Genomic DNA, 57,636 nt, shown 5'->3' with positions numbered 1-57,636 from the left:
AGCAGCCCCAGCATCCTGAAGCCAGGCTTCACCACCCTTCCCAACCTTCTTCCCCAGTAAGGTCCGGTGGTAAAGCACGGGCTCCTTCTTTAGGCTGCATGTATTCACAGGAATTACAGAAAACTGGAACACCCCCGGCTGGCATGCAAAGGGATCATAGGAGGTTGGTTTGCAGAGGAAACCTGCTAAAGGCTGACAAGCAAAGGATTTCTCTCCTGGGAGCCAAGAGAAATAGACTCATCAGTGGCCCATAATCAGAGATGACTGGTGGGTGGCCTGTCCAGTACCCCCTGTGAGCCCTAACTAGTTGTAAGGAGACAGTAGCCCATCACCATGGAAGAGTTGGCCGTCTCTCCTTTCTCCAAGCTGCCATTGTGTGTCTTATTTTATTTATAAGAGACAGGGTCTCGGCAGGGCGTGGTGGCTCATGCCTATGATCCCAGTATTTTGCAAGGCCAAGGTGGGTGAATCACCTGAGGTCAGGAGTTTGAGACCAGTCTGACCAACATGGAGAAACCCCATCTCCACTAAAAATACAAAATTAGCCTGGTGTGGTGGCGCTTGCCTATAATCCCAGCTACTCGGGAGGTTGAGGGAGGAGAATCGCTTGAACCTGGGAGGTGGAGGTTGTGGTGAGCAGAGATCATGCCACTGCACTCCAGCCTGGGCAACAAGAGTGAAATTCAGTCTAAAAAACAAATCACAACAAAACACCACCACATCTACTCTAATTGTTCATAAACGTATTCAGTTACTTTTCCAACCTATTTTCCACAAAACTCAGGGGTGTTTAATGTCAGTTGAATGAACTTCAAGTTCTGTGAAACAAATCAGACAAAACCCTTTAAGACTTCCAGAATTCAGTTTAATATGTTAGTATCTGAAAGTATTGCATGCTTCTGAAGCCAGGAAAGAATGCAGAATTCCTGTAAAGTTCAAAGATCTTTTTAAATTTAATTTAATTTCTTATTTTATTTATTTATTTATTTTGAGATGGAACCTCACTCACTCTGTCACCCAGGCTGGAGTGCAGTGGCATAACCTTGGCTCACTACAACCTTCCACCTCCCCAGTTCAAGCGATTCTCCTGCCTCAGCCTGAGTAACTGGGATTACAGGCGTGCACCACCACGCCCAGCTAATTTTTGTATTTCTTGTAGAGATGGGGTTCCACCATGTTGTCCAGGCTGGTATTGAACTCCTAGCCACAAGTGATCAGCCCACCTTGGTCTCCCAAAATGCTGGTATTACAGGCTTGAGCCATAGTGCCCGGCGACCTCAAAGGTCTTTAGACCTAGGCAGGAAGATATGTACATACGCTTTAAAACTTTATTTTATTTATTTATTTTGAGATGGATTCTCGCTCTGTCACCCAGTCTGGAGTGCAGTGGCGCAAACTCGGCTTACGGCAACCTCTGCCTCCTGGGTTCAAGCGATTTTCCTGCCTCAGCTTCCAGAGTAGCTGGGACTACAGGCGCACACCACTACGCCCGGCTACTTTTTGTATTTTTAGTAGAGATGGGCTTTTACCATGTTGACCAGGCTGGTCTCGAACTCCTGACCCCAGGTGATATGCCCACCTCAGCTTCCCATAGTGCTGGGATTACAGGCATGAGCCACCGTGCCCAGCCTATGTACACACTTTTTAAGAGTCAAAGAAATGCAAAATCTGTTGACGTGCTCAGCCCAGGTAGGGCTTGTAGATTTAAGTGAGGAGACTAAAGAAGTAGTTAATATGGGCTTTGACCACCCTTGGAGTTACAGAATCATTGATTTAGCAACTTTCAATGTCAATGTGTATTCTTTTTGCAACCTCAAGCATGCTGATAAACCATTAGTTTCCTCGTGGGCAGGAGAGGAATTCCCCCAGCTCTCTCTGGTTCTAGAGCTTATATGTGGCCAAAATTTCCAGTGAGAAGTAACTTCATTTCCCTGGAGTGATAACCATGTTCCTTATCGGGTAACATCTTTCAACCCAGGTAAGATTTCTAATTAAGTTTAGAAATGTTTTAGAGTGGCCCGTATTTTCTTGTAAAGAATCTGAGGTGGCTGGGCACTGTGGCTCATGCCTGCAGTCCCAGCACTTTGGGAGGCTGAGGCAGGAGGATTGCTTGAGTCCTGGAGATCAAGGGTGCAATATGAGCCGTGATTGTGCCACAGAACTCCAGCCTGGGTGACAGAGTGAGACTTTGTCTTTAAAAGGAAAAAAAAAACAAAAAAAAAACAAAGAAGAAACTGATTCTGAGCAAATTGGGCATGATATGTTCTTGTAATGTTTAACAAATTTAGCCAGTTGGAGAAACAGCCATGTGACTCTAAACTTCAAATATGTGACTGTTTTAGGATTTTAAGTTCAATTTGTACTGTTGAATTGTACCCAGAATATTCAGGAGAACTTTAAGTTCACTGGATTTAAAAGATTAGCTTGTTAGATCAGTGTTATTTAATATTTGAGAAAGTTTTGTTCATTCAGACTGAAGTATTTTCTTTTTGTATTTTGGTTTTGTTTTGTTTTTTTTTGAAACAGGGTCTTGCTCTGTTTCCCAGGCTGGAATGCAATGGTGCAATCAGCGCAGCCTCAACCTCCTGGGCTCAAGAGGCCCTCCCACATCAGCCTTCCGAGTAGCTGGGACTACAGGTGAGCACCACCATGCCTGGCTAATGTTTGTTTTTTGTAGAGACAGGGGTCTCACTATGTTGCCCTGGCTGGTCTCAAACTCCTGGGTTCAAGTGGTCCTTCTGGTCTCCCAAAGTGCTGGCATTACACGCATGAGCCACCACACCTGGCCCAGGTGAAGAATTTTGTTTTTCTTTTCTTTCCTTTTCTCCTTCCTTCCTTCTTTCTTTCTTCCTTTTTTTTTTTTTTTTTTTTTTTTTTTTGAGACGGAGTCTCGCTGTGTCATCCAGGTCCAGGTTAGAGGGCAGTGGCGCTATCTCGGCTCACTGCAAGCTCCGCATCCCGGGTTCACGCCATTCTCCTGCCTCAGCCTCCCGAGTAGCTGGGACTATAGGCGCCCGTCACCACGCCCGGCTAATTTTTTGTATTTTTAGTAGAGACGGGGTTTCACCGTGTTAGCCAGGATGGTCTCAATCTCTTGACCTCGTGATCCACCCGCCTCGGCCTCTCAAAGTGCTGGGATTACAGGTGTGAGCCACCGCACCCGGCCCTTTCTTCCTTTTTTTTTTTTTCAGAGTCTCGCCCTGTCACCCAGACTGGAGTGCAGTGGCATGATCTAGGCTCACTGCAATCTCCACCTCCTGGGTTCAAGCGATTCTCCTGCCTCAGCCGAGTAGCTGAGATTACAGGTGTGCTCCCCCATGCCCAGCTACTTTTGTATTTTTAGTAGAGATGATGTTTCACCATGTTGGCCAGGCTGGTCTCGAACTCCTGACCTCAAGTGACCCACCCACCTCAGCCTCCCAAAGTGTTGGGATTACAGGCGTGAGCCACCACGCCCGGCCTCTTTGGTCATCATTAATCTTTCATTCTCCCTTTCCTAGATAAAACATTGTTTATTCTTGTCGTGTTTTTAAAAATTTTTTAATTTATATAATAGAGACAGGGTCTCGCTCTGTTGCCCAGGCTGGTCTCCATCTCCTGGGCTCAAGAGATCCACCTGCCTTGACCTCCTGAAGTACTGGGAATATAGCCACTGCACCCAGCCTTATTCTTGTTGATTTATATGAGGGAAAGGATATTTTCAAATTTCCAAAAGGATAGAGTTATTTGGGTTATTCATTCTTGTTACACTCTGATTTTGTTGTATTATGGTCTGATAATATGGCTTATATGATACTTCTTTTGGAATACATTCAGAGTTTCTTTGAAGGCTAAGTCTTGGTTAATTTTTATACATTTTTCACAACTGAATAGAATATGTATTCTCTGTTGAGTACAGCGTTTTATATATTTCCGCTGAATTCTAGGCCTGGAGTCATCTTGAAGGCTTGCTCCCTTTGTGTGTAGTGCCTGGGCTGGGAAGACTCGGCACAGCTGGGAGCTGGTATAGCTGGGGCTCCTCCAGCTTCTGCCATCCCTCTGTGGTTTCTCTGCATGGTGGCATCAGGGGAACCAGACTTCATATATTGTGGCTCAAAGCTCTGAAGACATTCCAAAAGGGACAGTGAAAGGCAGAAGTCATATTGCTTGTAATGCCTTTTGTGGCCTAGCCTTGAAAATCACACGGCCTCACTTCCACTGTGTTCTATTAGAGGCGAATTTTTTTTTTTTTTTTTTTTAAGTCTTGCTCTGTCACCCAGGCTGGAGTGCAGTGGTGCAATCTCAGCTCACTGCAACCTCCACCTCCTGGGTTCAAGTTATTCTCGTGCCTCGGCCTACCAAGTGGCTAGGATTACAGGCATGTGCCATCAGGCCTGCCTATTTTTTTGTATTTTTAGTAGAGATGGGATTTTGCCATGTTGCCCAGGCTTGTCTCAAACTCCTAGCCTCAAGTGATCACCCACTTGCCTTGGCCTCCCAAAGAGTTGGGATTACAAGCGTGAGCCACCTCACCCAGTTGCGTTTTTTTTTTGTTTTTTTTTTTTTTTTTGAGGTGGAGTCTCGCTCTGTCGCCCAGGCTGGAGTGCAGTGGCCGGATCTCAGCTCACTGCAAGCTCCGCCTCCCAGGTTTACGCCATTCTCCTGCCTCAGCCTCCCGAGTAGCTGGGACTACAGGCACCCGCCACCTCGCCCGGCTAGTTTTTTTGTATTTTTTAGTAGAGACGGGGTTTCACCGTGTTAGCCAGGATGGTCTTGATCTCCTGACCTCGTGATCCACCCGTCTCGGCCTCCCAAAGTGCTGGGATTACAGGCTTAAGCCACCGCGCCCGGCCTTTTTTTTTTTTTTTTTTTTTTGAGACAGAGTCTCACTCTGTCGCCCAGGTTGGAGTGCAGTGGCACCATTATAGCTCACTGCGACCTCGACCTTCTGGGCTCAAGGGATCCACCCACCTTAGCCTCCTGAGTAGCTGGGACTACAGGTACACACCACCACGCCTGGCTGATTTTTTAAAAATGTTTAGTAGACATGAGGTCTCGCTATGTTGCCCAGGCTGGTCTCAAGCTCCTGGCATCAAGCAATTCTCTTGCTTCAGCCTCCCAAAGTGCTGGGATCACAGGCATGAGCCACCGTGCCTGGCAATAAACATTTTTCAGTCTTTTTCTATATTAGGCACTATGCTATAAGCTTTATCTATTATCTCATCTGATCCTTACAACAGCCTTTGGGGTACATTATCTTCTTTACAGTGAGGAAACTGAGGCATAGAGAAGCTAAGGAACCTGCCCCGTTACTCAGTGGCCATGCTCAGATTTGAGTGGTGGTAAGCGTCCCGAACTCTTAATCACTATCCTCTACTGCCTCAGTGTGCCCAGCAACAAACTTGGGTGCTGAGAGAGCAAGATGTTCAAGACAAGTTCTTCACTTCAGGGAGCTGACCTAGAGCTAGAGAGATAAAAAAAAAAAGATCAAAAGAGCTCAGGAACAAATAATACAGAAGGGTACTTAATAGGACATATTTTACCAGTTTGGGATTAAATAGGTTCATATGACTTTTGTTTTTTCAACACTGCGCCCTGCCTCAACATTTAACATTTTCAAGCTTACACAAAAGGAGAGAAAATAGTATAGTGAATCCTCATGAACCCATCACCCAGAATAACTAGCATCAATTTATAGCCAATCTGGTTTCATCTGTACCTCACTTTCTACTGGATTGTTTTGTTTTGTTTTGTTTGAGACAGGGTCTCACTCTATTGCCCAGGCTGAAGTGCAGTGGTGCAATCTCAGCTCACTGCAGCCTCGACCTCCTGGGCTCAAGTGATCTTCCTGCCCCAGCCTCCTGAATAGCTGGGACTACAGGCACATGCCACCATGCCTGGCTAGCCTACTGGGTGTTTTGAAGCAAATCCCAGACGTCATATTTTTTAACCCACAAATACTTCAGCATGTATCTTTTAAAGAGAAAGAATCCTTAGGCCAGGTACGGTGGCTCATGTCTGTAATCCTAGCACTTTGGGAGGCTGAGGCGGGCGGATCACCTGAGGTTGGAGTTGAAGACCAGCCTGGACAACATGGTGAAACCCTGTCTCTACTAAAAATACAAAAATTAGCTGGGCATGGTGGGGCGCAACTGTAATCCCAGCTACTCAGGAGGCTGAGGGACGAGAATCGCTTGAACCAGGGAGGCAGAGGTTGCAGTGAGCTGAGATTGTGCCACTGCACCCCAGCCTGGGCGACAGAGCGAGACTCCATCTCGAAAACAAAAAAGAATCCTTGTAAACATAACTGTAGTATCAATATTGCCCCCAAAATCATTAACAATAATACCTTAATGGTTACTGTCACTTTTTTTTTTAAATGAGGTCTCACTGTCACCCAGGCTGGAGTGCAGTGATGTGACCATGGCTCACTGTAACCTTGAACTCTTGGGCATAAGTGATCCTCCTGCCTCAAGCTCCTGAGTAGCTGGGACTACAGGCACACTATTATGCCCAGTTATTTTTTTTATTTTTTGTAGAGACAAGGTCTTGCTATGTTGCCCAGGCTGATCTTGAACTCGTGGCCTCAAGCAATCCTCCTGCCTTGGCCTTCCAAAGTGCTGGGATTACAGGCCTGAGCCACAACACCTGGACTGTCCCTGAGTTTTGTTGATAAAAACCAGTAGTCTTTTTCGGTCCAGCCATCCTACTTCACTGCAGCCCAGCACCTGTCCAGGCCCTAAAAGCTCTCCAAGGAAGGCTGACTCCTCCCTTGGGGGACCCCTGGGATGAGGCACCAAGAGCTGGGATCCCAAGTGTATGGCTCCTTGCTTTTCCCTGAAACACTCAGCTCTTGTTTCCACAACACGTCTGAGGGGTTGCAGCAGCAGCGCCAACCACACCCTCGATAAGAATCTGCCTTTCCTGGCCGGGCGCAGTGGCTCACGCCTGTAATACCAACACTTTGGGAGGCTGAGGTGGGCGGATGACCTGAGGATAGAAGTTCAAGACCACCCTGGCCAACGATGTGAAACCCCGTTTCCACTCAAAATACAAAATTAGCCAGCATGGTGGTGTACATCTGTAGTCCCAGCTATTGAGGAGGCTGAGGCAGGAGAATTGCCTGAACCCAGGAGGTGGAGGTTGCAGTGAGCCGAGATCGCACCATTGCACTCCACTCCAGCCTGGGTGACAAGAGCGAAACTGTCTCAAAACCTGCCTTTCCCAACAACAATCCGTACCCCGATGTTGAGCTTCGTCCAGCTTCTTCCTGCTTGATGAGTTCCCCAAGGGTTCCCATGTCCCCTGTCTGGCAGCTGAGCCCACCAAGACCCTTCTCCACCCATCAGAGAGGGTCAGACCCTGAATTCTCTAATCTCAGGAATCTCTTTGACCCCTCACAAAAACTTGCTCTGGGATAGTCTTTGTGTACCAAAGGTTACTGGGAGAAACAGGTTATATCAAGACACAAAGAAAGATCTTGCTCTACCCCTCCCCGGGGCCAACGGTTGTCTGTTGCCAGTAAGATTTACAGCCGCAAGAGGGGTGGACCAAGGTCAGCTCCAAGGTGATCTGCTACCTCCTCCTAGACAGCCTGTGTTGTTGTTTTGCCTTCCTTTTGTTTGCTACTTAGTCTCACTCTACTGCCCAGGTTAGAGTGCAGTGGCACAATCTCGGCTCACTACAACCTCCGCCTCCCGGGTTCAAGCGATTCTCCTGCCTCGGCCTCCAGAGTAGCTGGGACTACAGGTACGTGCCACCATGCCCAACTAATTTTTGTATTTTTGGTAGAGACAGGATTTCACCATGTTGCCCAGGCTGGTTTCAAACTCCTGGCCTCAAGTGATCCACCCCCTTGGCCTCCCAAAGTACTGGGATTATAGGCATGAGCCACCATGCCCAGCCATGTTCCTTTATTTTTTGAACTGGTAGTACATTTGCATGGTTCAAAATTCACAAAGTAACAAAAGATATATCGTCTCCCCACTCCTGCCCTCAGCCACCCATATCTTCTTCCCAGAGGCAACCAATTCGATCATTTTTTTGTGTGTTTCCTTCAGTTATTTTATGTATATACTAGCAAATATACACATATCTCTATATATTCCACCCCTTTTTACATAAATGGTGTTATGCAATACAAAATGTTGTGCTACTTTTTTTTTCACTTAACAATATATCTACAATTGATCCATAGAGCTTTCTGTTCTTATTATAGCTTCAAAGTACAGTGTATTCCGAAGTATAAATGTATTCTAAGCTACTTAACTGAAAGTATTTTGTTGGTGGACTCTGGTTGGTTGACATGCCACTTACAAATACAGTCATGCCTCACATAACAATGGGGATACGTTCTGAGAAATGTATGGTTAGGCGATTTTATCATTCTGCGAAATCATGGAGTGTGCTTACACAAACCTAGATAGCCAACTACAGACCTAGACTGTATGGTGTAGCCTATTGCTTCTAGGCTACTAACCTATACAGCATGTGACTGTATTGAATACTGTAGGCAACTGTAACACAATGGTAAGTATTTGTGTATTTAAACATAGAAAAGGCACAGTAAATGGTATGATTTTATGGGACCAACTTCATATATACGGTCTGGATTGTGGATTAAAACATCATTATATGGTGCATGACTGTAACTGTACTGAATAAACTTATGAACAGGACCCAGACAGCTTTTAACAAGTAAATTCTTTTGCTTAGAAATAAATTAAAATTCCAACTACAGGAGGCATCCTGCTGTGTAAGATAAAGAATAATAAAATACCCCAAAGGATCAGAAAAGATACAACTTACTTTTGGCTGGCTCAGGATGAGGGAGACGATATGTGTGGAGTGAAAAAGACTGAGTCTAGCCGGGCATGGTGGCTCACACCTGTAATCCCAGCACTTTGGGAGGCTGAGGCAGGTGGATCACCTGAGGTCAGGAGTTCAAGACCAGCCTGGCCAACATGGTAAAACCCCCTCTCTACTGAAAATACAAAACATTAGCTGGGCTTGGTGGTGGATGCCTGTAATCCCAGCTACTCGGGAGGCTGAGGCAGGAGAATTGCTTGAACCCGGGAGGCAAAGGTTGCAGTGAGCTGAGATCGCGCCATGGCACTTTGGCCTGGGCAACAAGAGTGAAACTCTGTCTCAAAACAAAAAAGAAAAGAAAAGAAAATGACTGAGTGTGCAAGAGGGGAAATCACAGATGGATTCATTTAGAAAAAAAATAAGTTACATTGAGCTATGTATAGAATGCACAGTATTGGGGGGTGAGTTATTAGCTCAACTAAAAAAAAAAAACAAACTCTAACTTAAAAACTCCAGTATTAAAATGGCATTATATATATTGCTTGCCTAGGAATGTAAGTATCAGGCTGTTCAAATAAATCACAGACCTACTGCAAAATCTGACCCAGTTCTTAGGAACACAGACTATAAAACACTGTAATGGAGGCAAATATCCACATCAAAATCTCCATTGTCTCAGAAGATTGGATTTAAAGAAGCCCTTCTCTATTCAGTGACACTATAACTGGTAAATTAGAATAATACTATTCTTGCCTTTTGTCATTAATATATGCTTGCCACTTCTTGGCAAATGTCTTTGGTTTCTTTTTGGTTGGTGGGTAGAAGGTGAGTGTAATGCAGTTAAGGTGGCAAATTTTCCCACAAACAGGCACTGCAGACATGACATCTTCCCACAATGCACTTGACACTCTGAATTATTAATTAGGGCGTTATATGTATTGCTTGGTGCAAGAGGTTATATTTAACTCCATGTACTGAACAATCTAAGCTTTCTACCTTCCTGGGTTTTAAAATTAATTTGTAACAAGATTTCTTGTTTGTTCAGAAAAACATTCTTGTAACAAGGGTGGGAAATCATTTTAAGCTGACCCAGAGAAGTGAAAAGTCAGTTGAGGTCTGGGATAGAATCCCCAAATAGGAACATCCACAATTAACCCCTGGCACCCCCACGTTCAATCTTCCAGAAAATTCTGTCTGGAAGTATTGGAAAAGACATCAATCAGATCTGAGTTCAAATCTAGATTCTGCCAAAATCTAAAATATGGCCAGGTGCAGTGGCTCACACCAGTAATCCCAGCACTTTGGGAGGCAGAGGTGGTGGATCATTTGAGGTCAGGAGTTCGAGACCAGTCTGGTCAATATGGGGAAATCCTGCCTCTACTAAAAATACAAAAATCAGCTGGACAGACACCTGTAGTCCCAGCTACTTGGGAGGCTGAGGCAGGAGAATCTCTTGAACCTGGGAGGCAGAGGTTGCAGTGAACTGAGATCGTGCCACTGCACTCCAGCCTGGGTGACAGAATGAGACTCTATCTCAAAAAAAGAAAAAAAAACTAAAATACAAAAATATTTTGCAAGTATTAAAAAGATTTTTGCAGACATTTTGTGAAACGGATAGTACTGCAGCATTTTATGTAAAGACAAAACACTGGAAGCAATTTAAATGTCTGTTGGAATGGGTTTGGAAAAATAACTTATGATACGCTGATTATGTTGTGAAGTGACTTAGGCCAGTTTGGTCAGGCACACATGGAAGCTCTCTGCAGCCACCAATAGTCCAAAGTAAGTGGAGCCTACTTATTTCCCACCTTTCTAGTGGGTTAGAACAAAAGCAAGTTTCAGGCCCAAATTGGCCAAATATATTAACAAGCAGGCACAACAATTGTACAACCTCTTTGATGGACTCAAACCCAACTCTTGGTCCTTCGTGCAAGGTTCATTTGCAGCGAAGGCTACAGTGTTCTGAAAACAGGATTCCTTTAGCCTTGTAGGTGGAATCAGGCAACCAGAACGTCTAAATTCATGGCTGGAGAAAGGCCTTATTGGACATCTGGCCTTAGGTGATACTGAGCATGGGCCACATGCCCATCTAGATTCAATCACCTTGGTTGTGCAAGGGTGAGGAGGATCTCTAACATAGCTCACAGCCAATCCATATACCTTGAATACTTCTTAATTCAACAATAAGAGCCTATTTCTAATAGCCATTGTGCAGATTGACTTGAACATTCATTATGCTCATTAGCAACATATCTGGCAACACCTGTAAAGGGCAACTGACTGTTCCAAGAGGGTAGCTTAAGGTAACTACAGTAACACACATTGCTAATACACTATCTGTATATTACAGACACCATTACACAGACAATAGAATACGATGCACCTATATACTTCCTGACATGGCATGGTAGCTGAGATATTTTATCTTTTTTTTTTTTAGAGAGAGACAGGATCTCACTATGTTGACCAGGGTGGTCTTGAACTCCTGGCCTCAAGCAGTCTTCCTGCCCTAGGCTCTCGAAGTGCTGGGATTACAGGCATGAGCCACCTTACCCAGCTGCTGAGACATTTTAAAGTAAAATAAGCAAGAATGTGTAATGTGATATTTTTCTAAAAAAATTAAAAATTATATATATGACTGAATAGGTATAGCAGAAAGTATAGACCAATATAGAACTTATTTTTACCTCTAGAGAGGGAAGAGATAACAGAATCCCTCCATGTTTTTCTTTTTTCTTTCTTTCTTTCTTTTTTTTTTTTTTTTTTTTTTGAGATGGAGTCTTGCTCTGCCGCCCAGCCTGGAGTGCAGTGGCATGATCTCGGTTCACTGCCACCTCTGCCCACCTCCCAGGTTCAAGCAATTCTCCTGCTTCAGCCTCCCTAGTAGCTGGGATTACAGGCATGCACCACCACACCTGGCTAATTTTTGTATTCTTAGTAGAGATGTGTTTTCACCATGTTGGCCAGGCTGGTCTTGAACTCCTGACCTCAAGAGAGCCACCCACCTTGGGCTCCCAAAGTGCTGGGATTACAGGCATGAGCCACTGCACCTGGCCCACGTTTTTGTTTATGCATTACTGTATTTTGAGGTTTGTTTTCACAACTATGCATTACTTTGGTAACATAAATTTTAAAAATAAAAACTCTTTATAAAGTGATGTTGCAGAATAATTATGTGATGAGATGCTAATAATATATTGTTGGGTAAAATAGTATTCCATTAGCTATGACAGCCATTGTCTCCCTACCTATATTCAAACCCCTATGGCAGATTGTATTTTCCAAAGATGGCCACACCAATAAATATCCTAACCCACAGGCTCTTCTTACAATGTGACTTTGACAAGCCTCTGCTGATGGGTAGGGGGGTCCGTGTTCCCTCCCCTTGAACCTGGGCAGCCCCTTATATCTGCCTTGACCAGTAGAATACAGAGGAAGTGATGCTCAGTGACTTTCTAAAGCTAGGTCATAAAAGGTGCTATGGCTTCCACCTGCTTTTCTCCTTTTGGGGACACACACCTGAGCCTTTGGAGTCCAGAGCTTCCATGGAATCCATCTGATTACCCTGAAGCCACCTGCTAGAATGCCCACGTGTGGAGAGGTCATGCAGAAATAGAGACAGAGTTGCCCAATATGCCCCGACACTTCCAGCCCCCAGATGTTTGAGTCTTTCCAGAACAGGTGCCAGGCATGTGAGTGAGGAAACCTTAAAGATGACACCACCTCCAGCCACCATCTGACTGCAGTGGCACTGAGAGACCCCAAGCCAGGTGCCACCCAGCCAAGCTGCTCTCAAATCCCTGATCACACAGACCTTGAGAGATAACAAATGGATATTGTTGCTTGAAGCCACTAAGGTTTTTGTTATTATTGTTGTTGTTTCTTTTTTTTTCTTTCTTTCTTTTGAGACAGAGTCTCACTCTGTCTGCCAGGCTGGAGTGCAGTAGCATGATCATGACTCACTGTAGCCTTGACCTCCAGGGCTCAGGTGATTCTCCCAGTTCAGCCTCCCTGATAGCTGGGACTACAAGTGTGCACACCATGCCTGGATTTTTTTGTGTGTTTTTGTAGAGACGAGGTTCCACCATGTTGCCCAGGTTGGTCTCGAACTCCTAAGCTCAAGCTATCCACCCGCCTCGGCCTCTCAAAGTGCTGGGATTACAGGCGTGAGCCACCATGCCTGACCCATCTTCATCATTATTATAGGTCAGGATGATGGGGTGTTCTCTAGCCAAGTACCGTCCTAAGCACTCTGCCCATGTTAACTCATGTAATCCTCACACGACCTATGGGGTCAATACCATTATCAACCCCATTTTACAGATGAGGCAACTGAGCACTGAAAGGTAAAGTAACTGATCCAAGGTCACACAGGCAGTTGGATAACAGAGCCCATGTCTTACCAGCTCTTTACCCAACACTGTTGTTAGATACCCTGGTATCCTGCCAGTAAAGGACCCACTTTTTGTTAAGGTCTCAAGGGGACCGAATGAGTCACTTGCAACCAAATCATTTCTGATGAAGCCAAGTGTGTATAGGACCATTCCAATTTGGTAAAATTTAATACAACTAAATTTAACATTAATACAAGAGGGGAAAATGCAATGGTTGCAGGAAACACTGTGATGGGTTCAGGTACAAGTGTCACTTCAGGTCACTGGGGCTTCCAGAATTGAGACTCGTCTGCTGGTGTGGTAATTGCCAGCAATAGAGCTGGGGCAGAAAGAACTGTGGACAGGAAGGAGTGGAGGAGGGCAGGGGAGCCATTAGGTGGGGAACATCCATGCCCAAGTCAAGGCAGTTCAGGAGAAGAGAGGAAGGAAATGAATCAAAACTCTAGCTGGATTAGGTAAAAACTGAGGAAATCTAAATAAAGTATGGACTTGGGTGACTGGGCACGGTGGCTCACGCCTATAATCCCAGCACTATGGGAGATCGAGGTGGGTGGATCACTTCAGGTCAGGAGTTTGAGACCAGCCTGGCCAACATGGTGAAACCCCGTCTCTACTAAAAATACAAAAATTAGCTGGGCGTGGTGGTAGGCACTTGCAATCCCAGCTACTCAGGAGGCTGAGGTGGGAGGATCGCTGGAATCCAGGAGGCAGAGTTTGCAGTGAGCCAAGGTCGGGCCACTGCACTCCAGCCTGGGAGACAGAGCGAGACTCCGTCTCAAATAAATAAATAAATAAATAGATAAATAAATAAATAGGTAAATAAATAAATAAAGTATGGACTTTATTATTAACACATTAATATTGGTTCTGACAAATATACCACACTAATGCATCATGTTAACAATAGGGGAAAGTTGGATGTAGAGTATATGAGAATTCTCTGCACTATCTTTGTGGCTTGTCTATAAATTGAGACCTATTCTAAAATAAAAAGCTCATTCAAACAAATTCTAACCGGAAAGTTGAACCAGGCACCAAGTGGAAAGCTGAACTGTGGATGAAGGAGAGAGCAAATGCAGGATGAGAAGTCTGAACGCCAGGAGAGTTAGGAACATGGGGCTGTAAGCTTCTCCAGGGCGAAGGCTCAGTCTGAGGCACTCTTCTCTCTTCATCCCCAGCGCCACACCTAGTGCACACGGAACTCAAGATCTGTGCAGAAGAAATGGGTGAGGCCAATAACAATGCGAAGCCAGGCTTCCATGCTCCTCTGGAGGCTCTCCCTAATACCCAAGAGCGGGTCAGTGCAAGGTGCTCCCGCAGGCCACTAGGTGCAGGGTTCCTGGAATGGCCCTCCTGGGGATGAGGAAGGGTATCTAGAGACTGGAGATTTTTCATTAATAAGTCATCGCATTCATAAAGAAGGGGAAGTAGCTGCCAGAGGTGATGAAAGAAGAGGGAGCACGGTTGTTTTCCTGAGGCTGGTAATGGATCCGTAATGACCAATTCACACTCCCGAGTCTAGACTCTTTCCCCTATGGTCAGCAGGACGATGCTCAATAACTGGGGGAAGCTGGAGTGTGGTCTGGGAGGGGCTTGAAGACATTGCTGGAAGGGTTAAACAGATGCAGGGATGGGGAGGAAGGGAGGAAGCAGTGAGTGGGGCAGGAGAAAGGGTGGTCAGGCGGGTTTGAGAGCCTACATGACAGCCACTTCCCAGGGGTAGGGGAATTTCCACAGCAGTAATCAGCAGCCCATTATGGAAAAGGAAGGTGAGCAGCAACATGCTGGAAGGAAAGGGAATCAGGCTGTGGTTTTTTGAATCATGGGTTAAAAGCGGAATGGGGAAGGCAAAAGAGACAGAAGGGGAACTGGTGGGAGAAAATAGAGGAACTGCTCACGACATCAAGCACCCCAACCAGCTCCTGTCAGCTCCAGAGATTCTGTCTTAAAAAGAGTTGTAGCAGAGATGAAATCTTGCCCTGTCTTTGCTTTTTTAATTATCTGTGCTACCGGAAAGGGGTCCAGATCCAGACCCCAAGAGAGAGTTCTTAGATCTCGTGCAAGAAAGACTTTGGGGCGAGTCCATAAAGTGAAAGCAAGTTTGTTAAGAAAGTAAAGAAATAAAGAATGGCTACTCCATAGGCAGAGCAACAGCTTGGGGTGCCCAACTGATAGTACTTATAGTTATTTCTTGATTATATGCTAAACAAGGGGTGGATTATTCATGAGTTTTCCAGGAAAGAGGGGGCAATTCCTGGAACTGAGGGTTCCTTCCCCTTTTAGACCATATAGGGTAACTTCCTGACATTGCCATGGCATCTGTAAACTGTCATGGTGCTGGTGGGAGTGTCTTTTAGCATGCTAATGCATTATAATTAACATGTAACGAGCAGTGAGGATGACCAGAGGTCACTTTCATCGCCATCTTGGTTTTGGCAGGCTTCTTTACCGCATGCTTCATCAGCAAGGTCTTTATGACCTGTATCCTGTGCGGATCTCCTATCTCATCCTGTAACTGAGAATGCCTAATCCTCTGGGAAGGCAGCCCAGTAGGTCTCAGGCTTATTTTACCCAGCCCCATTCAAGATGGAGTCACTCTGGTTCAAATGCCTCTGACATCCGGAAATTGAACTTACTGTTATCCCTTTACTCCCAGAAAGTTCCCTCCATTTCATACTTACTGATAATAGAAACCATTATTCGTTAATTTATTCATTCACTCATTCATTCATTCCTTCATCCATTGCTGTGTGCTTATGTGCTGTGTGCACATTGGGCCCTGCTAACTTGGAGCTGAACCATGTGGAAATAAGCTTTTTCTTCTTTACCCCTTCCGATGGGACATACATTCTCAGTTTTTTCCCTAAGATTCAGCTCTGAAGTTAGCAGGGCCCAGTGTTCACACAGTGCATTGTAAACACACAACATTAAATAAAGGGATGAATGAATAGGTGGATGAACAAATTCACAAATAATGTTTCCTATTCATGTGAGTTTAAATACACTCATCCCCTAGGGGCAAACTGAGAATACCCTACTTTTGAAACGTTTTAGATACAATTCGATATGGTAACATGCTTACATCTTTTTTTTCCCTTTCACACAGCTAACAAGTCCAACCTGCATGAGTCTTAAGTGGACAACTTGCTGCATTTTCACCTATGTCTATCCCTCATGTAACCACCACCTAGATCAAGACACAGAACATTTCCGGAACCCCAGACAGTTCCCTTATGCCCTTCAAGTCGGCCTCCCTCACCTTCAGAGATACTGAATATTCTGACTTCTATTATCACAGAGTCAGAAGACACACTGCATTCGATTCGGTTTTTTCAGGGGAGTTGGGAAGAACTATCCCAGAGTCACTGAAGTCAGTATCCAGTGGCTCAATGAGATGAAGTGCCCACTAAAACTTGGAAATAGGTTTGTCCTCTGCCTCGGTCAGGGTTTAGCCAGGAAAACAAGATATATCAAGTAAGGCCAGGCTCGGTGGCTCACACCTGTAATCCCAGAACTTTAGGAGGCCAAGAAGGGTGGATTGCTAGAGCCCGAGAGTTTGAGACCAGCTTTGGCAACAAAGTGAGACTCCATCTCTAATTTAAAAAAAATCTCAGACCGGGCGCGTGGCTCACACCTGTAATCCCAGCACTTTGGGAGGCTGAGGCAGGTGGATCACCTGAGGTCAGAAGTTCAAGGCCAGCCTGGTCAACATGGTGAAACCCCGCCTCTAGTAAAAATACAAAAATTAGCCCGGCAGCTGAGGCAGGAGAATGGCTTGAACCCGGGAGGTGGAGGTTGCAGTGAGCCAAGATCACACCATTGCACTCTAGTCTGGGCAATAAGAGTGAAACTCCGTCTCAAAAAAAAAAAAAAAAATTCAGGCCAGGCGCAGCGGTTCACACCTGTAATCCCGGCACTTTGGGAGGCCAAGGCGGGTAGACCACTTGAGGCCAAGAGTTTGAGACCAGCCTGGCTAGCATGGCAGAAACTCTGTCTCTACTATAACATACAAAAATTAGCTGGACGTGGTGGCACACACCTGTAATCCCAGCTACTGGGGAGGTGGAGGCTGCAGTGAGCCAGGATCACGCCACTGCACACCAGCCTGGGTAACAGAGCAAGACTGTCTCAAAAAAAAAAAAAATTGCTGACAGATCTTAAGAAAAGTTTGTACTCATCAGAAGGTGAGGTTTGTCAGTGGAAGTATATAAGGAGCCTGAGAAAAGAATAAGGATAAGAATAAGAATAAGAATAAGAATAAGAATAAGCAAGCAGTGTCCAGATGAGAACATGCTCATTTTAGCCAAAAATATTTTAGTTACAAGCCCCCAGACACCCAATCAAACCAGCTGATGCAAAAGAGAAGGTTGATGCCACATCCATTAGGATGGCTACTATCAAAAAAAAAAAAAAAAAAAAGAAAAAGAAAACAAAAAAACCCCAGAAAATAACAAGTGTTGCTGAGGATGTGAAGAAATGGAAATGAAACCCTTGTGCACTGCTGATGGGATTGTAAAATGGTGCAGCCTCTAAGGAAAATAATATGGCAGTTCCTCAAACAATTAAGAACAGACTTACCACATGCTATGGTTTAAATGTGTCCCCTAAAGTTGATGCGTTGGAAACTTAATCCCCAATGCAACAGTGTTGAGAGGTGGGCCCTTTAAGAGGTGAGTAGGTCATGAGAACTCTGCCTTCATGAATGGATTAATGTTTTTATTGAGGGAGTGAGTTAATTATTTCAAGAGTGGGCTTGTTTTAAAAAGCGAGTTTGGACCTCTTTTGCTCTCTTGCTCTCTGTCTCCCTCTTGCCTTCTGCCATGGGATAGCACAGCAAAAAGACCCTCGCTAGATGCCAGCACCTTGATATTGGACTTCCCAGCCTCCAGCACTGTAAGAAAGAAATACTTTTCTTCATAAATTATCCAGTCTGTGGTATTCTATTATAGCAACACAAAATGGCAGCTCCAGACACCATATGACCCAGCAATTCCACTCCTGGGTAAATACTCAAAATAATTGAAAGCAGGATCTCAAAGAGATTTCTTTTTTTTCTTTCTTTCTTTCGAGACAGGATCTCACTCTGTCACCCAGGCTGGAGTGCAATGGTGCAACCTCGGCTCACTGCAACCTCCGCCTCCCAGGTTCAAGCGATTCTCCCACCTCAGCCTCCCAAGTAGCTGAGAATACAGGTGCCCGCCACCACGCCCAGCTAATGTTGTTGGTTTTTGTTTGTTTGTTTGTTTGGTTGGTTTTTTTTGTATTTTTGGTAGAAACAGGGTTTTACCATGTTGCCCAGGCTGGTCTCGAGCTCCTGGGTCCAAGTGATCTGCCCACCTCGGCTTTTCAAAGTGCTGGGATTACGGGTGTGAGCCACAACGTCCAGCCTCAAAGAGATATTGGTACACCCATGTTCATAGTAGCACTATTCACAATACAAAAAGGTGGAGGGTGCCCATCCACGGATGAATGGATAAACAAAATGTGTTGTATCCCTACAACAGAATACTATTCAGTCTGAAGAAGGAAGACAATTCTGACACATGCCACAACAGGAAAGAACCTTGAGGAATTTTTTTTTTTTTTTCTAAGTGGAATAAGCCAGTCACACAAAGATAAATACTGTATGATTCCACTTACACAAGGTGTCTAGAGTAGTCAAATTCATAGAGACAGAAAGTAGATCAGGGGTTACCAGGGTGTAGGGTAATGAAGGAATGGGGAATTCTTGTTGAATGGGTACAGAGTTTCAGATTTGCAAGATGAAAGAGTTCTGGGGATAGACTGTGGTGATGGCTGCACAACAATGTGAATGTACTTAATGCCACTGAACTGTACAGTTAAAATGGTGAAGATGGTCAATTTTATGTTACCTGTATTTTATTACAATTAAAAATAATTTTTACAGAGGTGGTGGATCACCTGGGGTTAGGAGTTCGAGACCAGTCTGGCCAATATGGTGAAACCCCATCTCTACTAAAAATACAAAAATTAGCCGGGCATGGTGGCACATGCCTATAATCCCAGCTACTCGGGAGGTTGAGGCAGGAGAATTGTTTGAACTCAGGAAGCGGGGGTTGCAGTGAGCTGAGATAGTGCCATTGCACTCCAGCCTGGGCAACAGAGCAAAACTCCGTCTCAAAATATAATAATAATAATAATAATAATTTTTAAAGAAGAGGAAGTTGAGTTATAAGAATTCTGGGCCAACACACATAGTTCTAAGTCAGGGGATGCAGCTGAGTCTCCTCACGGATGAGAAAATAATTTTAGAACTGGCAGGAATTGCAGGCACATTTGGTCTTTCCTGTCTACTTGTCTCTGGATGTTTGCTTTGCTCCTCTCTTTCTGCAGCCCAGCTTCTCCACCTCTGAGTATGTGGCAAAAGATGGTAATTCACAGGTCTCCCTGTTCAACTGTCATACAAGAATCACTAGCATCTTTTGGCCTCAATCCCAGAATTCGAGGATAGAGAAGCCCATTGGCCCAGTCTGGGTCATGTGACCACTCCTGCTTTAGTCTGCCAGGCATATGGACTCATAAAGTACAGACAGGGCCAGGCACAGTGGCTCATGCCTGTAATCCCAGCACTTTGGGAGGCCAAGGCGGGTGGATCACTTGAGGCCAGGAGTTTGAGACCATCCTGGCCAACATGGTAAAATCCCATCTCTACCAAAAGTACAAAAATTAGCTGGGTGTGGTGGTGCCTACCTGTAATCCCAGCTACTCAGGAGGCTGAGGCAGGAGAATCGCTTGAACCCGGGAGGCGGAGGTTGCAGTGAACTGAGATTGCGCCACTGCACTCCAGCCTGGGCGACAGAGCAAGTCTGCCTCAAAAAAAAAAAAAGTACAGATAGGACTGTAGAGGTCATGGAAACGGTGGGAAGCTATCATAAATGGCAAGGTATGGTCCTTGCAGTCATCCCCAATATATGGTTTATCATAGTGCCCTGTCAGTCTGAAACAAATATTCAGTCTGCTTGGTGTGTATGTTCCAGATGTGGACATGGATACAACAGAGTTTAACGCGTTAAATATTTGCTCTGATTGTATACTCACCAAGTGTATTCTGAGTAACTCAAAGAGTCCTATGTCACTTGCATTTTTGGAGAGAATACACTAGCCAGGTTGACATGAATATGCAGACTACTGCATACTTATATATCTCACTGTAAATGAACAAATTGCTATTCGCAACATTAAAATCTTATGAGCTTATTATTTTGGGTTGATGTCACCCAGTTGGATTAACTCTGGGATGCTGATAGAATTAGGATTCTCAGGCTGGAAGGCCAAGGCCTGGCTTTTGCCTCATAGTGAATTCCCACAGGAGATAGCATCTCTACTATCTCTTGGAAGACAGCCGTTAGCATGCCAACCACAACACTGGCCTTTCTTTGGAAACTTCCACACTCACTGAAGACATGTTTTGTAAACACAAGATTCTGCAAACACAAATTGAAACCACATACAAATAATTTCTACCAAGTGAAAAAGAAGTGCGCCTTCTCAAGACTCAAAAAAAGCAAACTAGATTTTTAAAACCTTTCTACGGGAAAATACAGCACACAAGTGAATATACAATTTCAATGCTCAGAATATGGATAATCACAAAATGAACACTAGTGTAAAAACCACCACGACCACTCAGAAACGACCAGCACGCCCAAATACTTCTGCATGTCTCTTTCAGACACATCTTCCTCCCCTCCACCCTGGAGGTAATCACTATTCGAATTTTTTATGGTAACCGTTTCCTTGCTTTTCTTTAAACTTTTGTCACCTATGCTGGATTCTTTAAAAATATAGTTTCTGGTTGTTGTGTGTTTTTTTTTTTTTTTTTTTGAGAGGGTTTCCCTCTGTTGCCCAGGCTGGAGTGCAGTGATGAGATCTTGACTTACTGCAGTCTCAACCTCCTGGGTTCATGTGATCCTCCTGTCTCAGCCTTCCCAGTAGCTGGGACTATAGGTGTGCGCTACCATGCCTGGCTAATTTTTTTTTTCTTTTGAAGCAGGGTCTCACTCTGTTACCCAGGCTAAATTACAGTGGCACAAGCTTGGCTCACTGCAACCTCCGCCTCCCAGGTTCAAGCGATTCTCCCGCCTTGGCCTCCTGAGTAGCTAGGACTACAGGCACGTACCACCATACCTGGCTAATTTTTGTATTTTTTGGTGGTGATGGGGTTTCACCATTTTGGCTAGGCTGGTCTTGAACTCCTGACCTCAAGTGATCCACTCGCCTAGGTCTGCCAAAGTGCTGGGATTACAGGCATGAGCCACCGCACCTGGCCCAGACTTTCCTTGTTTTTGATTACCTCTGAGGAGCAGCGGTCAGATATTTTGTAGAATGCCCCTCTATTGGCATTTGTCTGATGTTTTTCTCATGATTTGACTGGGGTGATGGGTTTGGGGGAGGAAGATCATAGAGGTGAAGTGCCTGCCATTATCATTGTATCACATTAAGGGCACACACTGTCAACATGACCGATCACTGTTGGTGTTGACCTTGATCACCTCACCTAGATAGTATTAGTTGGGTTTTTGCACTGTCAAGCTGCTCTGCCCTCCCCCACACCTTTCCATACTGTATACAGTACCTTTTGAAGAACAGAAATTCTTAATGTTAACTGCATGGTCTGTGAGAGGGGCATGATCTTCGCCTCCACAGGGCTCCTGGATGGGATGTCTCATTTGCAGAGATCAGCTCATGTTACTGAGCTCACTCTGGGATCACTCAGAACTCACTGCTGGACTTAATTGGGGGGCGAGGGCGGGACTTAGGGAGCAAATGGAATTACGTATTCTTTCAAATCTTGCATCGGGACCTCTAGTTTTGAAACTCAAGAGCCAAGAATTTGACATTTGTTTTCTGGTTCTCCTGAGAGTCCTCCCCTCAGGGCAACGGATGGCTGGAGTCTTGCCTATTTGGCCTGGGGCGAGAGGGGAGAAAGGCTTCTTTTAGGGTAACAAATGGGGTCATAACTTCAAATATTGTATTACCCTGCCACACACATATCCATCTCTAAATGCTTCAGTGGAAAAGTTAACTGGTACATCACCAGTTGTTTACTGAGCGCTAAAGATTGAATCAGCAGGGCTGCATTCACCAAGCAGAACTGCTGATGATTCAGAATATGACCTTGAGTACATATGACCTTGAGTACATATGCCCTTCCCTAGGCTTCAATCTCTCAATCTATGAAACAATGTTTATCTTGCTAAATTCCAAGGCTGTAAGGAACAACAATGCGTCTTTGCGACCTCAGGTGAAAAGGGTCCTTAGATGTAAAGAATAAGCTATTCGCCCTTAGCTCAAAAAGGGATGTTATTTCTCAAGATATAAATGGAGTGTGAAAGATTGCGAGGTTTTCTGGGGAAATGGGGGTGGGGGTGGGGATTTATTTTATATTCCAGTCCATTTACAAAATTTTTCATCTTCCTTAAATTCAAAGAAATAAGAATGTACTAGAACTCCTTTAAGAACAGCGACATTCACTCCTTTCTCTGTTTCCTCAAGCTGGATGAAACCGCAGGAGGTCTGCTCCACTTTTAGCTGATTATGTCCCTAAATAAGGTTTAGATAAGCTCTTGCAGGGCCTGTGATTCAAAACCTGTTCTAAGACATGCAGAAAGATGGACAAAGAATGAAACTTTAGTTGGTGTGAAGAGATTGTGAATTTATCATGCTTAAAAATGAATTTTTTTAAGTGATTAATTTTTTTCAGCGGGGCGTGGTGGCTCACGCCTGTAATCCTGGCACTTTGGGAGGCTGAGGTGGGCGGGTCGCCTGAGGTCAGGAGTTTGAGACCAGCCTGGCCAACATGGTGAAAACCCCGTCTCTACCAAAAATACAAAAATTAGCCGGGCGTGGTGGTGCGCACATGTAATCCCAACTACTTGGGAAGCTGAGGCAGAATTGTTTGAACTCGGGAGTTGGAGGTTGCAGTGAGCCGAGATCTCACCACTGCACTCCAGCATGGGCAACAAGAGGGAAACTCCGTCTCAACAACAACAACAACAACAACACAAGTGATTAATTTTTTTCGAGTCAGTCACATTAGAGTGGACGTTTTGGAGGGGTGCTTTAGACATTTTGGTGCTAATAATTTCACATTCCTAATGGAAAAATCTCTCTTCTTCCTTTCAGAGTTCTCTAAAGTCCCATTTGTACAAATTCTCTAGAGGCAAAGCAAGTTTGAGAGTTTCCTGTTTCTTGATGATAGGTGAGGAAATCGACTCTATTCCCTAAATTGGGAGTGGCTTTGGTAAGCATAGTGTGTTCTAGAAAGTTCAAACTTTTTAGGGAGTGTTTTTTTTTTTTTGCTTTCTTTCTTTTTTAATAATAAAGAGACAGGGCCTCGCTATGTTATCCAGGCTGGTTTTCAACTCCTGGCGTCAAAGGATCTTCCCACCTTGGCCTCTCAAAGTGCTGGGATTACAGGAGTGAGCCACCACACCTGGCTTTGAGAGTGTCTTTCTGATTCAGTTTTCAGTTGGGCAAGGTTTTCCTAGAGTGAGTCTGCTACCTGGGGAACTTCTGGGGTCACTGCTTTTAACTCACTCTCATTTTTTCACCCTCAGGAAACTCCAAGAAGAAAATGGAGACTGGGAACTGAAGAAACAGTAAGGCTTCCCCCCCCCCCCAATAAATCTGTTTTACATTTGTGCACTAAATCATGCTCAAATGCCTTAGTGTAGGTCTCTTATGTGCAATTTAAAATCCTCAATGTCTCTAACTGAAAGTTTTAGCTCTGTGCCTCCTCTCTCATATAATCTCTTATTTGATTACTGATGCTCAACCTGACGGGGCTTTCTCCCCACCTTACCTACAGTTTTCACTGAAAAAATCTCCCCATCTCCTATCCTTGGATATGAAATCATTTCCAACTTTCAAGGTCACCAGCTGGGGCGTCATTTTCTACCTACAGACGCTATAGTGTGTCCCTTCTTGCCTCACATCATAGGCAAAAAACTATGAACTGCGGAAGGGGAGGATCCTGGTCTGATTACTATGTCTAGCCTTCATACATCCTCATGGAACACCTTGCCCAGATTGGAAACTGAGTGAATGGACAAATTAAGTAATTAATTAACTTTCTGTCCTATGACTCCTTGTAGATTGGAAAGCCTTTGGAGGTAGAGTTGCCAGACTTAGCGAATCAAAATATAGGCTACCCAGTTATATCTGCATTTCAGATAACCAGTAATACTTCTTTTAATATAAGTATGTCCCATAAATTAATTGCGACATCATAACAAATAATCGTTGTTTACATGAAATTCAAATTTAACTGGGCGTCCTGTATTTTATCTGGCACCACGATGTGGAGGGCAGGGGTTCCCTTTTGCGCCTGGCTTCTTCCCAGCAGGTGCTCGGTGTCTGTGTACCTGTTAGAGCGAAATCCTAACCAGCCCCGCCTTTCACAGCTGGTGTCCGTAGCCGGGCGGAGGCACACGACCAGGAAAGACAGACATCCGAATTGAAGACCGTCGCTCGAGACTGGCAGAAAGGTCTGCACTCGGGAGGCAGCCTCAACCCGTGGGCTCCGGGACTTCTCGACTGGCTCCATCACCCACTCTGACCATCCGCCCGACGCCCCACCTGGTGACCAGTCATCCCCCGACCGCGGGGCGGGACTGCCCGACTTTTCAATCGCTGCCTACCATTGGCAAAACTCTCCATCCGTTACTTTAAGCCCCGCCTATCAGACTGACGCTTCCCAAGTTACGTCTCTTCCGTAGGCCGCGACGTAGCTGGTGATTGGTGGCGAAAGCGGCAGCTGTCCCAGCGGACGCGACGAAGGGACGGGCCCCGGGAGTCTGGAAGAGTCCGAGCGCGTCGCCCCCTCACGCTGCGGTTGTCGCTCGTGTCCCGCCGGCCCGCTCCGTGTCGCCCCGCACTGCTGCGGCCGGCGCGGCACCATGGCTGTGTTTGTCGTGCTCCTGGCGTTGGTGGCGGGTGAGGAGCCGGGGGCGGGCAGGACGTGCCTGGGGAGGCCCTGCGCCGCGGGGCTTGGGGGTCCGGGGCGGCCGCGGGCGAGTGACTGCGAGGCAGGTGCCGCAGTGCGGTCAGTCAGCGGCGGCCTCGCCTCAGCAGCCTCCCTGTCAGCATCTTCTCCGGATCGGCGGTGGCGGCGCGGCCTCACGGGCCGCCGGGGCCGGGGCTGGGCTGCGTAGGGGGCCCCTGAGCCGGCCTCCACCCTCCACTTTGAGGAAGGCGCGTCCGGCAGGCCTCTTCCGCCTGGAGAGGCCCTTCAGAGTACGGAGATACATTTCTCAATGAAGTGGGATTCATTGAGGCGCAGCCCGCTGCCGAAGAAGGGAAGGCAGACTTTTTAGCTGCCACGATGTTTTTGCATTTGTACGGTGTCTTCATTTCTAGTGGTTGTCATCAGTAATTGCTGAAATCTCCTCCCCTTCCTTCCCTTATGTATATTTCAGGATACAAAAGTTGAGATGGAGTCATTATTTTTATATGATTATTTCTTAAGGCGAATACAAAGCACCTCTCAATGGTTTGTCACAGTTCCAAATTTTAAGGATTTGGAAACTAGGATGTGAGTCACATTTTTAGGGTCACATGTCAATACATGGTAGCTTTCTGAGTAGAACCTAGGTTCCTAAGCATTCAGCAAGAGGAGAAAAAATCAGCTAATACGTGGTCTCTTATTGCATATCATGTGGTAATGTATTTCATTTGACAGCAGTCCTTAGAAGTGGGTATCTTCTTCGTTTTGCAGGGTGATCAACCTAAATAAATTACCCAGTGCTAAACAGGTAGTAGCAAAGCTGAATTTGATTTCAGATGAGGTGGTACCAGCGCATGGGCCTTTTCCATTATATATGTTGTGTTGCACAGGTAACGCTATTACTGTATGAGAATGTGGGAGTAATGGGGGCTGAGACTGGAGGCACACACAGTAGTGAACAAGAGGCCAAGTTGAGAACAGTTTGGAGGAGTGGGTGCTCTGATCCTCAGTGTGTCAGTTTAAAACCTGTGGGAGGCCGGGCGCGGTGGCTCACGCCTGTAATCCCAGCACTTAGGGAGACTGAGGCAGGCGGATCACCTGAGGTCAGGAGTTTGAGACCAGCCTGGCCAACATGGCAAAACGCCATCTCTACTGCAAATACAAAAATTACCCGGGCGTGATGGGGCACGCCTGTAAATCCCAGCTATTCAGGAGGCTGAGGTACAGGAATCGCTTGAACCCGGGAGACGGAGGTTGCAGTGAGCCGAGATCGCGCCACTGCACTCCAGCCTGAGCGACAGAGCCAGACTTTGTCTCAAAAGCAAAAACAAACAAACAGACAAACAAACCAAAAACCTATGTGAGGTGTTGGGAGGTCCTGCTTTTGGAATGGCGATTTAATTCTGCACCAGTATGCTCTTGAAATCTGCAGATTCCTCTGTCCCTAGAGGTGCGGGGGGTTTTTGTGTGTTAATGATAGTTACGTTGTATCCATGCCCCAAACATTTTCAAGTTTTTTGTTTCTTCTGTTTCTGGCTCTGGAAAGGTCATTCTGATCTACTGAGATACTTTGAGGGAATTAATTTTAATTCAGTTTTTGAAATTTTAAAAATATTCCCTTTGATCCTATGGTTTAACTGAACATCTATTGAGATTCCATGTTTTAATGTTTTGACTGATATTATTTTGATTCAGTGAGGTGTAGGCTTTTTTTGTTTTGGGTCTGAGATAAAATAATTGCTTCTGCACACGGTTTGAACATGCTTTCCTTACTAGCATAGCCGAGTTCATACAGAACAAGAACCTGATCCTGTCAGCTTCTGAATTGCTCAGTCTTGTCAGATGAGGTTCAATTATTATTTTCCACAATGACTAAATGTGATGTAATGGAAAATATCTTTAAGAGCTCTGACTTCTATATTCCAGGCAGAAACAAAAATAGAAATCCTTTAAAACAGTGTTGCCAAACTAGAGAGAGAACTAGGGACCTAGAGAGAGGAAGGGAACTAGGGTTTTGAATACCAAATCATGAGGAGTATTTGAAAAAATTCAGATATTTAGCCTGGAGAAGAATGGCCAAGGGTGAACACATGGAATTTGAAGTGATGTCATGTAGAAGAGGAGAGAGATAGGACCCATTTTATATTAATTGATTCCATCCACCATTCAGAGATGATCATAGCACAGTATAGTGGAGTTCCTAGAGGGAAGGACACTTATCCCAGACGGGGGAGGCTGAGAAAAATTTCCCATGGGAGGTGCCTCCCAGGGCTAATGTGTTGAAAAGTTGGGGTGGGAAGAAAAGGTATTTGAAACAGAACAGCATGTGTAAAAGCAGAGCGATGTGAGAGTAAAGGGGCAATTAGTTTGGTGGGGCTAAAATGTACAGCGATTAAGTTGGGGAGATCCCAGAAATAATGTTGATGAGGTTACTTGGGTGTTAATGCTTTGGGTTTTGCCTCAGAGTCTCTGGGCAGTGAGAGGAGGCATTTAAGCAGAAGGGTGAATGGTCAGATCTGTATTTTGAAGCAGTTATGGGAAAATCTGGATTGGAGAGTGGCATGACAAGGGTCATAAGGCAACCAATTCTAGCACACCTGGTGAGGGCCTGAAGAGTGTGCCCTGGACATAGAGGGAAAGGATTTGTGAGATAAGAAAGAAAGATGAAATTCAGTGGCTAATTAGCTGTGTTGCTGAGGAAGGATTTAAAGACAACTGATTCCAGCCACTGGTTGGAAGGTGGTATCATCCATCAAGATAGAGAATACAGGAGAAGCGTGTGGAAAGATGGTGAATTGGGTGTTTTTGGTGTTTGCAGCCTTAGGAGTAGTTGGGCTCAGCCTCGGAGAGATGTAGAATAGGAAAGTAATAAAAGTCAAGAATGGAGCCCTTAGATCTCCAAAGTGGAATATGCTAGGTGATCCATTTGGATGTCAGAAGAATGTACTAGAACTTCCATTTATATCTTTTTTGTTTTTGTTTTTGAGGCAGAGTCTCATTCTGTCGCCCAGGCTGGAGTGCACTGGTGTGATCACAGCTCACTGCAGCCTCGACTACCCAGGCTCAAGCGATTCTCCCACCTCAGCCTCCCTAGCAGCTGGGACTGCAGGTGCATGCCACCATACCCAGCTAATTTTTTGTTTGTTTTTGTAGTGATGAGGTCTCGAACTACTGGGCCCAAGTGATCCTCCTCCTCAGCCTCCCAAAGTGCTGGAATTACACGCAGGTGTGAGCCATCGCACCTGGCCTCTATCTATCTATCTGTCTATCTAGCGATCTTTTTTTTTTTTTTTCTTTTTTGAGACAGTCTTGCTCTGTTACCCAGACTGAAGTGCAGTGGCACAATCTCAGCTCACTACAACCTCCACCTCCTGGGTTCAAGTGATTCTTGTCCCTCAGCCTCCCAAGTAGCTGGGACTACTCTTGTTGCCCAGGCTGGAGTGCAATGGCATGATCTTGGCTCACCTCAAGCTCCACCTCCTGGGTTCAAGTGATTCTCCTGCCTCAGTCTTCCAAGTAGCTGGGATTACAGCCATGCGCCACCACGCCTGGCTAATTTTGTATTTTTTTTAGTAGAGACGGGATTTCTCCATGTTGGTCAGGCTGGTCTTGAACTCTCAACCTCAGGTGATCTGCTTCCTGAGTAGCTGGGACTACAGGCATGCACCACCACATCCGGCTAACTTGTGTATTTTTTTTGGTAGAGACGAGTTTCACTATGTTCGCCAGACTGGTCTCGAACTCCTGACCTCAAATGATCCGCCCACCTCAGCCTCCAAAAGTGCTGGGAATACAGGCATGAGCCACCACACCTGGCCTAATTTTTATATTTTCAGTAGAGATGGGGTTTCTCCATGATGGCCAGGCTGGTCTTGAACTCTTGACCTCAAGTGATCTGCCTGTCTCAGCCTCCCAAAGTGCTGGGATTACAGCTGTGAGCCATCATGCCTGGTCTATTTTTATCTTATCTCTCTTTGAGTAATAACGGTCAGGTATTTTGTAGACTGTCCCTCAATTTGGGTTTATCTGATGTTTTCTCATTATTAGATTGGGAAAAATATACACAGGTATCTCATCCATTTTAAAATTTTTGTTTTTTTGTGCTTTGTAATATAGCACAAATCAAATACATAATCTATTACTATAGTAGAAGTGTATACTTTACATGGAGAGGATGAGAGGGACAGAGAGAAGAGAGAAAGGCTACTTTCCAATTTTGTGCTGACAGGGTTGAAATCTAAAAAGTTTGGCCACCAGTGCTTTAAAGGACAGGAAGGGAAAGAAACAGAGGAGAAGCAATCAAAGGGATTGCAAGGAAAACCAGGGGCTGTGGCTACATGAAGACCAAAGCAGGGGCTTTTCAAGGACGGAGTTGGCAGTATCAAATGCTTTGGTAAGTTAGATAAAATTAAGGGATGGAAATTGCCTTTGAGTTTGGGGAGTCGTTTCAATGGCATGGTGGGCTTGGAAAGTGTGGGCGACCAGGTGCAGTGGCTCACGTCTGTAATCCCAGCACTTTGGGAGGCCAAGGCTGGCGGGTTGTTTGAGGTCAGGAGTTTGAGACCAGTCTGGCCAACATAGTGAAACCCCGTCTCTACGAAAAAAATACACAAGTTAGCCACATGGGGTGGCGCGTGCCCGTAGTCCCAGCCACTCAGGAGTCTGAGGCAGTAGAATCTCTTGAACCTGGGAGGTGGAGGTTGCGGTGAGCTGAGATCCTTACCACTGCACTCCAACCTGGGTGACAGAGCAAGACCCTGTCTCAAAAAAAAAAAAAAAAATTAAAAAATGTTTTAAAAAATTGTGTGGGTTAAGTAGTAAATGTAAAATGAAGTATAGAAGCAAACGGTGGTTGACTGCTCTTCCTGGATTCTTCCTCTGAAGGGGAGCAAGGCTGGTAGCTGGTGGAGACTGGTAGGACCAAAGGAGGTTTTTTTATGGTTTTAGTTATAGAATGGGAGTGCCCTGAGTTTATTTTTATGCTGAAGTGAAAGGGCCAGTGGAGAGGGAGAAAATTGGTGGTTTGAGGTGTGACTTCATTCATTCATTAACTCAACAAGTACTTATTGAGCAGCAATGTGTCGGGCTCTCTTCTCAGCCCTGGGGATAGTGTGTGAACAAGACTGCACTGAAATCCCTGCCTTCATGGAGCTTGTATTCTATAGGGCCATCTTTTGATGGCTGTTACCATATAGCCACCTAGCTCCTGATATGTTGTCTGTCCTAGAAGAGTGGCTTACTTAATAAACAGTGAAGGAGCGAAGGTCCCTGAGAAGGCTGAACACAGGATTGTCTTAGACTGGAGAAGGGACATCCCTGCCCTCATGTCTGGAGGGAGAGGAGATATAGATAGGGGCTTGTGCAGATAAATTTGTGGTGGGGAGAAGAAGCAGGTAGCTCAAGAAATTCCTCTGTTTTCTCTGAAGCTGGAGATGAGGTTATCTGGTGAGACTGAGTCAGGGAGTGATAGCATAGGAAGTTGAAAGTTAGGAAGCCCATTTCAGTTCAGTACAAGGAAAAACTTTTCAAAGGATTAGAATGTTGGGAAAATGAAGCCAGTTGCTGGCAAATGTAGTTCGTGTATTGAGGTGGTGTCCCCATCACTGGCAGTATTGAAATAGAGAAGGGGTGACTTTCTGCCAGGTATCCCTGAGACATGCTTATACTTACAATAAGCAGAAGTTTGGACAAATGACCTTTCTCTTTATAGGAGTCCCTGACTCTAGGTTTTCTAAAGCTCTGGGCTTCTAAAGGACTGTTGTACAAGCATGGAAGTTGAAACTACGAAGGTGGGGCAAAGTTATTTGGTATAGGTTTGCTGGAATTGAATGAGTAGGGCCATGTCTCAAAACAAGGGTATCTCCAAATCAAAATATGGTTTTTTAAATGTGTATGGTACCTGGGGCTGGGTGTGGTGGCTCATGCCTGTAATCCCAACACATAGGGAGGCCGAGGCGGGCTGATCACTTGAGGTCAGGAGTTTGAGACCAGCCTGGCTGATATGGTGAAACCCCATCTCTACTAAAAATACAAAATTTAGCCAGGCATGGTGGCACACACCTGTAATTCCAGCTACTCAGGAGGCTGAGGCAGGAGAATTGCTTGAACCTGGGAGGCGGAGGTTGCAGTGAGCCAATATTGTGCCACTGCACTCCAGCCTTGGCAACACTGCAAGACTCTGTCTCAAAACAAACAAACAAACAAAATATGTGTATGGTTCTTGGGAAGCATAGGTCTCTTGGTTACTCATTTTTTTAGTGTTTGCAGTACTACCACTTTAGTGAACCAAGATATCTATCAGTTACAAAAGACCATTCCATTCTGCTAAATTTTTTTGGTCTATCTTCAGCTAGAGCAGTTTGGAAGTTCCTGTTCTGATGGCTGTGCTGGATTGAAATTTGTAACACTATGTATCAGCACCATCCTGAAACCTTTTATTTACTGTCAATACTGCAACACCAAAACATTTACTGTTGCTTCCAACTTTATTTCCATACCCTGTTAGTGGTACTTTCCTTAGGTCAAGAGAATAACACTGATGCTTTACTAAAGTCTAATTTTCCCATACTAGATGTGGCTAACATTTGTTCTAGACTTAGAGCTAATTTTTTCATAGGAATGCAAAATTTAAAAATCAGCCAGGCATGATGGCATGCACCTGTAGTCCTAGCTACTCAGAAGGCTGAAGCAGGAAGCTGAGGCAGGAAGATCCCTTGGGCCCTGGAGTTTGAGGCTGCAGTGAGTCATGCAGACTCAAACTCAGCTTGGGCGACACAGTCAGACCCTGTCTCTAAAAAAAGAACTAGGTACAAATTTCATCCTTAAATGTAAACAACCAATCGTGTTCACTTTGGTTGCCCAAAGACTACAGAAAGCTCAGAGGCTCTGCCCTTAGGCCTGGCAGTGAAGCAGTTCCCAGGCAGAATTTCTGTTTTCAGGGGTGCTCGGGATATGGAGAAAAGTTCCTTTCAGTGACTGAAATTAGCTACTTGTCCCCGTGTAAGCTAGACATCACTAGGTTAATAGATAATGGATGAAGAGGCCAAATACATCATCCTTGGCTGTGGAGGGCTTATAAAATAGTCCCTTTCTCATCTTTATCTTTTAATCCCAAAACCTTAGACTAGTTGACTTTATCATTACAGAATACCTTTTCTTACCCTCTTGACATGTCAACTACAATTTCCTGGACTTTGTTTCTAAAGTCTGAAGTGTTTTTGTGTTTCTCCTTGTGACATGTATGCCCCATCCCCCCAACATTTGAGAGTCCTTATTTCACTAGGGTTGCCTGTGGGACATAAGGGAAGATGTTACCTATCCTAAGACATACTAACCTGCTAAAATCTTATAGTGAAATACTAGGAACTTTATGAATTTGTATTGTGTAGAGAGGATTGATGGTAGAAATAATTTAGAGATTTCAAGCTTTTCTTCCTTTTTAGTCTGTGCCTGGGCTTTGTTTTTTAAATTTTGGAGATATGCCACTGATTTCTAATTCCTGCCAAATTGCTACATGCCTCTATTAAGAGCCATCAGTAGGAAGGTGTCTATATCATTAGGAAACCCTGTTTTATAGTCGTACCTTTGTTGATCTCTTTTTGAGATTTTGTTTGTTTCTTGTTTTTATCAGGCAGTCCCTGAACCAGAATAGGTTCAGAGAGGCTCTGATAGTTGTACTTTTGTTCCAGCAGAATGTGTGGACTTAAATCCTTAGATTGATATTTTGAAAAAGAATTTGTTATTGTTTAGGACTCAGCATTTTGACCAGTCATAATTTAATATGCTAAGTCAGTGGTGAATGGGGAAACATGTATTATATTTAATAATTGTCAAGGTAAATGATTTATGGTGTTGATAATTCATTTACTAATCTGTTTTCTTTTCAGGTGTTTTGGGGAACGAGTTTAGTATATTAAGATCACCGGGGTCTGTTGTTTTCCGAAATGGAAATTGGCCTATACCAGGAGAGCGGATCCCAGACGTGGCTGCATTGTCCATGGGCTTCTCTGTGAAAGAAGTATGTATATATTTTTTTAAATGTTTGGAGCTGCTTCTAAGAACATTTTTACTGATTTCTGCTAATAGCCCAAGAAAGCATCAAACAAACGTAGGTACATTTGGTACAGATTACAAAAGTTAAAAAGCTCATCTGGACCAGGCGCAGTGGCTCACGCCTGTAATCCCGGCATTCTAGTAGGCCAAGGTGGGAGGATCAGTTGAACCCAGGAATTTGAGACCAGCCTGGGCAACATAGTGAGACTCCCATCTCAATTAAAAATAAATGAATTAATTTTTAAAAAGCCCATTTGAGTTGGGAAGATTTTGGATAAGTGCTTCAAGCTTGGCTTCTGAAACAAATCATTAGAAATCTTTAACTATATAATTGTTTATTCATTGTAGTGAAATTCTTTATATATTAGAGAATGCATCTGTCCTACTGCTAATAGGATATCTACTTTGTTGTTTTTTTTTTTTCTTTTAGAATAGGCAATAGATTCACTATGAATGATAAAATATATATGCATTATGCCTGAGGTTAGGAAAATAGTGTAGTCAGTAGCCATGGGGCAGCCAAGGACCTTGGTTTCCTAGAATGAAGTTGTGACCTGTTGTAGTAATTGGTTGCTTATGTGATTGTAGGGGGTGGGAGGGTCTAGATCCAGTCAGTATGAGAGATCAGAAGCTAAGGGCTCAGAAGAAAGGAAATGCAGCTTGCTCTGTGCTATCATCTCCTTCTCTTTGTAAGTCTGCTGCTTTTGATGTGGTCTCTAGATATATATCATCAGTCACTGAAAGGAACTTTTCTCCAAATCCTGAGCACCCCTGAAAACAGAAACTCTGCCTGGGAACTGCTTCACTGCCAGGCCTAAGGGCAGAGCCTCTGAGCTTTCTGTAGTCTTTGGGCAACCAAAGTGAACACGATTGGTTGTTTACATTTAAGGATGAAATTTGTACCTAGTTCTTTTTTTAGAGACAGGGTCTGACTGTGTCGCCCAAGCTGAGTTTGAGTCTGCATGACTCACTGCAGCCTCAAACTCGAGGGCCCAAGTGATCTTCCTGCCTCAGCCTCCTGCCTCAGCCTTCTGAGTAGCTAGGACTACAGGTGCATGCCATCATGCCTGGCTGATTTTTAAATTTTTCATAGAGACAGGGTCTCACTATGTTGTCCAGGCTAGTAGGTCTTTAACTCCTGGCCTCAAGCAATCCTTTCTGCCTTAGCCTTCTAAAGTGCTAGATTACAGGCACAAGCCACCACACCCAGCCTGTACCTAATTCTTTTCTTTGTTTTGTTTTGTTTGCAACAGGGTCCCGCTCTGTCACCCAAGCTAGAGTGCAGTGGCCTGATCTCGGCTCACTGCAACCTCCACCTCCTAGGTTCAAGAGATTCTCCCACCTCAGCCTCCCCAGTAGCTGGGACCACAGGTGCACAACACCATGCCCAGATCATTTTTATATTTTTTGTAGAGACAGGATTTTGCCATGTTGCCCAGGCTGGTCTTGAACTCCTGGGCACAAGGAATCTACCTGCTTCAGCCTCCCAAAGTGCTGAGATTATAGGCGTGAAGACCATACCCGACCATCTAGTTCTTTACAACCCTAAACTTGACTACAGATGGCTGTTAAAATAACTTTGAGAAAGAATTATTAGTAAACTAATGATAGTTACTTTTAGTAGGAATTGTTTTATTTATAAAGAGCTTAGTCTAAAGAGGATGTTTTAATGACCATCTTGCTATGTCGCTGTGAAAGATAAAAGTGATGCTGTATATAAGGGCAAAAAATGATGTGGGGGAAGAAAATTTCCGTGGCTACATGAAGAAAAGAATTATTTTGTGATCTGTTATTTGAAAGGTACCTATGTTTTGTTTACTTGCTTGTTTTTTTCCACAAAAGGTGTGAGATAACTTACTATTAGACTTTGTTTCAAATCTGTAGAATTTTAAGAAAATGAAGAGGGTAGAAATCAGCATTCTTAATTAGGAGATTGCAGCGACTGCCACAAATAAAATGTTTACTTTCCCTGTGAATTTTCCTTGTCAGTGTCATCCCAGAACCCCTTAACTCTGCTTATTAGATGTTATTGGGGAGGTGGGTTCCTGAGTTTATAATTAAGCACCGTTTTGTGCTTTTCAATGTTTAGGACCTTTCTTGGCCAGGACTCGCAGTGGGTAACCTGTTTCATCGTCCTCGGGCTACTGTCATGGTGATGGTGAAGGGAGTGGACAAACTGGCTCTACCCCCAGGCAGTGTCATTTCGTACCCTTTGGAGAATGTGAGTATTTATTATAAAAAATTAAAGGGATGTGTTTTACATTTTCCCTTGTCAGCTGCCATTATGAATTGCATTCTGAACATACTTCTCTTATCTGTTTCTGATGCACGGTTTCTTTTGAAATTCTTTTACAAACACAATTTCTTTTTAAGAAAATTACATGATGATTGTAATTGATTGAGGCTTGGCTGTTCTCTGTGGATGAGAGTACTGTTTAAGATAAGAGATAGAGAAATTGCCCCACTCAGAATAGCCAGAGGCTCGAAAAAGCCACCAAAGGAGAAACCAGTTGGGGGTGTATCCTGCTGCCATTTTCTTGGCCATTGTCTTGTCATCTTCCCTGCAGGATTTTACCTGTTTTTGTGTGTAAGGACACTGGAGGCTGCTTGCTGGCTCACTTACTCCTTCACTGGCCATTCAGGCAATGTGGGTGACTGTGCTGATCTGAGAGGCCCTCCTTCCATTATAAGCATAGAGAAGTGCTTGAAAGAATGTCACAAAAACATTTTTACTAGCATAAGTAAATTTGAATGCAAGAGGGGGCGATATACACAGGTGTTACATATGGATGGAAAACTCAGAAGCCATAGTAGTGAGCAGGAGCTGATGCTGAAACTGTGTTTCCTACAGAAATCCAGGGACTAGAAAATGCTGTCACCTTGTTCTTGAAAAGACGACTGGTAAAACTAGTAAAGCTGGCGTGCTGCCCTTGGCTGTTGGACCCAAAGAGTCCCCTGAGAGAAATTAGAATTAGAATTATAGGCTTATGCTGTGCAGAGTGGTTCTTTCCAAATTCACATGACCTGCCCCATAGGGACACCTCCACAGCCAAGGGCTCCTTTGGTCAAATATGGAAGATGAGTGGAATTTACAAAGCACCTGAAGGAAAAAAAATGCCACGAGAAACTAGGTGCAACAAACAGAATTCATCTCCTTAGAACTACAGAGAATAGGCCAATTTCCAAGAGACCTAAAAATACATACATTAAAATTGTGGGGGAAAAAAAAAAAAGGGGCCAGACATGGTGGCTCACACCTGTAATCCCAGCACTTTGGGAGGCCAAGATGGGAGGATCGCTTGAGGCCAGGAGTTCGAGACCACCTTGGTCAACATAGCAAGACCCTATCTCTGGGGAGGGGAGAAGAAGAAAGAAAGAGGAAAAAATTTGTGAAAAAAAGGAAGGAACAGAAACTATGAGGGAGTTATAAGATATTTTTGATATATGGTACTTTAGTTGATACTTCAAAATATTTCATAATTTGTATTGTGATTCTTTAACCCATGAGTTATATAGAAGTATTTTTTCCAAATGCATGAGTTTTTAAAACATAATTTCTAATTTTTAAATTTCTAAGTTCACTGCATTGTAATACTGTGGTCTATGTGATGCTGAAGTTTTGGGAATTTTTTTTTTTTCACACTTTCCTGTGGTCTAGTATAGATTATTTCCAAGCACACATGGCATACTTAGAAAAAATTACTATGCACTAATCCACAAGGCAAATCTCAACAAACAATAAAGAATCAGTATCATATAAACTACCTTCTCTGACCACAATGCAGTTAAATCTGAAAATAATAATAAAACAATATCTTAAAAGGGTATTTGGAGCCCGACACCATGCCTCATGCCTGTAATCCCAACACTTTGAGAGGCCGAGGCGGGTGAATCACTTGAGGCCAGGAATCCGAGACCAACCTGGCCAACATGGCTAAACCCTGTCTCTACTGAAAATACAAAAATTAGCCAGGTATGGTGGCACACGTCTGTAGTCCCAGCTACTTGGTGGCTGAGGCACGAGAATTACTTGAACCCGGGAGGTGGAGGTTGCAGTGAGCTGGGATTGCGCCACTGCACTCCAGTCTGGGTGACAGAGCAAGACTGTATCTGAAAAAAAAAAAGAAAAAGCTATTTGGATCAACATTTCTCCTTTCCCCATCCACCTGTCTTCCCCAGCCTCTTCTAACCATCATTCTGCTCTCTACTTCTATGAGTTCAACTTACAAGTGAGGTCATGTAGTATTTGTCCTTCTATGCCTGGCTTATTTCACTTAACATAATGTCCTCCAGGTTTATCCATGTTGCAAATGACAGTTTCCCCTACTTTAAAGGCTGTATAGTATTCCATTATGTTTATATACCACATTTTCTTCTGCCGAGACCAGCTGGGTTGGGGAGACCAGCGGTGCTAGAGGAATTAAAGACACACACACAGAAATATAGAGGTGTGAAGTGGGTAATCAGGGGTCTCACAGCCTTCAGAGCTGAGAGCCCCGAACAGAGATTTACCCACATATTTATTAACAGCAAACCAGTCATTAGTGTTGTTTCTATAGATATTAAATTAACTAAAAGTGTCCCTTATGGAAAATGAAGGATGGGCCGAATTAAAGGAATAGGTTGGGCTAGTTAACTGCAGCAGGAACATGCCCTTAAGACACAGATCGCTCATGCTATTGTTTGTGACTTAAAAATGCCTTTAAGCGGTTTTCCACCCTGGACGGGACAGGTGTTCCTTGCCCTCATTCCTGTAAACCGACAACCTTCCAGCTTGGGCGTTAGGGCCGTTATGAACATGTCACAGTGCTGCAGAGATTTTGTTTATAGCCAGTTTTGGGGCCAGTTTATGGCCAGATTTTGGGGGGCTGTTCCCAACACACATTTTCTTCTTTCTGCTTTTTTCTTTTTTTTGAGACAGCATCTTGCTCTGTCACTCAGGCTGGAATGCAGTGGTGCAATATCATCTCACTGCAACTTCTGCCTCCTGAGTTCAAGGGATTCTGGTGCCTCAGCCTCCTGAGTAGCTGGGATTACAGGTGCACGCCACCACGTCCGGCTAATTTTTTGTATTTTTAGTAGAGATGAAGTTTCATCATGTTGGCCAGGCTGGTCTCAAACTCCTGAGTTCAGGTGATCCACCCACCTCAGCCTCCCAAAGTGCTGGAATTACAGGCGTGAGCCACTGCATCCAGTTGCACATTTTCTTTTATCCATTCGTTTGATTATGGACACCGACGTTGCTTCCATCCATATCTTAGAAATTGTAAATAGTGCTGCAGTGAACATGGGAGTGCAGTTACCTCTTCAGCATACTGACTTCAATTGCTTTGGATATATATACCCAGAAGTGGGCTTACTGGATCATGCTTTAGTGATCTGTTGCACAGAATGGTGACTATATTAAATAATAATGCGGTGTATATTTCAAAACTGCTAAAGGAGTAGATTTTAGATACTTTTACCACAAAAAAAGATAAGTATGTGAGGTGATGGATTTGTTCATTAGCCTGATTTAATCAGTCCACTTTGTAAACTTATGACAAAACATGACGTTGTACCCCATAAATATATACAGTTACTGTTTGTTAGTTAAAAATAAAATGAAAAGTATTTGGAAATAGTAACAAACAAAAGATATGACTCCTCAGATTGAAAGCATATGGAACATCCAGTAGGCAAAAGCCAGATCCACACCTGGATACAGTGAAATTGAAGAGTCATCAAGGAAATGGAAAGTCTTAAAAGCTATCAGGGAGAAAAAAGACACTGTCATTACAAAGGAATGAGAGTAGAAGGAAAGCAAGGAAAATGCAGTGATTGTGTAGTATGAGCTAAGTTGAGTATTATTTACATTGTCATAATAATAAAATGATATTGATCCAGTGAAAATTTTGATGTAACTGTTGGGAGAGTGGGGAGATAGAAACAGAAGTGGAGCGCATGGATGGCTCAGGGGGTGGGGCAGTGTGGTTGGTGATGTGAGAGAGCTAAAGCCTCGTTTTCTATAATGGGTAGTAAATAGACAAGGCCTAAAATTGAAAAATCAGGAGATTTAATTTAAGTGTCTTATTTAGAGATGGTAAAAACAAAAAAAGTCAACAAGAAAAGATAGTTGGAATAGATGCACTCCTAAATAATTCATCAGTTGAGGAGGAGATCACTGGAACTTTCTAAATTATTTGGAACTGAGTAACAATGAGTGTACCATTTATTTACAAAATTGGGAGGTGCAGCTAACGTGGTAAGAAAAGAGAAGTTTATAGCCTTAAATTCATGTTTTAGACAATTTAGCTTGTCTAAGAATGGAAATTAATGAGCTAAAGAAAGCAGAAGAACTTCAGAGTAAATACACATAAAGTAGAAGGAAGGGAACAATACAGATCAAAAGGCAGATTATTTCACAGGGAGCATTTAAGTCGTTTATTATGTGATTTCTGTGAAAATCATTGCAGAAGATTTTCTTCAAAATAAATATATAAAAATCCAAAATGCCATTTTGAGGTTTTTATTAGCATGTAATCCAAAAATAAAGATTTAACAACAGACTAGCCTCATTTTACATGAGAAGAAGCTGTGCTGTGCGAGGAGCTCATTTTATTGTTTGGCCCTGGTTGGCTGCCCAATACTTTTCCTAGCAGAAGATGGTAAATGAGAGAAAAGATTCAGGGGCAAACCCCACAAAACATAAAAACCAGAGTATCTTAGAATTCCATTTAACGAAGCTTCCATTTGATTAGCTAGCTGTTTTAGTTAGAATTTCAAGTCATACAGGTACAGAAATATGAGAAGAGATATGCATCTCCTTATAATACAGTGAGAGAAACCATCATTCGTTATTATAAGCAACCAAGCTTTTTACTTTTTGAGCTTAGCTGCCTATATAATTATTTATTTTCCTTCATTGGTGTTCATCTGATTCATGAGCTGCTTCAATTTGATCTCTATGGACATGGTACCTAATCTTCAACTTCCCTGAACCAAGCGCCATTTCACTAAGTGAAGTGAGGCTGGAAAGTTTGCATGATTTACTCATGTATTCCCCTCACAGCCTGAGGAGGTAAACTGTATGATCGCTAAAGGAAAGCACCTCTAGCTGATTCAGGGCAGCTGCTAACAGTATGCTTTTGCAACTTTGAACTCTCTTCCCCCTCTTCACTTACTCATTAACTCATTTTAAGAGAATTTGGGGAAGAGTTAATAAGCATCTTGAGTAAGAGAAAAAAATTATTTCATTTCACAGAATCATAAAATTGATCACTTAATATTGATGTTGGGGCCGGGCGTGGTGGCTCATGCCTGTAATCCCAGCACTTTGAGAGGTCAAGGCCGGCAGATCACATGAGGCTAGGAGTTTGAGACTAGCCTGGCCAACTTGGTGAAACCCCATCTCTACTAAAAATACAAAAATTAACCAGGTGTGGTGGTGCGTGCCTGTAATCCCAGCTACTCAGGAGGCTGAGGCAGGAGAATCACTTGTACCTGGGAGGCGGAGGCTGAGGCAGGAGAATCACTTGTACCTGGGAGGCGGAGGCTGCAGTGAGCCGAGATCACGCCACTGTACTCCAGCCTGGGCGACAGAGCAAGACTCTGTCTCAAAATAAATAAATAAATAAATAAATAAATAAATAAATAAATAAATAAATAAAAAATAAGTGATGCTGGGATTTTATCAGTAAGACATAATCACATTGATTTCTGCCTGTACCACATTAGCGTTACTTTGCTACTTGTAAACATGAATCTTTAAGTAGTAAGGGAACTACTGAACGAAAGATCAACGTAAGAAATCTCCATTAAAACAAAAACATGACTGTATTCCTTGTTTTAATACAGTAATACTGGGAATGAAATAATTTTTTGAGGGGAAAAATAACTAATTTATTTTTTAAAATCATGTAGTGCAAAACAAATCTAATGGAAATAGAAGTCAGAATTTTCATTACCCTTGAGGGTGGAGGTAGTACTTCGAGGGCACTGATGGTGTTCTGTGTCGGTCTGGCTGAGCTACCTGAGTGCATGCATTTGTAAACATTTGTTGAGCTGTTACCCCAAGATTTGTATACTATATTATATGTATTTTGCACTTTAATAAAAAAATTGAAGAAAAAAAGTAGGTCTTATCACAATTGGTTATTTCAATCTAATAAAATCAACATGTCCTAAGATAAAGGCTTCAAAAACCTTGTGACATACTTAACATGTTATCCAAGAGTCTTTAGGCTATCTGAAGACAAATGTTAAATCTCATTAAACATTTTTAAAATTTTGAAATGAAAGATGAATTCCATTTTTATTTCAATTAAATTCAATACTCAGATTCCTCTAACCTTCTCTTAAATGCAAGTTAAATACTTTAGTGTGGAATACACATTAATCATGGCACATTTAGTCAATATTGAAACCAAATGTATTGCTACTTCAAATACATGAATGATCACCAGAAAATGGTTTGTGCTAGATATAGTGTTGTGTCCATCAGGTTTAAATTATTTTCCTCTGAGGCACATTGGGAGACACAGACTCGGCCTACCAGGGGGCTGTTTAATCTTCTGTGCCCTCAAAAGAGCTTGTTTGGAAATGATTTTGGGTTTCTAAATTTCCATAGAAAGTGCTAGAAAAAAGTTTAAGCCTTCTTTTTAAATACCATTCAGATGAATGATTTTTCTTCCCACTTTGGTTCACATAATAATTGCGTTTTTACTCTTAAATTTCAGGCAGTTCCTTTTAGTCTTGACAGTGTTGCAAATTCCATTCACTCCTTATTTTCTGAGGAAACTCCTGTTGTTTTGCAGTTGGCTCCCAGTGAGGAAGTAAGTGATGATGTTTTTATTTAAGACATTTTAAAAAATAAACTTTTATTATTTGGAAATTATGAAATGTATTTTATTATGAAAATTTAAAACTAATTTATGAACAATGTTGTCATACCTCTGTGTATTGGAACTAATCTGTAGAATGTGAGCAACTTAAAATTTTCTATTCTTCTTACAGAGAGTGTATATGGTAGGGAAGGCAAACTCAGTGTTTGAAGACCTTTCAGTCACCTTACGCCAGCTCCGTAATCGCCTATTTCAAGAAAACTCTGTTCTAAGTTCACTCCCCCTCAATTCTCTGAGTAGGAACAATGAAGTAAGTGCAGTTATTCAATGAATATATGAATATCATTAATTTCCCTCTTTTTAAAAAATAGAGACAGGGTCTCACTCTGTTGTCCAGGGTCTCACTCTGTTGAGTCCAGGCGAACTCCTGGCCTCAAGCAATCCTGTCTCGGCCTCCCAAAGTGCTGGGATCACAGGCATGAGCCACTGCGTCTGGCCCTCCCATTCCTTATACTACTTGAAATTTTGGAAATTTTGATATTTTAGAAAATGAAAAATTGTGCACATTTACTGCTGGGGTAGATTCTTCTTTAATGTAATTTTCTTATGACTCTCATGAATAAACTGATCCTTTTTGTGAGTGGAGCTATGGTAAATAACATCACATTTTAGCATGAGGATTGCCACCTATTAATTCAAACAAGCCAGAGGTCATAGATCTACTTGGTGACTGGTGGAGCTGTGTGGATCTGGTAACTTGGGAGCCATTGTTCACTGCTTCTGCTGATGTGCTGCCACATTTTTCTCATTCATTCTGGACATTGCAGTGGAGGGAGCCACCTCTGCTTTTGACTCCTGTCCTTCAGCTTCTCCATCTGCTCATGCGCCCTCTTAACCATGTGGCATGCCACTTTTGTGGTGGCCTCCCCTCTTTATTTGCTGTGGATGACCAGGGCCATCATCTTTTATTCTCTGATGTGGAAACTATTCAAGGGAAGTAAGCAAACTGGGCCAATGGTAGGATCTCATTGCAGAGTGCCAGGATATCCCGATGCTTTGAAGGAAAACCACTGGAGAACTTGAATGCTTTATCATGGTTTTGTCAAAAATATAGCTATTGAGTGGCAGTCACTGTACTAGGGAATGGCCATCACCTTTTTGTTAGGAAATAATGTTTTATGTGCATTTTCAATTGAAGCAAACATACCAAATGGAAGATAATTGTATAAATTCATTTATATCATCAACATTTGTAATATCCTGTGCCTTACTTGATAAATGGCAAATAGAGATCTCTGGTGCACATTTAAAAGAATGCTCTTTTTTTTGGGCTCTCTGAAGGTTGACCTGCTCTTTCTTTCTGAACTGCAAGTGCTACATGATATTTCAAGCTTGGTAAGTAGGCTGCTATAATTTTTCAGTTCCATTTATTTTGGTTTCTAGAGAATCCTTGAATGATAGTAAAAGCAGTTGAAAAGTTTGATTAAGTATGCCTTAGATTTATGATCCCATGAAAATTGAAAACTTAGTGGCAGTATTGGGAATTTTGAATACATCCATGTTATAGTCAAATTATTTTGCATTTTTGCTTTTTAGGGAGAGACAGCATATCTTCCAAGAACACAGCCTGGGCGTAAGAACACCCTGGCCATAGTACTAACTTGGCTGTTGATTTCTTGTCAGACTTAATTCCTATCTATATCTTTGGGCCTAAAATAGAAATAATAGTTTGGACTAATAATGCTGTCAGTCAAGTCAAGAAGGGACAAAATCCGTCTGAAGGGTATTTTTTTGGTGAATGATTTTTTAAAAATCATCCTTGTTACTGAAATAGAAATTCTTAACTGTTTGTTGTCTTCTGAGGTTGTTTTCCAAACTTTTTCAACAGGTGTTGGTTTGGGGAGTCTGGAAGTGTAGTGCATTCCTGGGATCAAACTGGTCCAGCCATCTGTTCTTTCATACCATGGCCCATACCTGAGTTTTTAAAACTGAGGAATTTTGTTGAAAGCTTTTATTAAATATCCAAGGAGTCTTGTACTGCTCCTAAACATGAGATTCGTGTTGGATTTATCAGAAACGCTTATTCAAACCAGTTTCTTTTGCCACCATTTTAGACTATTTGCATGCTATAGTACACTGGTATGGTTTAGTTTAGCCTAGTTTGGGCATAAAACTTTAACTGGCTGTGTTTGACATCTTTCATCTTACTTTATCCACTACCTTTTTTTGTTTGTTTGTTCTCCTAAGCTGTCTCGTCATAAGCATCTAGCCAAGGATCATTCTCCTGATTTGTATTCACTGGAGCTGGCAGGTTTGGATGAAATTGGGAAGCGTTATGGGGAAGACTCTGAACAATTCAGAGATGCTTCTAAGATCCTTGTTGACGCTTTGCAAAAGGTAAATATCAATGAGACATGAGAGGCTGGAGTCTGACCATTTCACTTTTAGTCTCTTAATAGAAAAATCTGCTGTTTCAAACACTGTTGATTGAGCTCTTACTTGCCTTCTTTGGGGTTCCTCTAATTATATTGGCCAAGGATGGAGTAGGGTCAAAAATGTATATTGATATATTTCTTCCTAATGCTAGAAAGAACAGCATTAGGAAAAGTTATCTCACACAAAGCTTTACAAAATTTTTGTGGTAAAATATATATAACATAAAATTACCATTTTAACCATTTTTAATTGTCCAGTTCAGTGTTATTAAGTACCTGTACATTCACATGTTGTACAACCATCACTATCTTTTATTTCTAGAACTTTTTCATCTTCCCCAACTGAAACTCTGTACCGCTTAAACACTATGAGATAACTGAAGTAGAACACCCAGCACAGTACCAGACACTTAGTAGATGCATAATAAATGCTAGTTCCCCTCTGCCCTTGAAGTTCTTCACCTGCATCCTTTCAGTGAGGCTTCATATTTTAATTTTTATAGATGTTTGTGATTAACCAGAGACCACTTAGGAAGATTTCTTCATTTCTCTTTCCAACTTTCCCTCCTCCAATTTATATGCTGACAAATTCAGTCTCTTCTTAAAGTAATTTTATTCTGAACATTTGAATATATGTTAAAGCTCAACACTTTTCTGTATAGTTGAGCATAATCAAAACCTTTAATACTTGCTTATTTTAAGATGTAGTATATTTCATGAGCCAGGAGGTAAGTGTACATTGTTCTTGTAGCTGCACAAAAGCTTTAAAAATCATTTTAATAAGTATGTTTGACTCATTGCATAAAATGATAAGTAGTGAGGTAATGCATATGTTAATTAGCCAATGTGTACTTAAGCCATTTCACAATGTGTACATATTTCAAAACAATATGTTGATGTGATAAATATATATGATTTTAATTTGTTAATTAAAAATGAGAAAAGTACATATTTGAGATTCCCAATAACGTTAATAACTAACTTTCAGTTTGCAGATGACATGTACAATCTTTATGGTGGCAATGCAGTGGTAGAGTTAGTCACTGTCAAGTCATTTGACACCTCCCTTGTTAGGAAGACAAGGACTATCCTTGAGGCAAAACAAGCGGTGAGTATATTTTGAGATCCTGCTTTAAAACTGTAAAATTAACTTTTTATAAAAACAAAAACATACAAAGTCCTATATCACCTATGGGTGACATGAATGAGCAGTCAGTAAATCTGAAAAACAATTTCAGTTAAAACATAAGCTTCTTGTTCACATACGTATGTGTGTTTTGCCAGTGATAATCAATTCTTTGAGGTTATAATCAGATAATACAAGAATTTTAGGGATCAAAGTAAATCTGTCCAAGATTATAATTCAAATATCAGTACACACAAGGAGACATCAGAAGTTAATGTGGCGCCAGGTGCAGTGGCGCATACCTGTGATCGCAGCTCCTCAGGAGGCCGAGGTGGGAGGATTGCTTTAACTTGGGAGGAGTTTGAGGCCAGTCTGAGCAAACATAGCAAGACCCTGTTTTGAAAAAAATAAAAGAAGTGAATGTGTGCGGGAGTGGTGTGGTGCCCACATCCTATGGGCTCTGCTTTTCTAGCAGGCACATTGTCTTTGTGGCATAGTCCCTTACTTGCTGAGATCCTCTGTGTATACCTCTTTATGATTTTGATTTACTTCAACGGTTTTTTGGGTATGGATCTTGCTTCGATTTTAAGCATTTAGAGGGTCAGGATTAAGCATTACCATGGTTGCTGGCCATGGTAAAACACATACCTGTGTGTGTGTATATGTATGTGCTCATTTACATACATACATATATACTTACAGCTGCAGCAGAACCTAGGGAGGGTGATGAGAAAGAGTAGTGTAGATACTCCCTAACATCCTATGGTCGAGAACATTGCTTAGGGCTGGCTGCATCACTTGCAGCAGATAGATATCCAGTCAGTCACATATACCTCCACTTCAGAACCATTTGCAGCCCCCACCCTGCTCAGTTTTACTGACCTCAGTGTGGGACTTGGAGTCAGAAAGTTGAAGCCAGTGCCTGTTTGAGATAGTCTAGCGATTACTGGTTTGAGATTGTTTCTTTCTAAATTAAATTGGGGATGGAAGGACCTCTGTTTCAGACAGCATGTCAGTCTAGACAACCACCCCAAATTTTCCACCATACAACATCTAGAAATGCTGGATAAAAATAAAGACCTTTTAAAAAGTACATAGTTTGGGCCGGGTGCGGTGGCTCACGCCTGTTATCCCAGCACTTTGGGAGGCTGAGGCGGGCAGAACACCTGAGGTCAGGAGTTCTAGACCAGCCTGGGCAACATGGTGAAACAAACCCTGTCTCTACTAAAAATACAAAAGTTAGCCGGGTGTGATGGCGGGCACCTGTAATCCCAGCTAGTTGGAAGACTGAGGCAGGAGAATCGCTTGTACCCAGCCGGCGGAGGTTGCAGTGAGCCAAGATTGCACCACTGCACTCTAGCCTGGGAGACACAGCGAGACTCCGTCTCAAATTAAAAAAAGAAAAAAAAGAAAAAAGAAATTATAAAAATAAAAAGTACGTAGTTCAGCTCACAAGAAAGGGAAATTCTCTTACAGAGTAAATAAAGAGGAGGCTGGGTGCAGTGGCTCCCGCCTGTAATCCCAGCACTTTGGGAGGCTGAGGCGGGCAGATCATGAGGTTAGGAGTTTGAGACCAGCCTGGCCAACATGGTGAAACCCCGTCTCTACTTAAAATACACAAAATTAGCCGGGCGTGGTGGCGCATACCTGTAGTCCCAGCTACTTAGGAGTCTGAGGCAGACAAATCACTTGAACCCGGGAGGCGGAGGTTGCAGTGAGCCGAGATTGTGCCGCTGTACTCCAGCCTGGGTGACAGAGTGAGACTCCGTCTCAAAAAAAAAAAAAAAAAGAAGAGGAACCCGAATGTGGTAAGCAGGCTACCCTAAGGATATTTGCCAGCTGGGTCACCAAGAGTCCTTTGGTGCCTTGTGTGTTGGGGATGGGAACGGACACCTCCAGATAAAGCTGGGGACCCTGAAAGAGCTGTGCCCTCAGTGAGAGGGCAGACTGGAAATTTTTGCCCACCAGCAAAGGGAAGCAGAAAGGCACCTGGGCTCTGGGTGGTGAGCACATGTGTTGAGAGTGGGGATGCCTCCCAGATAATTCTTTTTTTTTTTTTTTGGAGATAGGATCTTACTCTGTCACCTAGACTGGAGTGCAGTAGCACAATCTCAGCTTACCACAACCTCCACCTCCCAGGTTCAAGTGATTCTCCTGCCTCAGCCTCCCGAGTAGCTGGAATCACAGGTGTGCACCACCATGCCTGGCTAATTTTTGTACTTTTAGTAGAGATGGGGTTTCACCATGTTGGCCAGGCTGGTCTTGAACTCCTGGCCTCGAGTGATCTGCTCACCTCAGCCTCCAAAGTGCTGGGATTACAGGTGTGTTACCTTGCCCAGCCTATGAGATTTCTTTATAGGGTGATAGAAATGTTCTAGAATTAGATTGTGGTGATGACTATGAAACCACTAAAATTCCTTGACTTGTACACTTAAAATGGGTAGGAAAAAGAACCTGTTTATCAAAAAAAAAAAAAAAAAGGAAAGAAACAAAGAGGTCTTCATGGGCATGAAATCCTTTAATGTTTGCCTCAGCTCTGAGCTCCCCGCAGGTAAATATGCATGTCTGTGTACCCATTCTCTCCTACAGTTGAAATCACTCTCTTCCATTAGTTTAAGGAGACAGTTGGGAGTTTGAGGAACATTTACTCAGTACTCACAACGTGCCAGGTGCTGGGGCTGTAGGGACAAATACATTTCAGTTACATTTTCTTTTTCATTCTCACTGCCAGGCACCCTGCCCCCATTTCTCCCACCTCATTTGGCTGCTGCCTCCTAACTTGTCTGGACTCATCTGTCTCTCTCTGTCCCAGCTGGCTCCTCCCAAATCCATCCAACACATTGTTATCAAAGTTATCTTTTTTTCTTTTCTTTTTTTGAGATAGGGTCTCGCCCTGTCCCAGGCCGGAGTGCAGTGGCACAATCATAGCTCATTGTAGCCTCAAACTCCTGGGCTCAGGTGATCCACCTGCCTCAGCCTCCTGAGTAGCCAGTTCTATAGGCTTGAGCCACCACACTCAGCTAATTTTTTATTTTAATGTTATCTTTTTAAGACAAACCTGATCATGTCACTCACTTTCTGCCTAAAGCTTGTCAATGACTCCTTATTGCCCAGAGGCTCATGTCAGATTTTCTGTAGCTTCCCTGCTTCTAGCTTCATCTCCTGCTGTGTTCCTACTTTTAAAATTCTCTAGTCAGAATGAATGATATTTCCCAAACTGTGCCTTTGTCAAAATGAATTCAGTTTCCCAAACAATGTTTTTACACAGCTCTGTATTTTAAAAAAAGTGTTAAGTAGATCATACATACATAAGTATATAACATATTTAATACTAGTTATTTAAATAATAAAAATAATAACACTTTATAGCTCCATTTTCACATGGCTGTAAAGAACTACCTGACACTTGGTAATTTATAAAGGAAAGAGGTTTACTTGACTCACAGTTCCACATGGCTGGGGAGGCCTCAGGAAACTTGCAATCATGGCAGAAGGGGAAGAGGAGGCAGGCACCTTTTTCACAAGGTGGCAAAAGAGAAAGTGCCAAACTTTTAAACCATCAGATCTCATGAGAACTCACTATCATAGGAACAGTATGGGAGAAACTGCCCCCATGATCCAATCACCTCCCACCAGGTCCCTCTCTCGACACGTGGGGATTACAAATCAAGATGAGATTTGGGTGGGGACACAGAACCAAACCATATCAATAGCTTAAGAGAATGCTTGCTCCTTTGAAGCTCCCTATTTTCTCCCTCTACCCTCCCTCATCCAGAGGTAACTGCTGTCCTGGATATCATGTTAATCCCTTGCTTTTCTTTACAGATCGACTGCATATGTATTTGTCCTTAAACAGTGTTGTTTGGTTTTGCCTGTATTTGAATTTTATATAAATGGAATCATACTACATGTATTTTTCTGTGTACTTTGTTCAGTATTCTTTTTAAGATTCATTCAGGCGGACAAATGTAGCTGTAGTTCAGTCATTTTACTGTTACATATTCTGCTGTAGGGATATACCACAATTATCCATTCTGTTGATGACTTTTTTTTTTTTTTTTTTTTTGAGACAGAGTTTTGTTCTTGTTGCCCAGGCTGGAGTGCAATGGCACGGTCTTGGCTCACTGCAACCTCCACCTGCCAGGTTCAAGCAATTCTCCTGCCTCAGCCTCCTGAGTAGCTGGGATTACAGGCACCTGCCATGCCTGGCTAATTTCATATTTTTAGTAGAGACGGGTTTTCACCATGTTGGCCAGGCTGGTCTGGAACTCCTGACCTCAGGTGATCTGCCCGCCTTGGCCTCCCGAAGTACTGAGATTACAGGCGTGAGCCACTGTGCCCTGCCTTTTTGATGATATTCTTATACATGTCTCTTGGTACACACATAGAAATTTTCCCTAGCGTATGGACTTACTGGATCACAGGATATGCACACCTTCAACTTTATTAGGTATTGTCAAAATTTCCCAAGCATTTGGACTGGTTTATACTTCCACCATCAGTGCAAGTGTCTTGTCCACGAAGGCGCTCCTTCTTGCTTCCTCTTAGTATAAGTAGCTGTTATGCCACTTATGAAGAAATGTTTGTTAGACAAATGAATCACAGCCACTAGACTGTAATAATTTCCTATCTTAAAATTCTTCCCTCTTGATTTTTCTTTCTTTTCTATATTGTAGAAGAACCCAGCAAGTCCCTATAACCTTGCATATAAGTATAATTTTGAATATTCTGTGGTTTTCAACATGGTACTTTGGATAATGATCGCCTTGGCCTTGGCTGTGATTATCACCTCTTACAATATTTGGAACATGGATCCTGGATATGATAGCATCATTTATAGGATGACAAACCAGAAGATTCGAATGGATTGAACGTTCCCTGTGCCAGAATTAGAAAAGGGGGTTGGAAATTGGCCGTTTTGTTAAAATATGTCTTTTGGTGTGCTTTAAAGTAGGTAGTATACTTTACACTTACAAAAAAAAAATCAAATTTTGTTCTCTATTTTGTGTGTGCCTGTGATGTTTTTCTAGAGTGAATTATAGTATTGATGTGAGTCCCACTGTGGTATAGATTCCATAATATGCTTGAATACTATGATATAGCTATTTAATAACATGATTTCATTATGTTTAATGAATTTGGAAATATGCACTGAAAGAAATGTAAAACATTTAAAATAGCTCATGTTATTATGGAAAAAAGTGCACTGAATTTATTAGACAAACTTATGAATGCTTAACTTCTTTACACAGCATAGGTGAAAATCATATTTGGGCTATTGTATACTATGAACGATTTGTAAATGTCTTAATTTGATGTAAATAACTCTGAAACAAGAGAAAAGGTTTTTAACTTAGAGTGGCCCTAAAATATGGATGTGCTTATATAATCACTTAGTTTTGGAACTGTATCTGAGTGACAGAGGACAGCTGTTTTTTAACCCTCTTCTGCAAGTTTGTTGACCTACATGGTCTAGTATGGATACTAAAAATACTACATTGATCTAAGAAGAAACTAGCCTTGTGGAGTATACAGATGCTTTTCATTATACACACAAAAATCCCCAAGGGGCATTTTGAGGCATGAATATAAAACATTTTTATTTCAGTAACTTTTCCCCCTATGTAAGTTACTGTGGTTTGTGGTACAACTTCATTCTATAGAATATTAAGTGGAAGTGGGTGAATTCTACTTTTTATGTTGGAGTGGACCAATGTCTATCAAGAGTGACAAATAAAGTTAATAATGATTCCAAATTTGTGTCATTGCAGTACTAAATCTATTTTATATTGTAAAAACCTAACAAAATAGGCTTTTCTTTCATCAGGATTGGCTGTTTTGTTGTACAGATGATTTCATGCTGTTTCTTTTACATTTGTTTATTCTCACTGCCTCTTGAGATTTAGTACTAATGTAAGGAAGGCATTTTAATTACCATTCTTGTTACTGAATTTATATAAAATACATGAGAAGTTCATACTTTATGTAGGAAAGGGTTACATTTTTCTATAGCTTTTTTTTTTTTTTTTTTAATTAAAAACATTTTAGAGACCAGTCTTGCTATGTTGCCAGGCTGAACTCCTGGCCTCCAGTGATCCTCCCACCTCAGCCTCCCCAGTAGCTGGGATTACAGGTGTGCACCACTGCACCCGGCTCTGTAGTGTTTTTAAAGATGAATAAGCAACTAATTGGTTAGAATATGAAGGACTGTTTCAGGTAAAGGTTTAAGGTAACAATTTGTTTTCTTTTTCAAAAAACAGAATCTTTAACTTCATAATTATATAGCAAGATTATTTTAGTACGAGCATTGTAGCCCTGACCCTGGGATCCTTCCTTGTATTTAGTATTAGCTGTTTCTGCATCTTCTTTGCAAAGATCATCAAATTATTTATAAATAGCATTGAGTTTGGCAGGTTTGAGAAGGTAGGGTATATTTAGTTGTCACTTGCTGCAAGATGCCCTTGACAATTACAGTTTCAAACCTCCATAGAGTGGAGGAAATGTTGGTTTTCTTTTTGCCCCTCATTGAAGTATAAATAATTGTAGGGAAACTGATACTCAGCTTCACAGGGAAGCAAAACTGTATTGTTCTAAAATCACTCTTCCATCCCTACTTTCTACCAGAGTGATGGGGGTGAGGGTTTTTCAGCTGTTTATCACCAAAACAGTTCCCACTCTGACCCCATGGAACGCAACACGGCCTAAGTGTAGGGAGCAGGAACCTATCATGCTGCAGGGTGGTTAGAATCCACTTGTCTTTCACAACTTTCTTATATAAACATTGCCAGAGATGTTAGATTGTTATGATTATGAAATAAACCAATGCCTTTGTAATTTAAAACTGATGAGACTTTTAAGTTCTAAGGGAAGAAAAAAAATTAATTACATGACAGCACTAATCCGTATAGGGTAAATGGCATCAGCATCCTTCTATCTATGTTAGGCAGAGAGCAATTCATTAAAATAAATGTTCTGCCAAGATTATTATACCTGTTGCTGATGATTTGCTCTTAAATTAAGTCTAATTTGTTCAGGAACATAAATCACAGTGTCGATTTGTGTGAGAGGCAGAAAAGGCAGACTCATGGCAGATGATTCCACTGACAAAGAGATAACCCAATCACTTTAAATCTCATTGGTGGACTGTTCCGGGTTTATAAAATATCTGAGATTCTACATATGCAGATATTGCTTATGGCCTAATTCTATTAGGAATAGTATACAATTGATTTTTATTTTCTTTGGTTATGTGTTTTTTTGAAGGAATAATCTGAATCCATTTTCACTGATACCAAGTAATATGGAAACTGTAAATGTACTTTTTTTTTTTTTTTTTTGAGACTGTAATCTCACTCTGTTGCCCTGGCTGGAGTGCAGTGACGCAATCACAGCTCTACAGCATCAACCTCCTGGGCTCAAACTATCCTCCCACCTCAGCCTCCCAAGTAGATGGGACCACAGGCGTGTACCACCACACCTGGCTTATTTCTTGTAGAGATGGGGTCTCTATGTTGCCCAGGCTAGTCTTGAATTCCTGGGCTCAAGCAATCCTCTAGCCTCAGCCTCCCAAAGTGTTGGGATTACAGGCATGAGCCACTGCGCACCCAGCCTAAACTTAACTTTGTTAGGGGGATAGAGTCTCACTCTGTCACCCAGGCTGGAGTGCAGTGGCGCGATCTCGGCTACTGCAACCTCCGCCTCCCAGGTTCAAGTGATTCTCCTGCCTCAGCCTCCCAAGTAGCTGGGATTACAGGCACCTGCCACGATACCTGGCTAATTTTTGTATTTTTAGTAGAGACAGGGTTTCACCATGTTGGCCAGGCTGATCTCGAACTCCTCCTGGTCTCAAGTGATCTGCCTGCCTCAGCCTCCCAAAGTGCTGGGATTACAGGTGTGAGCCATCATGCCACACTCTAAACATTTTTATTTTATTTTATTATTTTTGAGACACAGTCTTGCTCTGTCGCTCAGGCTGGAGTGCAGTGGCACGATCTTGGCTCACTGCCGCCTCCACCTCCTGGGCTCAAGTGATTGTTGTGCCTCAGCCTCCTGAGTAGTTGGGATAATAGGCGTGCATCACCACGCCTGGCTAATTTTTGTCTTTTTTGATAGAGACAGGGTTTTGCCCTTTTGGCTAGGCTGGTCTTGAACTCCTGACCTCAAGTGATCTGCCTGCCTCAGCCTCGCAAAGTGCTGGGATTACAGGCCTAAGCCACCGCGCCTGGCCTAAATTTAACTTTTTAATGGACAAGCAAACCAACAATTTTGCATGTAGGAACCAGGGTCAATGATCATGCCAACTGAGTCATACAGTGGCATCAAGCCTTCTAACTTTTGGGCACAGGTGGTTTTTTTCTAGCCTTTTCATGACAGAATGACTGACTATTCTGTGGTTTCTTCGGAAAATACAGTCGTTGGGGAAGGCCATCAGTAAAAAGCATTGTGAGTAAAATACATCAAGAGTCATACAGGTGAATTCAGTTCACTGCTTTACCACTTACAAGTTGAACAATCTAGGGCAAATCCCTTAATCTCTCTGAATCAGCATTTTTAATCTATATAATGGGGGTAATAATACCCCAGGTCTATAAAAATTAGCATTCAGTAGGAGAACACAATAAAGTTTGTGAATGCTTAATAAATATAAACTACAATCTTAGTACTAAACTCAAGGAACTCTGCTTGGACCCAGCATTGCGCCATTGATATGTGCTAGCCAGTTTCTTGCAAGCAACAGGAACAAACTTTGGTTAAATTTTGCTAGTTGTCTTGCTAATGCCCTTTTACTAGACCAGGGTCCAGTCCAGGAGCACGCATTGTAATATAATGTTTCCTTAGTCTCCTTTCATCTGACACAGTCTACCTTTGAAAAGTATTGGCCAGTTATTTTATAGGACGTCCCTCAGTTTTGGTTTGATGTTTGCTCATGATTAAATTCAGGTTATGTATTTTTAGAAAGAATACCACTGGCTGGGCGTGGTGGCTCATGCCTGTAATCTCAGCACTTTGGGAGGCTGAGGCAGGAGGATCACTTGAGTCCAGGAGTTCAAGACCAACCTGAACAACATTGGGAGACCCCGTCTCTACAAGAATTAGCCGGGCGTGATGGTGCATGCCTGTGGTCCCAGCTACCCAGGAGACTGAGGTGGGAGGATCACTTGATCCCGGGAGGTTGAGGCTGCAGTGAGCCAAGATCATGCCACTGCACTCCAGCCTGGGCAACCCTGTCTGGAGTGAGACTCTGTCTCGGAAAAAAAAAAAAAAAAAAGTAGTAGTATTCTGTTCTTACTGTTTGTGTAAGACGGGAAATAAGGAAACGTGCATATACAGGTTGACTACCCCTTATCTGAAATGCTCGGGACCAGATGTGTTCCATATTTCAGATTTTCTTGGACTTTGGAATCTGGTTGAGCATCCCCAATCTAAAATTCCACAATCAGAACTGCTTCAATAAGCATTTCCTTCATGTGTCATGTCTCAAGAAGTTTTGGATTTTGGAGCATTTTGGATTTCAGCCTTTAGATTTGGGATGCTCAACCTGTATCTTCTTACTTTTGTAAAGAGAAATATGGGAAGTATAAGCCAGAAAACAATAAAGTTAATTATAAGATGTAGGAGTAGACAGAATGGAACAAATAAGGGAGGAAACAGCACGACTACAAAGAGTAGACCTTTTTGTATAGTTTTAATGCCAGAAGGTCAAAGGAGGCAGCTTCAAGGGGCTCCCACTGTCCAAAGTTGGGCCAATTTCAGCATCAAAATTAAGAGGACAGTAATAGATTATAACCCACTGAATAAAATGAAAAAATGAATAGATTATAACCCACTAAATAAAATGAAATCCATGAGACCATATTGATAATAAGTAGATAAGTAAATAAATGGGGAGAGAAGGAAGGGTATTCCTTATATTAGAATGCTGACTGATATATGTATATGTATATATCCATATACATATATGTATACATATACACATATATGTATATATCACACATATACATATATGCCACCCAGGCTGGAGTGCAGTGACACAATCATGGCTCACTGCAGCCTCCACCTCCCAGGCTCAAGTGATCCTCCCACCTCAGCCTCCCAGGTACCTGGGACTACAGGCGTGTGCCACCATGCCCAGCTAATTTTTGTTGTTTTTTTAAAAAAATCTTTTTATTTATTTTTTTATTTTATTCTTTTGAAACAGGTTCTTGCTCTGTCACCCAGGCTGGAGTGCAGTAGCATGATCTCAGCTTACTGTGACCTCTGCCTCCCAGGCCCAAGTGATCCTCCAACCTCAGCCTCCCAGTAGCTGGGACCACAGGCCCGTGCCACCATGCCCAGCTAATTCTTTTGCATTTTTGGTAGAGACAGGGTTTTCACCATGTTGCCCAGGCTGGTCTCAAACTCCTGAGCTCAAGTAATCCACTTGCCTCAGCCTCCCAAAGTACTGAGATTACAGGAATGAGGCACCATGCCTGGCCCTAATTTTTGTATTTTTTGTAGAGATGGGGTCACGCTTTGTTACCCAAGCTGGTCTTGAACCCCTGGGCTCAACCAGTCCTCGCCACTCAGCCTCCCAAAATGCTGGGATTACAGGCCTGGGCCACCGCGCCCAGCCAGTAGTCCCCTTTAATCTGGAATAAGACAGAGAAACAAAACAAAAGATTGGAGGAAACCGTGGTTCAATGGGGGCTGAACAAAACCCATTCCCTCCTGTCAGTTCATTGTACTGGGGGACCGAGACCAGACTACAATGACAAGGGGCATTTTATAGCTAGAGAAACTGAGGTACACAATACACTTAATCTAACATTCTTGTAGCTACTGGAAGATGCTGGATAACCATACAGCCTTCAGCCATTGTATTCACATGAGAAAAACAATGAAAAAGGCAAAAGATTAGAATCAGGGCCGCAGATGGCTCTAAAATTACTTTCAGCAGTATCTGAAAATAGCGAGCCAATGTATCTGCCTATTGTTTTATTCATTCAGCTTCTCTTGAGGCACAATGCTATTTATTCCCTTTGGTAGAATTTAACAGCAAATATTCCAGGAAGTCAGTACAGGATATGGCAAAAAAAAAAAAAAAAAAAGTTTCATAAAATACTCAAATCCTAAGTGTTTTGTTTCACAGCCATAATTCAAGAGCAGGTATGTTTTTGTAAATGTGGGCCAGCATTCCATGGCAAATTTAATGAAATACATTTCTGATTTTTATTGTTTTAAACCACAGACAGAAAATCACTTAAAAAATATAATGTTGCAATCATTAGACTGATACTGACTCAGACAAGAATCATCAATGTATGCTAGAACTAGCGGGTTAAATATTTAATGAGGAAATAGATATTTACATAGTCTCAAAGTATGTCTGCACAAATTACTTATTAATTATAAAGGGAAAAATACTAACTTAGCAGTAGAGAAACCTGGTGAACACTACCTTAACATCACTAATAACCAGATATCACATGCCTCCCAGTGTGAGGCACTGGGGACATGTCGTTGCTGTGGTGTTCGTGCCAAAAATGAACACCCTGAAGGTAGCTGTCTTAGTCCATTTGGGCTGCAATTACAAAATACCTTAGACTGGGTAATTTATAAACAACAGAAATGTACTACTCACAGTTCCAGAGGCCAGGAAGTCCAAGATCAAGGTGCCGGCAGATTTAGTGTCTGGTGAGGGCTCATTGTCTGCTTCATAGATGGCTCCTTCTTTCTGCGTCATCACATGGCAGAAGGGATGAACAAGCTCCTTCGGGTTCTTTTATAAGGGCACTGATTCCATCCATGAGGGTGGTGCCCTCATGGCTTCATCACTTCCCCAAAGGCCCCACCTCTTAATATCACCTTGATGGTTGGTTAAGTTCCAACCTACGAATTTTGGGGGAAGGCATACACACCCAGATCATAGAAGCAGTCATCAGGAAACATTGAATGAACCCCAGTTGAGGGGCATTTTACCAAATTGCAGGCTTGAACTCTTCTAAAATGTCAAGGTCGGCCAGGCGCCGTGGCTCACGCCTGTAATCCTAGCACTTTGGGAGGCCAAGGCAGG

At 42.8% G+C, this 57,636-nt stretch overlaps 1 protein-coding gene and 2 long non-coding RNA genes across 3 annotated transcripts; 1 reads left to right on the top strand and 2 right to left on the bottom strand.

The window, feature by feature from the left end:
- Positions 1-4,725: 4,725 nt before the first annotated feature.
- On the bottom strand, positions 4,726-24,876 carry LOC140710894 (uncharacterized). The gene is made up of 2 exons (XR_012092043.1): positions 24,569-24,876; positions 4,726-9,121 (listed from the first exon to the last, which is right to left on the bottom strand). It is a non-coding gene; the product is annotated as an uncharacterized lncRNA (long non-coding RNA).
- Positions 24,877-24,932: 56 nt separating this feature from the next.
- ATP6AP2 (ATPase H+ transporting accessory protein 2) lies at positions 24,933-51,340 on the top strand. Its single transcript, XM_007991420.3, has 9 exons — positions 24,933-25,139; positions 33,036-33,166; positions 35,291-35,422; positions 41,919-42,014; positions 42,196-42,333; positions 43,365-43,418; positions 44,271-44,420; positions 45,447-45,566; positions 50,261-51,340. Exons 1-9 carry the CDS (start codon positions 25,103-25,105, stop codon positions 50,453-50,455), a joined length of 1,053 nt encoding a protein of 350 aa, XP_007989611.1. The 5' UTR covers positions 24,933-25,102; the 3' UTR covers positions 50,456-51,340.
- On the bottom strand, positions 45,352-57,426 carry LOC119622033 (uncharacterized). The gene is made up of 2 exons (XR_005238625.2): positions 57,205-57,426; positions 45,352-45,977 (listed from the first exon to the last, which is right to left on the bottom strand). It is a non-coding gene; the product is annotated as an uncharacterized lncRNA (long non-coding RNA).
- Between the last annotated feature and the right edge of the window lie 210 nt (positions 57,427-57,636).

This window comes from Chlorocebus sabaeus, chromosome X, assembly GCF_047675955.1.
Source record: "Chlorocebus sabaeus isolate Y175 chromosome X, mChlSab1.0.hap1, whole genome shotgun sequence".
In the NCBI taxonomy this organism is placed as follows: Eukaryota; Metazoa; Chordata; class Mammalia; order Primates; family Cercopithecidae; genus Chlorocebus; species Chlorocebus sabaeus.
Note: the sequence above shows the minus strand (reverse complement) of the source record. Positions and strands in the feature narration are given on the sequence as shown.

Excerpts from the sequence above, each read along its gene's own strand:
- ATP6AP2 (XM_007991420.3), top strand. The coding sequence starts at position 25,103 with ATGGCTGTGTTTGTCGTGCTCCTGGCGTTGGTGGCGG. Across the intron at positions 25,140-33,035 it reads GCTCCTGGCGTTGGTGGCGG|GTGTTTTGGGGAACGAGTTT; the intron begins GTGAGGAGCCGG and ends TTTTCTTTTCAG. Across the intron at positions 43,419-44,270 it reads TACATGATATTTCAAGCTTG|CTGTCTCGTCATAAGCATCT; the intron begins GTAAGTAGGCTG and ends TGTTCTCCTAAG.